Source organism: Protopterus annectens, chromosome 13.part0 (genome assembly GCF_019279795.1).
Source record: "Protopterus annectens isolate FY-2018-M chromosome 13.part0, PAN1.0, whole genome shotgun sequence".
NCBI lineage: Eukaryota > Metazoa > Chordata > Ceratodontiformes > Protopteridae > Protopterus > Protopterus annectens.
This window is the reverse complement of record NC_056747.1, coordinates 433056473-433128561: the sequence shown is the minus strand read 5'-3', so window position 1 is coordinate 433128561 and position 72089 is coordinate 433056473.

Below are 72089 nucleotides of genomic sequence, written 5' to 3'. Positions count from 1 at the left end.
GTAACTCGGTCAAAAACCCTTAAGCATAAAAGCTTTGATCCTATGTTCATCAACCTCTTCATACCCATGGATATTATCAGCACAATCAATGTGCACATCAGAATGCAGCCTCCTTTTTCCTTTCTTGAGTAGACTCCAGAACAATGTGTCATTTTACTATTATATCAATTCCTAATATGAAAATAAATACAAGTCATAGAAAAGCATACCTGTCTGAGCAAAAGTCTTTTGTGGATCAAAGTCCTTTGGGATGCTTCCATTTATAATCTGGGTAACATTTTGCTATGAGGATAAGTTGTATAAATATCTGTTTCCTAAAGGAAGGTGAAGCAGTTGGCTACAATGTGCACATGTTTAAAATGCTGGCAAAGAGGGGAGAGAACAACTGTTTCTACACCTCCTATGTTATGTAGAAACAACAATTCTAAAATATTTACATTACTTGCTATCTGTTCAAGTCAAGCTTCATGTCTGCAGTAGGATAGAGAAACTGACACTTTTACACTCGCTTGCATTTACAGCGCAATACCTTATTGTCATCAATCAATACATCTATTAGATGTTTAAAATCATATTCAGTTACAACTACATTTCCTAAGCCTTCAAAAAAATTCAGCCTGATAATTTACATGCACTTCAGAAATTTGTATGTGTGTGTGTTTAAATATATATTGGGAATACTTATTTAAAACATAATCTGAAATTACAGTGATTAAGATAAACTTGCATATTTCTGTTATGGATTACTCATCAAAGTGGAATCTAATGAAAATCTTTTTTTAATTTTCTACAGCAGAAAATGCTTAGCCTCCTCCACTGGTGACCCATCAATATGCATATTTATAACAGCTCTGTATGACGCATTGACAGTGAAACTTAAAGTTTACTTAAGTCCTTTTCTTAGAATTTTCATTTCATTTTTCTCTCTCTCTCTTTTTTTTTTTTTTTTTTTTGCTTCTTTATTAAAAATATACTAGTGCATCAACTGGATTAAACAAAAGATAAAACAAACAATGCTAGGACTGCATGTGTTCCATATTAACACAGTGAGAAAATTATGGGCAGATTATTAAAACTCCCAACACATACCTATGAATCTAGACTCCCTGGGATTCAAATGAGCTCAGTATACCATAGCTAAAAGACCACTGTTGTTACGGCATGAACAAGCTGGATGTCTCTGCTTAACATGTCTACATACATTAGAGTATACTCTGTTGCTAGGCTACCTGAAGGATGAAAGATCACAAATTTGGACATTAGGGAAGATAGGCCTATTGTCAGAGCCGGCGGTCAGACTGTTGAACAGACACAGGTTTTGGGTCAGGCAGGGCTATTCTCTTTACTTCTAGGAGGAAGAGATGTTTATAAGTCATACTACTGATGCTGTTCTAGAAGAACATGCATGGCATTACAAATCTAGATCTATTGTGCAAGTGTGGAGTTGCATGATGAAAGTCATTTTCACTCTGTACTGTGCTAAGTCAGGGATGCTCTAATATGAAGTGCATACTCTTTTGGCCACTTGTGTATGTATGTATGTATAATAATTACAGAGTCCACAATAGCGAAAAGCCTGTTACTATGTCTTAGAAATCTAGTATGTCATCAGAAGGATAAAACCTTTACAATCCAAGTGGTAGAGGTGAGGGGACTTGGCAGAATTTCTTATGTCAGCAGCAAAAGAAATTAAAAGAAAAATATTCCAGTTTACCAACACTGTATGAAGGTACTACCAGCAGAATTGCTGACAAGGTTCAGAAACAGATGCCAGACTCTATAGCAATATAATGAAGGAGAACAGAGAGAGAGAGAGGGAAAGAGGAGTAGAAGCAGTTCTACTCTCCTTCTTCTTGGTAGGAGAAAGGACACACAATGAGCTCATTATTAATATGCAATATAGGCTAGGGATTCTGTTATTTATGTATGGCTGCATGCCAGCTTGGCTAGTGAACTGATCTGTGTTGATCCATTTCAGCCACTGCTTAAGGCCTACTGAGAACAGTAATAAGACACAATCAATACAGAGTAATAATCTGTATCAGTGCATATCTGTGAAACAATGTTTGGCAGTTAGCCCATAAGGATCAAGGCTCTAAGCTGTTAATGAGTTGCTTCCTGTAGTCCAGAGTTTGATTCCCTCCACCTCCATTTGTAACTTAACCAGACAGTGCACTGAAGCCAAAGGGAAATCCGGTTAGGCTCCTCAAGATTCCCCTGTACAGCATGTCTAGTAACTGTTTATGAAACTATGAAGAATCATTGTAATACACATTACAATTCACTGCACAAGTGAAAAAAGAAAAGAAAATTATCGATCATGCAAGAAAATTCTAACTTTAGGTTAGCCAAACAGCACTTTAGCAGGATCACAGTTAAACAAATGATGTGTGATACATAGGTTCATAGATTGGTACTAGGCTATCGGCCCTAGGGCCTATACAAGCCTAGCCATAACAATTCCCTGGTTATTTCTTCCCACACTATTTACTTCCCTGGACCCCTGTCTAGCAGGGCGACTGATGTGATCCCCGGGGTGAATTTTCTTTCTCCCATCCAATCATCAAGATTCCTTTTGAAGAGGGCCAAAGAGGTGCTCTGTTCGACATGTATGGGCAGTCTATTCCAGAGTCTGGGGAGTCTCTGGGTCAGGAACCTATCCCTCCAGCATGTTTTGTTTATTGTGATGACAAGATTTCGATCCCTGGAGCGTGTGGCTCTGAGGGATTGGGATTTCTTTAAGTGTAGCAAGTCCAACAGCTCTGGGTTTGACATGGCCTTGTATGTTAAGCAGAGATCGCCTCGGAGTAGACGATATGTGACAGAGTATAGACGGAGTTTTTTAAGGTGGTAAGCATAGGGCATCTGCTTTAGGCTTGTGATTCTTTTAGTGAGGTATTTCTGCGGCCTTTCCAGTTGTTGCAGATGTCTTGAGAGGTACATACCAAATGAGGTGTTGTATTCTATAATGGATGTAATGAGGGATGAGTACAGTGGGACAATGACCTCCTTTTTTCTGGATGAAAAGCCCTTAGTGATGAGGTGTGCCACATAGAAGGCTTTCCTGACTGTTGTGGCGATGTGGTTATTGAAGGTGAGACCACTGTCCACCTGTGTCCCTAAGTCTCTTATCACACTGTACTGCCACCTATGTGAGAATTCACGGGTACATGTTTTTACCCAAAGGGGATAACTATACATTTCTTGGCATTGAGCTTGAGCCCATGGCTCTGGCACCAAGCATCTGTTTCTGTAAGGCCCTTTTGTAGAGTTATCCACATCATTTGGGGATTCAATAATGGCTCCCAGTTTGCAGTCATCTGCAAACTTTGTTAGCCGCAGTCCCTTAGTGTTGGCCTGTACTTCAGAGAAGTAGATGCCAAACAAGAGAGGTCCCAGGACTGAACCCTGTGGTACTCCACTTGTCACTTGTCTGAAGCTGGATTTGGAGTCAGCTACTTTTACAGCGTGGGTTCTGTCAGTAAGCCAGTTGGCAACCCATCAAGTGACGTAGGGATTAATGCCCAGCATAGTAAGTTTATCTATTATTTCAGAGTGGGTGATGGTGTCAAAGGCCTTGGTGAGGTCCAGATAGGCTGTGTGGACTGCCTTACCCTCGTCCACGGCTCTGGAGACTGATTTGAAGAGGTCAATAAGTTTCAGGAGACAAGATCGGCCCTTCATGAACCCAAACTGTGTGGGGTCCAATATTTTAAGGTTGCCAATATTTTTGTTTATAAGTTCCATGATAATACATTCCATGGCCTTGCAGATCAGGCTCTTCAGACTGATGGGGTGGTAGTTCCCGGGATCCAAGGTGGATCCCCCCTTGTGGAGTGGGATAACTGTAGCTGTGCACCACAAAACAAGTAAAGGTGCCAAAGATGAGGTATATGACAGAGTTCCAATCTGACCTGGACATTGATTAATATCATGATTACTGTTTTGAAATTTGCTTATTTGAAATATCAATATGGTTGTTTCAAAAAGAGTTAAACTAAGCAAAGCAGTTATTATAAATAATAACAATAATGCAAGTGTAGAATACATTTTGAAAGTTTTTTGTAGTAATTTAAGGCAGGTCTTAATTAAACATAAGGCTGAAGGAGATAGAAGAAACAGGTGGGTATGTTACAGGGGGCCAGATTTGCTCTTGGTGTAAGGCCTTTCTATAAACAGGCTTACACCAGAGGCCAGATTCCAAAATGACAAAAGCCAGTAATGTATCCTTTATTAAAAGCACAAAAACCTCTCATTCTTTACAACATGATCTAATGATGACAATATATTATAAACATTAATATTTAGTCAGTTTCTGGAGGTTATCATACCTCTGATATTGTCCATCTCTGTTGTTGTCTGTACGCCCTCTCTTTCTTCCATAATTGTCCTGCTGGTTCTGAAAATTGCTACGTAGATATTCCAGGTCTTGTGGTCTCAGCAATGAAGGAAATTAGTTCAACGTAGCCAACAGAGACGGCAACGTGTGGGTGGAAACAATTCAAAACACAGCGTTTCATTTGTATCTTCGGAAGCAGTTAGTAGTTTGGGAGAATCAGAAGAAGAGGCAGTGAATTTTCCTTCATTGCCGAGACCACAAGACCCGGAATATCTACGTAGCAATTTTTAGAACCAGCGGGACAATTATGGAAGAAAGAGAGGGCGTACAGACAACAGAGATGGACAATATCAGAGATATGATAACCTCCAGAAACGGACTAAATATTAATGTTTATAATATATTGTCATCGTTAGATCATGTTGTTAAGAATGAGAGGTTTTTGTGCTTTTAATAAAGGATACATTACTGGCTTTTGTTGTTTGGATATCTTTTTGTTCCGCTTTGGTGGTTTTGGATTACGTTATGGCCAGTGATTCTTCCTTTATACAATTGCCCCAAATTTTTCATGAAGAAGGGATAGAACGAGGTCAGACAACCATGGAACAATATTTGGGTCAGCCTAGAGAGGTGAGAGACATTCAACCAGAATGTACCTCTATGCCTAAAACTAATGATGTTAAATCTTGGGAACGTATTTTGGTGGAGGGGGTTAAAAGAAGACCGCTTAACCCCTTTCAATGTGTGGGTCAACCTAATGTGGCAAGTGTCTCTTTGGAAATACAAGATTCTTTAAACTCTCTTGAAAAATTACTGTTTAAAGAGAATTCTTTACATTTTAATATTCTCAGTCTACAAAGCTATATAGACCTCGACATAACACCGAGAGAGCTATGTTTTGTCAAGTCACCTACCACTCCATTTGATGCTACTGATGCAACAGATAAACAATTTGAAACCAGGTGGGCTCTGGCAGCTCACAAATGTGTAACGGAATGGTTACATATTCTCATTGAGAGGGATACAGTTAAACGAAAAATAAAAAAAAAGATATAGAGACCTGTTGCACCAATTTGATTTTACATTTCAATTTGGAACAATTTAACCAAATATTGGGCAGCTTTAATGTGAAGTTGGAAGAGGTTTCAAATGATATTATTAAAAGAAAGATTAACAAACTTGAAAGAGACATACGCGACTATAACAGTGGCCATGCCTTTAAGAAATTAGTTCAACGTAACCAACAGAGACGGCAATGTGTGGGTGGAACCAATTCAAAACAGAGCATTTCATTTGTATCTTCGGAAGCATAGTAGTATGGGAGAATCAGAAGAAGAGGCAGTGAATTTTCCTTCATTGCCGAGACCACAAGACCCGGAATATCTACGTAACAATTTTCGGAACCAGCAGGACAATTTTGGAAGAAAGAGAGGGCGTACAGACAACAACAGAGATGGACAATATCAGAGGTATGATAACCTCCAGAAACGGACTAAATATTAATGTTTATAATTTATTGTCATCATTAGATCATGTCGTAAAGAATGAAAGGTTTTTGTGCTTTTAATAAAGGATACATTACTGGCTTTTGTTGTTTAGATATCTTTCTGTTCTGCTTTGGTAGTTTTGGCCAGATTCCAAAAGACCTGCTCTAAGCCTGCTCGTAGTGCAAGTGGTGACTTACACTGAGCAAGTTTTGTGGAATCAGGACTATAGGGATGGGAGAAACTCTCTCATCCCTCACTGTCGTTAATATGAGTAATCAATAATGATTTAAACAGCTTGAAATGAGCAGTCTCTCCAAACAGAGTGCAGATTATTCAATGTCTTGTATCAAGGACCAAAAATGAAAGGTCATTTATTAGTCATTGCAACACTGGGCCCTATTTAGATATATATCTGACCTTATCTCTGGTAAGATTATGAATTAAGTGTGGATGGTAGGTAATATCATTTGATTTGAGCAACAGGTTACAAAGAAACAGGTGTACCCTTTCTTTAATGGGAATGGAGGTTTGCTTCCAAACATCACCACAATGACATCCTTGCTATGGGGACACAAGAGCCTACAAATGGCAACCATCCATACATTTAGGAACAGCATGTAAAAAGAAAATGAACATAAAATGTATCTTTTAAACTTCTAAACTCCACCCGCTCTCGGCTGCTGTGCGTCTCTGGCTTTAGCATCTGTACACTTTTAGGCCCTGTATTACCCTCTGTGGATACGCCTGGGTGGACGCCTAGACCTAAACTAAAATTAATACAAGCTCAACCAATTTCTCAAGCAATTTTTACAAACTCTGCTGCCTCATCCCCTTTATCGGACTTGAACCAAGCCTTTCCTTGAAGGAACCAAGTAACTTTCAGGCCCTGTATTACCCTCTGTGGATACCCCTGGGTGGACGCCTAGACCTAAACTAAAATTAATACAAGCTCAACCAATTTCTCAAGCAATTTTTACAAACTCTGCTGCCTCATCCCCTTTATCGGACTTGAACCAAGCCTCTCCTTGAAGGAACCAAGGAATCAAGGAACTTTCAGGCCCTGTATTACCCTCTGTGGATATGCCTGGGTGGATGCCTAGACCTAAACTAAAATTAATACAAGCTCAACCAATTTCTCAAGCAATTTTTACAAACTCTGCTGCCTCATCCCCTTTATCGGACTTGAACCAAGCCTCTCCTTGAAGGAACCAAGGAACTTTCAGGCCCTGTATTACCCTCTGTGGATATGCCTGGGTGGACGCCTAGACCTAAACTAAAATTAATACAAGCTCAACCAATTTCTCAAGCAATTTTTACAAACTCTGCTGCCTCATCCCCTTTATCGGACTTGAACCAAGCCTCTCCTTGAAGGAACCAAGGAACTTTCAGGCCCTGTATTACCCTCTGTGGATACCCCTGGGTGGACGCCTAGACCTAAACTAAAATTAATACAAGCTCAACCAATTTCTCAAGCAATTTTTACAAACTCTGCTGCCTCATCCCCTTTATCGGACTTGAACCAAGCCTCTCCTTGAAGGAACCAAGGAATCAAGGAAATTTCAGGCCCTGTATTACCCTGTGTGGATATGCCTGGGTGGATGCCTAGACCTAAACTAAAATTAATACAAGCTCAACCAATTTCTCAAGCAATTTTTACAAACTCTGCTGCCTCATCCCCTTTATCGGACTTGAACCAAGCCTCTCCTTGAAGGAACCAAGGAACTTTCAGGCCCTGTATTACCCTCTGTGGATACGCCTGGGTGGACGCCTAGACCTAAACTAAAATTAATACAAGCTCAACCAATTTCTCAAGCAATTTTTACAAACTCTGCTGCCTCATCCCTTTTATCAGACTTGAACCAAGCCTCTCCTTGAAGGAACCAAGGAAGTATGTGCATATGCTGCTAAACCTATACTATTATAGTTATTTAAGCTCTGCTAGGTGTTTGAGAATGCTTCCCTGCCAGGAAAGCCAGCAGCCAACCCTTCCTTTAATTTTTGTATATCCATACTTCCCCCTCTCCCAGCTCCCTGACCTATACTGACCTCCTTTTCCCCCAATTCAATCTACTCCAGAGATAGCCTTGGTGGAGCCACAGATGCATTTCAGCATCTGTCCACTAGATGGCACCCTCTCCCCACTAAGTTAATTCCAATTCACTAACTCTCTTATATTTTCTGTTTAATCTCTAACTTTACTTTTTCCCTTTTAAAGCACTATAAGCTCTAACTTTACTTTCCTCTCTTAAAACACCATAGCCCACTCTATCCAACTATATCCCTGTCCCCTGTACTTACCTGTCTGCTATCCACACTCCACTGATAGGTTCTCGATCTTCCCGTGCCGTCCTTGGCTCTACCCACCCTGTTCGCCCTGCGGGCTCACTCCACTCTCCTACCCTGCCCCCAAATCCCACCCACCTCCAGCACCTCTATCTTTATTCCTCACAAACCACACCCACTGTTCCAATTATCCAATCAATCTCCATTCCCTGGAAACACCCATTCCCTTATCCTGCCCACATTAATCTTCAATTACCCCACCTAGTCTACCCCACCTATCCAATTAGTATCAATTACTCTATTAACAAACACCCCTAAACCACTACCATATCAAACATTACTCAACTTCCCACTCCTTTCTCAAATATAAAATCCCTACTAGCTCCACGGCACATTCAATCACTCTGGTATTCTCAAATTGTTTAGTAACTACTTAACAACTCTTGACAACCTCATCTCATTATGCTTTCAAAACCTTTACACATCTCCTTTCTACTACTTCTACAGTTTTCCTTTATTCTCTACCTCACCCAGCCCACTAATATCTACCACTCACAATCCTTCCACATAACTAACCATCTTACCTTCTCTCCTACACACACACCCCAATTTCTCCACAACTATATCCCATAAAAAAAATCTACTTTTTCCATACAAATTTCTTACCTCACATAGACATTCTACTCCCATAATAACTAGCAAATCTTCCAGAATCATAATTGAGCCCAATGTATACTCTAAACTTTCCAATTACCTCTCTAACTCTATCCTATATCTAATTATCACCCTATTATCTGGAGATATCCATCCTAACCCAGGTCCCTCTACCTCAACAACTATTAACAAGTCCATACTACTTACTTCTTTAAACTCCCAAAGCATAGTCAACAAAATCCCAAACCTGCATGCTTGGCTTACACACAATAAACCTGACATCCTATCCATCTCTGAAGCATGGTTAAAACCTCATATAAAAGACTCTGAAATAATCCCACCCAACTATTCTATCATTAGAAAAGACAGATCTCATAAAAAAGGGGGTGGTGTAGCTCTCCTATACTCATCCTCACTATCAGTTACTCCCTATAATAAACCCACTCCCCACTTTAATAATGCTGAATTACTACTAATGTTACTTCAAATTAACAAACACAAGCATATATGTATAGCCTCCCTTTACATTCCCCCAGGAGATAATATTTCTACACTTGAAGACATCCTCTCCTGGCTCTTCACCAACATCAGCAATGAAACAATAATCCTAGGAGACATGAATATCAAATGGGCCTCCATTCAGTCTCCCTCAAACCCACTTAACATTAACCTCTACAACTTATCTCAGCTTATCAACTCTATAACCCGCCCCTCAAAAAACCTCTCCAGTGGCAGTACCCTAGACTGGATCTTAGTCTTTCACCCCCATTATTATTCTGACAGCGGTACTCTTCCCGATCCTCTTAGTGACCACTTACCCACCTTTACACACTGACTCCCCTTACCCCTTCATCGTACTCATAACTTTATTACTACTTGTAACCAAAAAAACTTTAACCCAACAGCTTTTTCTAACTCTCTAAAAGCAATAAATTGGAACAGTCTAAAAACACTTCCTCTAGATAATGCAGTTGCCCACTTCAACACAACCTTCTTAAACCTACTAGACCACCATGCTCCCCTAAGAACAAAAAGAATAAAAACCAAAACTGCCCCTTGGCTTACCAAAAATACACTTGCTACAATGTGACACAGAGACAAACTCTGGACATACTACCAGAAAAATAGGACCCCCCCCTCATCCATAATGAATACAAAGCACTTCGAAATAAAGTAAAAAAGCTCATCACCACTGATCGACAAAATTACTTCTCCTTACTCCAAAACAATAATATAACAAACCCTCAGAAATTCTGGAAAGGCATCTCCACTCTCCTAAATCCCAGTAAACCAGACACCCCCACCCCGGACCCAAATGCTTCTGATATAGACTTGGCTACTCAATTTAACTCTTTTTTTTATTGATTCTATTTCCAAATTAACCTCATCCTTCTCTAACATCACTACTCTCTCCTGTTTACCCCCACCCTCGTCTACTTACCCTCTACCATCAACCACTAGTTCACCCCCTCTCTCATCTTCTAACTTTGCACCCTCCTCTTCCTCTTATTCCACTCTCCCTCCCTTCCTCTTCATCACTCCCACCCCCAAATACCCCCTCCTCCCATTCCCCACATCTACCATAAAAAAACTCCTTCTAAAACTGAAGCCAGGTTCAAATGCTCCTGATAATATTCCTTCGCAATTCCTGAGCATAGCTGCCGAAACAATTGCCTACCCCATTAGTATTTTAATAAACTGCTCTATCCAAGAAAGCACAGTACCCCTAATTTGGAAAAAGGCCTTTATCATACCATTGCATAAAGGAGGCAACAATAACAATGTCACTAATTTCCGTCCCATTGCTATCCTGTCTCCCATCTCTAAACTCCTTGAAAAGTGTATCCAATTACAACTCCTACCATATCTCATTGATAACCACCTATTAACCCCCACACAACATGATTTCAGACCAGGCCACAGCAATATGACAGCCCTCCTCTCCCTCCTGGAAACTGTAAACAAAGCCCGAGACTCAGGTCATAGTGTTTCTACCCTTTTACTGGATCTCTCTAAGGCCTTTGACACTATCTCCCACAACCTTCTTCTATCTAAACTCTCTAAGCTTAACCTATCTCTTTCCTCTCTGAACTGGTTCTCCAGCTACTTATCCAACAGCTATCAAGCAGTAAAATGGAAAAAGGCCACCTCCTCATTCCTTAATATCCCAACTGGAGTTCCACAAGGTTCCATATTGGGTCCCCTCCTCTTTAATATATTTATTAATGACTTCTGCAACTCTATCCCCTTCTCTAATATCATCCAATATGCAGACGACTCAACCATTATTTGCTCAGCCACTTCTGTCCCCATACTTCTAAAGCTAACTCAAGATGCTTTTTCAACCACTGAACAATGGATGAAAAAAAAACACTTAGCACTCAATGCTTCTAAAACCAAATTAATGGTATTTACTCCCTCTAAAGTCACCCCTTTCAACAAAAACACATTTTGTATTACTAGTCATAACAACACAACTCTGGAACTGGTATCAGAGACCAAGCTACTTGGTGTCTAAATTGACAATCAGCTTAAATTTAACTCCCACATACATCTAAATATAAAAAAAAACATCAAAAACTAGGTATGCTTTGTCGACAAAATCATTATCTTACACCCACCACTAAACTCACCCTCTCTACATCCTTTCTCATACCCTCCCTTCTCTATGGAGCTCCACTCCTAACTAATCTACAATCCTCTCTGAAAACTCAGCTATCATGTTGCTATAACAAAATCGCCAAGTTCGCCACTAGCCAGAAGTCCTCCACTCACCACTGTTCCTCTCTCCACAAACTACAATGGCTAGAACTACCAATAACCTTACCTATACCCAACTCACTCTAGCACACAAGCTCATTTTCAACCCCTCACTCTGTCCCTCCCTTTCCTCTGCATTTAAAATGCACCTACCTGACAGAGTGCTAAGGTCTAACAACCAAAATTTTCTAGAAGTATACAAACCAGCTCGTCCCCCAGGCAAATACCTTTTATCCTTTAGTCTAGCACAACTCTGGAACTCCCTACCACCATCCATTCGTACTACCCCTAGTTACTCTATCTTCAAAAAACTCTTCACTCATATCTAGTATCCCAGTGGGAATGCTCCTGCTGCCACCCTAAATAACTTACCCTGAAAATTTTCATCTTCTCTTCTTTTCAATAGCATTTTCCTTTTAACTTCTCTTCCAACTCATATATTCTTGTTAATTACTTTCTAAATGTATATAATTCTTGGCTACACCTCTTACCGCAAGTTTCCTAACATGTATTAACGTTCCTGTATATATTTTGTAATTATCCCTTTAAAATTCTGTATTACTTGTTCGTTTATCACTAATCTAGACTGTTTGTAATATTTGTCCTTGTCTAATCCAGTTGTATATTTTCAATCTATGACATATAGTAATGTTAATAGTCTTTGGTCTGCTCTATTCTAAAACACATGTAAGCTTATAATCTACGTCATATTGTAACCTTGATTGTTTATGGAGCTTTTTTCCCCAGGACTCCATTGAAAACGGGTTCACTTTGGCCCAATGGACTATCCTGGTAAAGCAACTGCAAATAAATAAATAAATAAATAAAATAAAATAAAAAAGACAGACTGTCTGTTAAGTCTGAGAAAAAAACTGCTGTCCATTAAAAAAGCAAAGCAAGGTGCCTGGGTCATGGTAAGTCACTGCTGTAGGCAAAAACAAGTGAAAAGCACTTCTGGATCATTTGGCCTTCTAGAACTACGGTTTGCAGAGATATATTTATTTTTCGACAATTGGTTGTGGAAGTGTACTGAAGCAGATAGTAGTACAGCTATTCAGTTTCTGGAGTATGAACAGATTTTCTTTAATAGATATTGGTACTCTCACTGCCTAGAAAACATACACACAGGTCGGCCTCATTTATTACTTAATTAGGTTATAAAACTCTATTTTACTGAGCAAGTGAACATATGTGTCAAATTTTTTGCTCAAGAATCAGTGACAAAAACAAAAAGGATCAATTTCAGGGACAATTGTGAAATATTACTCTAATTAATTTAGAAAGTTAATAGAGCAATAGGTTTTGCATCAAAATACATTTCCTGAACAATATAAAGTATGAAACTCTGCCTGTATTACTGAATGATTAATTCTCAGTGATTTACCAGAAAATTACAAATTGTTATGAGAAACAGAGCTAAGATATGAAGAAATATCAAAGGTGTTTTATAGAATCATGACAGTTGAGAGCAAGAGATATTTACCGGCTGATATTTTTTACACAAAAGTAAACAAACAAGTAATCCAAAAATGTCATCAAGATTAATCACACTGTGGTGAATATCAGCATTTTATGCAAAATCTAATTCTTATTTTAACAGTTTTCTGACTTGAGTTTTTCCATTCTGCTGCAGCCATGGCAGAGGCATAGCTAGGGTGGGAAAAGGAGAACTCACCCAGTGCCCAAGGTGTTATGGGATATGATGATTCCGATCGGTCTTCAGTGCATTACAGGCATTCAGTAACAAATACCATATTGCAGTTGTGGTAAGAATCTAAACACTGTAGCACCGCATGTCTTCAGAGCATTTGTGGTAAGAATCAATGTATTGTAGCACTCAATGTGTGACAAACAAACATAGAAAGTAAATAACCAAAGACCTTTTTGGGAATAATGTAGAAAGAAGACAACTGAGACCAGGGTCTGATGTAAGCACTTTTATTCACTGAGTTTATTAATCCAACTTCTTCAGAAATAAGTAAAATTACTAAGGTTGCTTTATTTAAGACACTGCTTGTTTTAGACACTGTAGCTTAGACCAATACAAAAGCAGAGATACAGTAGCACAGACCAATGGAAAAGCAACAAAGCTTGTTTTAAATACTGCAGTTTAGACCAATGGAAAAGTAGTAACACAGTAGCATAGAACAATGGAGAAGCTGCAAGGCTCCTATCTGTTCCATTTTAGAATGCATTTGATGTTGAGGTTGCCGTTAAGTCTGGGAGGAGTGTCCAGCTTTAACAAAATTTGCCAATGTAGTTCTTTAACTTCTACCAAGGAGGAGATTTCTCCAAAAAAAGCTTTTACCTTTTCAAGTACTAGGAATTTAAAGTCAGAAAAGTTGGGGCAGTGAGTGGCTAGTGCATTTCTAAGGTCTGTGTACCTTATTGCCTTCTGGTGCTCCTTAATTCTGTCAGTAAGCTTTCCGGTGGTTTTCCCTACATACAAGGCATCACTGTCTGAGCAGATCTCTAAGTAGACCACATTAGTAGGTGCTGTTGTAGTGTAATTTGCTACAGTTTAAAAGGAAAAAAATCGCTTGTGTAACTTTTGTTCATTTTTCTTTCTTTCTTTGGGTACCAGGTACCAAGAATAGTTAGGTATAACTCACCTCTGTTCTGTGGATTCACTTTAAAGAGAACAAGATTTTGCACACAGCATTTTTTCTTAGTGCATGGGAGTTAGGATTTTTTGAGGTTGGTAGTTGCACTTTGGGTTTGTATTGTTACAGTGCTGGTCTGTTAAATTATAGTACTTTTAAGTACCTGTACAGTATTAGAGAATTGTTTTGACAACATTTTTTGAAACTTATTTTAAGAAGATGTGCAAGGATATAGTGCTAAGCTCTTCCAGAGAACTGAACATTTGGATAGTTTCCAAGTCTAGCTCACGAGTTGGGGATTCAATGATTAAACCATTGTGGATGTGGAGGAGACATTGTCTGCTGACTGAGTGGCCTTAGTTCAGACAAGGACCATAAAGATAAGTTCCATCTTTTTATGGACATATGCCAGTGCTTTCTACATTCATAATTTCAAAGTCTTTGCATGGCAGATTAAGTTCATAAACCAGAATCACCTTGTCAATATACACCCTAGAAGGAAGCCTCTTGTACACAGGAGAGCAAAGCAAGTCAGGCCCAGGACAAATTTACAGATGCCCATTTAAATGTCAAGATTTACCTTGATGGAAACAATGGCATCATTCAGATTTATATTTAACAAAAACATTATTCTGAAGGTGGGGGGAGCACTGAGTAATATATTTGTCCTTTCAGCATGTCTTGTTTGTTTGAGAGTCATAGGTTCATGGGTAAATACTACGCTAATGACCACCAGAGCCTTTATAAGCCTAGCTATGCAATCCAACCTAGTTGTGTCCCTATGTATCATGGGCATTGGCATAATGTTAGTTTGGAAGTTTCTAGAGGCTATGTGTAGAGTGTCAAGGTATGTTAGTTTGGACATTACTATCTGCCTCTGTCTATCAGAGACAAGAGGCCAGACCATGGGTGAATTTCTGATTTTCCATCCTTGATCAAAGTTACACTGATTATAGCTGAGAGTGCCTCCAGGTGTTTCTGCAGTTACCTCATACTGACCCCTCTATGCATCAAATATTGCTTGTTCATATTTGCAATAACAATTCCAAAATCAAGCTTCATACAAGGTATCAGATGATTTTATCTTAAAGAATACATGATGGCAAACACAATTATATTGATATTTGACCTCTATCTAATACAACTACAGAGATATTGAATATTTGTATACTGTTTATTTGTATTGCAAAGATTTTCATTTTTCTCTAAATATCTCAGAATTTAGGTAACAGACAGAACTACATAGCCTCATATGAAAGCTCACAACTGTATGAAGAAAATCCTGCTGACAGTATTTGTCTAGCTTGAATGGTTACTGAGCTATCATAAGCTGTTTATACAAAATTACAATTTTAATATTCACTGCCTTTATTTTGGCTTATGAAATCCAGTTCAAAGCAATGAAATGAATATCATAAATATAGTGATAAATTTATCCTCAATAGTTTGCAATTTTCAGTTTTATAGTAACACTTATGGTACTAGAGATATGGATATTTGTTTGAACTGTAAGGTGATAACTTCATTTTTTTAAAGGCTCAGGCCACACCCACAGGGAGTTTAACAGTATGCTCTCAAAAGATCTGTACTGGAAGGAATGAGTTAACTAGGGTGAGGGATAGACTCTGCTTCACATGGATGTGAAGCCTGTCTCTAATCATGGGGACCATCTGAGACACATATCTGTCTCACCAACACGTCTTATATATGTCACAAGCAAAATTGAAATCATTGGATCTAGTGATTCTGATGCTGTTTATTTTGTGGATGTGCAAAAGTTCCTTTAGAGCTGGATCTGAGGATGCCTTGTGTGCAAGGGAGCCCGCAGGATTTTTTGCAGGGGGGTGCAAACCCAGAGCCCCACCCACATAGCTCACCCCGCCCCCTGCCAACACAGCCCCGCCCAAGTCCACCCACCCCCAAGCCCCGCCCACACAACCATTCCAGTGTCCCATTACTTGGCTATTTCTCCCCATTTACTGTAGACACTGTTCAAATCTGTGTGCATACTGTTTTATGCTTTAGTTCTACAATGATTACAGGCAGTTGGATTTAATTTACAACTTTTATTTCAAACATTATAGCCCAAACACTGAGACATTTACTAAACCTAAACAAAGCAATAGTCTTACAATGAAAACAGACTTGGCATTAAAGCTTTTCTACTTTTGAAACTCACATTCAATGAAACAGCATTGAAACCCACATTCAAAGAAAATGCATCTGGCCAGTGGCAGGTTATTTACCTTTGAACTGTTTTCAAGCAATAGGCTCCTTGCACACCGTTAGGGCCATGCAAAAGTTATTTGATTTACCTGATTGTATTAATTATAATATATAATTGAATTATATCCCTTGTATTATACAGCAACACTTGTTTGAGTGTCTCTGCTGAAGTAAAAGTAATCTGAATAATTCCACATTAAAGATATCTGAAACTAATGAAGATGTTGTTGCTAGAAAACAACTGTATATTTCAGTGTTTCATCTACAAATTCAGTGCCTGCTGCGTCAAAGAATAAATTGCCTATGTTAAATTAAAAAAATGGTAAGCTGGTATATTGCAATAGGAAATGGATGACAAGCTGAAAAACAGGTTCATAGTTATTAGGCATCTCATCCAAAGGAGGACATCCTGAGGACTGCAGCATACAAATGTATATGCTGTAGGAATAGAACCTCAAGCCTTTACATTAAGATGCAAGTATTCTACTTGTGGTGCTACTAACATAGCTTTAAAACTTTATACCACAATAGAGATACCATTTGCTAAACAAAACAGTTGCACATTGTAAATAGACTTGGCATGAGCAGCAGTGAACTTAGCTTCCCTTAAAACCCACAGTTCCTTGAAAATGCACTTGAAAATTCCACCTGCTAACTCTAACTTGGGCATTTCACTTTCTCTCTCACAAACATACCACACCCCTCAAGGCCTCAACCTTAGTGCAAGAAATCTGGACAAAGCCTAAAATAAATAGGGACAGATTATAAATATGGCTCTCAGAAACTTAGAAAATTGCAAGAGTAACAGGATTTGTGTTAGTATGCATTTTTCTAAATGACATGACATCTAAAACTGAAATGTCTCATTTAGCAACTTCAATCCTTTTAGGAGGAATATGGGGCAAAAATCTGGACAGCTGAGGGGTATGCTACCTCCCTCTTATACACACACCAAATAATTCTGGTCAGACTTGAATTAGTTCTGGGAAGGTTGCACTGAACGGCACCGTGCTTGAGCTGAAGTGGGTGAAATCCTGGTAGCCAGTGATAACTGATCTGCAGCTCAGCAATGTGGAGCATTAAAGCATTTTTAGCAGAGCATTGTTTCATCACTACCTATTGTGTTTGCACATAAGCTGTAGTTATTTTAAACATTTGCCTTTTTGATTACTACAGAGTACATTTACCCACCAGAGCTATTGTGTTTTGACTTCAGTGTGGAGCTAGTTGTTGCAGGGCTTGGCTTTTAAGTAAGGTAGCAATGCTTATTTACCATATACCATTAAAGCCACCCAACTACAAGTGTACTAACACACAGACACTGCTATAAGACACTGGTCTGCAATAAAATGTAATGAGCTTCTGAAAATACTGTAATCCTGTCCTTTTATTACAATGAATATAAAATACTTCGAAATAAGGTAAAAAAGCTCATAATCTTCGACCGACAAAACTACTTTTCCACACTTCAAAACAATAATAAAATCAAACCCTCAGAAATTTTGGAAAGGTATCTCTACTCTACTTAACCCCAGCAAACCAGATACCCCTACCCCAGACCCAAACGCTCCTGACCAAGACTTGGCTACCCAATTTAACTTTTCATTGAATCCATTTCCAAATTAACGTCATCTTTCTCTAACACCACTACATTCTCCAAAACTCCCTTACCATCCCCAACCATCTCTCTACCCTACTCTGCTACTACTTCCTCATTCCCATCTACTAACTCCCATGCCTCCACTCCTCCTACTCCTACTACTTCATCAGCTTCATCTGCCCCTAATTCTCCCTCTTCACACTCCTTTTTTCTCATTTAAACCTATACCCACTTCTACTGTAAAGAAACTCCTTATGAAACTGAAGCCATGCACCAATGCTCATGATAACATCCCTTCTTACTTTCTTAGCAAAGCTGCTGAAGCAATCGCTTACCCTATTAGCATTTTAATCAACCACTCTATCCAAGAATGTATAGTACCCCAAGTCTGGAAAAGGGCCTTTATCATACCTCTACATAAAGGTGGCAACAACAACAATGTTACTAATTTCCGCCCCATCGCTATTCTGTCCCCCATCTCTAAACTCCTAGAAAAGTGTATCCAACTACAACTCCTTCCACATCTCTTAGATAATCATCTACCAACTCCCACACATGGATTTAGACCACATCATAGCACTATGACCGCCCTCCTCTCCTTTCTTGAAACTGTAAATAAAGCCCGCGACTCTGGCCAAATTGTTTCTACCCTACTATTCGACCTCTCTAAGGCCTTTGACACTCTCTCACAGCCTGCTATTAACCTATCTCCCTCCTCCTTGAACTGGTTCTCCAGCTACTTATCTAACAGATCTCAAGCAGTCAAATGGAAAAAGGCCACCTCCTCATTTCTAAATACTCCTACTGGGGTACCCCAGGGCTCTATACTGGGTCCCCTTCTCTTCAATATATTTATAAATGATTACCGCAACTCTATCCCATTCTCAGACATCATCCAATATGCCGATGATTCTGCTATTATCTGCGCTGCCACCTCTATTCCCTCACTCCTAAAACTGACTCAAGATGCTTTTACAACAACTGAGCAATGGATGAAAAGGAATCACCTAGCACTCAATGCCTCTAAAACTAAATTAATGTTATTCACCCCCTCTAAGGCAACTTCTTTCAATATAAACACATTCCACATCTCTAGACAAAATAATCTACCCCTGGAACTGGTGTCCGAGACCAAGTTACTTGGGGTCCAAATTGATAACCAGCTCAAATTCAACTCCCACCTACAGTTAAATATCAAGAAAACCCATCAAAACTAGGTATGCTTTACCGACAAAATCATTACCTTACACCTGCTACCAAAATCACCCTCTACCTCATTTCTTATCCCCTCCCTTCTCTATGGAGTTCCACTACTAATCTACAGACCTCTCTAAAAACACAACTTTCCTCTTGCTACAACAAAATTGCCAAGTTCGCTACCAACCACAAGTCCTCCACCCACCACTGTTTCTCTCCAAAACTAAAATGGCTAGAGCTACCCAGTTATCTCACATATACTCAACTAAATCTTGCACATAAGCTCATTTTCAACCCCTCCCTTTGTCCCTCCCTTTCATCAGCCTTTAAAATGCACCTTCCTGCTAGAGTATTAAGGTCCAACAATCAAAATCTATTAGAGGTATATAAACCAACTCGTCCCCCAGGCAAAAATCTTCTGTCTTATGGCCTTGCATGCCTTTGGAACTCCCTACTACCTTCCATTCGCACCACTCCCAACCATTTTATATTTAAAAGATCTCTTCACTCACATCTGAGGGGTATGCTACCTCCCTCTTATACACACATCAAATAATTCTGGTCAGACTTTGAACAAGGCCAAATATATTGGGGAACATACAAACACTACTAAAAATTGCTCTTGTATAAACTTAAAGACAGTCTTGCATTAGCATGCATTTTTCTGAAGGTTATGACATCTGAAACTCGTCTGTCATTTAATGGCTTCATTCCTAAATGATTTGCTAGAAAACCACAAATTTGAGGAACAAACCAAAAATAAGCACCAAATATCTATTCATTCTGCAAAGATATGGACAACTGAGAGGTATAGTTCAACCGTGGCTGTCTGAGCTTGCTACCCCCCCCTCACAAAATCATGGTCAAATGGAGCCTCCCCCTGCAGCCATTCCAATGTCCCATTCCTTGGTTATTTTGCCCCATTTATCATAAACACTAATGTGCATACTGCTTTACTTCTGCGATGATTTAGGATTTCATTTGAAAGTTTTATTTTGCATTTTACAGCACAAACCCTAATACATATCTGTTAAAGCAATGCAGTCTCACAATGAAAATAGACTAACATTAAAACTTCTCTGCTCTTGAAACTCGCATGCATTGAAACAGCACTGAAACCCACTTTCAGAGAAAATACATTTTGCCAATGGCAAATATTAACTCTGGGCTGTCTTCAAAATCATAGGCCCCTCGAACATAACGTGCTCTTTGATACACCTTCCTGACCGTATTACATTATATTCCTTGTACAATACAGTACAGTTGTTAGAGGGCATTTTAAATTTATTGTTTTGAACATTTTTCCAGTAAACAATGAAACAAAAAGCATCCACCAATGACAAAACTGCCCAATTCAGAACATTTTCATCATAAAAAGTCTACTCAAGTCCACCAGTATCAGTAAAAAATATACACAATCTCTGAAGTAGTAAACTCCACATTGAAAAAATTTGTAACTAATAAAGAGGTTGCTGCTAGCAAACACTTTATATGTCATTGTTTAATCTACAAATAAAGTGCCTGTTACCCTTGAAGAATAACTTGCTTTTGTTGCATGCAATAAAAAAATGAAAAGCTAGTAATACTGCAATAGGGAATGGATAGCAAACTGTTAACAGGTTCATAGTTACTAGGTATCTTTGCCAAAAAGACTGCAGCATCCACCCCCTTTACAACACAATACAGCATCAACAATGCATTTACCTACTGTGGGAGTAGAACCCACAGCCTTCAGCATCTAAAGCAAGTACACTATCTGTTGTGCTATTAACAATGCAAGCAGACTAAACATAAGCAGCACTAAACTTTTGCTCCCCTCCAGCTTTCAGCTCCTTGTAAAATCTACTCAACACTCAGCTGTATCTCTGAACTTTTCAGCACAAGAAATCTGGAAAAAGCCAACATTTATTGGGGGGGGGGGGACAAAAGGCCAAAAAACAGGGACACATTTTAAACATTGCTTGTATAATGTTTGAAAGTTGCTAGAATAAAATGCTGCGTTACCACTATACATTTCACTGCCACGTCTTAAACCCAGGGGACCCCGTGCAAAACAGTCAGAGCAACATACCACTACGCCACATCAACTGTTTTGTGAAAGAGGAAGACTGAAACTTAAATAGCTACCATTTAGTGAATTCAGTTCTCACCATAGCACAGCTGTCAACCTCTTAGCACAAAATACCTGAACAAAGCCAATAATGGGTGACTACAACCACCAAACATTCAGTGAATTCAGTTCTCACCATAGCTCTCAACCACTTAACAAATAACACCCGGACAAAGCCAGTAATGGGAGAATATAGCCCCAAACATATTCAGTGAAATCAGTTCTTACCATAGCTCTCAACATTAGCAAAAAACCTGGATGAAGGCAATAAATACCTGAAAAAAAGCCAATACCGGGTGAATACAGCCCCAAACATATTCAGTGAATTCAGTTCTTACCATAACTCTCAACCCTAGCACAAAACCTGGATGAAGCCAATAATGGGGGGAATACAGTCCCAAACACAGGGATACATTTCAAATATCCATCTTGTACACTTAGAAAATTGCTAGAATAAAAGCTTTTGTTACCATGCACTTTCTGAAGAATATGAAGTCTGATATTTGAAGTGCCCATTTTTTATAACTTTTGTTAACCAGGAAAGTCTGACTTTGAAAAAAAAAAAGCTAATTTTTAGCAGAGGCCCAGGGAGAAACACTCCAGACAGCCAAGAATAAAACCAGAGAACATGTAGCTGTCAGGCAACAAGGACATAAATGCAGAAACCACAGATTTTATGAGGAACAGAAAAAGTATGAAGGAAAATCCTGCAACATTTTTACAAATGGTGGTGGGTAGGGAATTCAGGCTCTTGCCACTTGGGCCCAAGGTACAGAGTTCAAGCCTTATTCTCTACCCACCACCATGTACACCTGGGGCATTTCACACACACACACACACACACACACACACACACACACACACACACACACACACACACACACTCCATTTCAGGTCCTGCTTGTAAACCATTCAAGACCTCATTCAACTCCCTCTCTAACATGGAGCTTGCAATTTCCAGGTCTGCTTCTGGCAAGGCTCATATCCCATCCATAAGTATTCTCATTATTCCATTTTATATAGCTTTTAACACAGAAACTCATGTCCTTATCTGACAGACATGTTAACCTGTCATCAGCCTACTAGACATTTGAAGTCCACACCATAATAACAGCAATTAATGAATATACTTAAAACAGCTACCAAAACAAGGAGCAGATCTCTAGGTCACATTTTTCTTATTTGCTGGAATAACCTTCCTCTCAAAATAAAACCTAAAACAAATTACTATGAGTATAAGAAAGCTACACAACAGCAACACACTAGAATGACACAATGCCATACACAGTGAACTGCAAAATGGCAGTAAAGTAACATTTCACATACTTAAATACTTAACTAAACACCACAAGTATGGTTATCATTACATCCTGAATTTCCTGTTTAAGCGATTTACTGTCTATTCTATGGAAGACTAATAGGTGTGCATAATGGATGCGTACCTAATCAGTCTAATCAGTGACAATGAATAGGCTAATTTCACAAAGAAAAAGAATAAAACGCAACTGCTTCAGGAGCACTGGATAGTTAGACATAATATTAACCTCTCTTTAGCATATATTTATATAAGATATAATTATACTACTCTCAGTGTAGGCTTCAACTTATCAATCAAGTGCTCCAAATATACAGTATATAAGTATACATACACATACGCATACACACACACACACACACACACACCTCTACCTGACAGTGTCCCATCTTCTTTCCGTTTCAGGTCCTGCTTGTAAACCAAATCTGTGTGAGTTCCCGCTCATAAACATAGCGATTGCTATTCCGTTTCAGTCTGTGTGAGTTCCCGCTCACAAACTTAGCGATGATGTCAGCGCGACTTCTGTTAGCACGGACTTCTTTCTTCTTAAAGAAGAACGCACGTAAGAAAAAAAAAAAAAAAAAAAAAAAACTTTTTTTGAAATTATCTAGCCGATTCCAGGGGGGTGCAAGTGCACCCACTTGCACCTGCCTGCGGGCGCCCTTGCTTGTGTGCCAGGTATAGCTCACCTCTCAGAAACCATTAGGAGACAGAGACTAGAGAGACCTTTAAGGCAATCTGTATAAGACAATACATTTATACCCTGTATTCTCCTGGTAAGGAACCTTTGTTTATGTTACAACTGTTGTTTATGTCTGGTCAGGTACATGCTGAAGGGGGCAATAAACTCAATGATGAGTCTGATAAGGGCCAAATAAAGTGGCACTATGACTTCCTTGGACCAAAATTCCATGCCCTTACTTATAAGTTGTGTGACATATAGAATGATTTTCTTATTGCCTTGGCCACATGTTGGTCAATAGCCAGATTACTGTCTACATATGTTCTCAGATCCCTGAATAATGGGTCAGCTCGTAGGGGTGTCTTATAGATGGACTAAGTAGTCTGGGTGGCTGTTTTTCTAAAAGGCACTATAATGCACTTCTTTGCATTGAATTTTAATCCGTGAATTTAGCACCATTCATTTATCTGTATTAGACCTTCTTGTAAGATATTTGTGTCATGGGGGGAGTCTGTGATAGCTCCCAGTTTAGTATCAGCCAAAGGCCCTTGACATTAGCCTTTACCTCCAAGAAGTACATAACAAATAGGCCCCAGCATGGAGCGCTGAGGTGGCCCACTGGTGACCAGTCTTATAGTGGAGGTGAACTTACCCATCCTGAGTTTCTGTGTCATGTTTGTGATACAGCTGGTAGCCCAGAGAATTATGTTGTTGACTTATTTCCAGTTCAGTGAGTTTGTCAGCTATACTGTCATGGCATATTGTACTGAATGATTTAACCACTTTCAGGAGGTAGGCAGTATTCATCATTTTCCTCTTATCCATTGCCTTGATGACCATCTGAAAGAAGTCCATCAGGTTTAGTAGGCATGACCTTCTCTTGACAAAACTATACTGAGTTGGGTCCAGTGTCTGTAGGTTGCCTATGTCTTTGTTGATCATTTCAATGGTAACTCTTTCCATGGCTTTGCATATATGACTAGTCAGACAGGTCTGTGGTTTCTGGGGTTGGTTGATGGGTCACCCTTGTAAAGTGGGATAACCACTTGCAGTCCTCTATTCTGATGGTGCAAAACCTGTTTTGAGGCTATAGTTGAAAGATTACTCAAGTGGTCCTGTTAGGTTATGCTTTAAGCTATATAGGAGGCATCCCTTACTCAAGTGGTCCTGTTAGGTTATGCTTTCAGCTATATAGGAGGCATCCCAGGATACTGTTGGGGCCCAATGAGGCTGCATTTTTGGTATTAACGAGTCCTGCCAGGACCTGTTCCCTGTTAATAGCTGGAGGGTTGATACAAGTAGGTATTTCACAAGGGGAGGTAAGTGGGGGATGAAGTATGAGCTAAATTTGTCAGCCAGCAAATTCACTGTGTCACTTTGCTCAGTGAAGGTGGCATCACTGACCACCCGTGCAGCACAGTCATCTGTGTTACCCTTGCAGTTTTGGATATAGCTGTAGAAAGCCTTGTGGTTGTCTTTAGCCTGTGAGGCTATCCTGACCTCACAACTGGCTTTGTTGGATTTAATTAGTCCTGTTAGTTTCCTGTTTAGTTTAATTAGAGATTTCCTATCATTATGGGAGTTGCTCTTCCTTATTTTAGTCATGACGTTTTACCTTTTGTTATGTACCCTATTTGAGTTGATTTTGGGCTTGCTTCCAGTAGGCACAGCAGCCTCTCTACAGCCATTTACATGATTGCACAGGGACTCTGTGAAAAATTCTGCATAATATTCTTCAAACTTGGGGTTGGGAGAGGCACTTAATTTTGACAAACTATCACTTAATAGGATGCCGTTTTCTTTGGAATAGCTCCTAACTGTTACAGGATTTGCTGGAGTTACTGATTTGATTTTTATTAAGAAGAAAACAGCTTTGTGGTCCAACCTCACCAGTGACATGGGGGGGGGGGTGCAGTACTCTCTCATATAGGTGAGTACCAGATCCACTAATTTTTAACCCCTGGTGAATGTGACACACTACCTGGTCAAGGGTATTTGTGTTAATAAAGTCCAGGAATCATTGAGCCTGCAAGAATGACAGTGAATGTTTCTCAGTCTGTAGATGGGTACTTAAAGTCTACCATGAATAGGATATTTGATTTAATGATTAGTGTTTCCAGTAGGACTAGACATGAGCTATGGAATTCTAGTGACATAGATGGTGATCTATAACTTGCAAGGATATGATATGGGGCTTTATCTATGGTGATGTGCATGTGGATAAATTCCAAGGCATCGTCCTGTTTAACCAACATAAAGTTATGCTTGTTGTTAATATGGATTGAGTGCCATCCACCTTTTATCCCTGTCTGTGCGGCTGATGGTCTAAATGTGTGGAAGGCACTGAAGCCTTGCACTGCCAGAGTAGTTTATGTGGATTTAAACCATATCTGAGTAACAGCACAGACATATATGGTCTCGGGATTAAGGAGAGCTTGTATTTTTAGCCCATATTCCAAAGTCTAGGGAAGAGCGATGGAGACCGACCTTTTCATAGCAACATGGTTTGTTAACCCTGTCCTTCCATCCTGACAAATATTGAATCCCCCCTGGAAAGGCACTAGAAACTAAGCTAATTAATGAAGTCAGTCCTCATTTGTTCATACTGTGGCATCATTAGTGGTGAAGGTGGAATGCTGGTCAATGCAAAGCACATACTTGCCTACGACACACATTCAGAGATATCAACAATGTCTCTCTTCATATAGTCCAGGGAAGTATATCTCAGGACATTAACTCTCACATGGACTATGATAGAATCATACTGGTACCTGTGTTGTAGTGACTGTGTGGTTGTAACTTGGTGGATCCTGGCTTCAGATAAGCAATTAACCATTATCTTCTCCTTGTCCATTCTGGTGAGTGAGGCATTTGTGTGTTATACAATGGAGTCCCCTATAACAAGAGTCATGGGTAATGTGTTTACTTGCCTTATGGGCTTTGCTCTTGGGGCTCCACTGTATGTAGGCATGTGTGGTTTTGGCATTGCTTTTGGTGCACACTTTACAGATTGCTGAGGATAGGCATTACTATTTACAGACTTAGGAGGTGTTTGGGTTTTGGAAGGATTACTTTTTAGTGCCTCAGTATATGTTGTGCATGTGTGTAGGTGACAGACTGTGTGAGGTGTATGTGTCTGTGTGCTTTTGACAACCTTGTTTGTATGTAAGATTTTTGCTTACAGGGAAATTGTATATGTGCATCTCTCACACACTTTGTTTCTTTACATTATAAGTCAATATATTTGCATTATAGGTTGGGAGACAGGTGGGGTGTTTAAAGGAGAGATTTTTTCAACCAAATGCAAATTAATCTGTTAAAGATTTTATAACCATGAGTTGTTATAAATGCTTACTAGCTTTATGAATTTTATTTGAAGTATATACTTGACTGTATGTCTGAATTTATAACATTACTATAGATGTTGAATATAATCCGTAGTGGTGCAGCAGTAGCGTTGTTGCCTCACAGCAAGAGGTTCTCCCGTTCGATTCTCAGCTGGAGTGCGGGGAGTGCCTTCTGTGTGGAGTCTGCATATCCTCCCCGCGGTTGGGTGGGCGTTTGAAAGACGTGTAAATAGGCATGCCTTCGTTGAAGGTTGGACTTCGAGCTGGCACCTCGGTGTTTGTGAAAATCTACTGCCAATCATTAGCGGACCGGAGTTCCTCTGTGGCGACCCCTAACCGGGAAAAGCCGAAAGACAAACAACAAAACTATAGATGTTGAATGCCTTAGTATGAAATCGAATCTACAGACATGCATGAGTTCTTGTGCATTTTGTTTGCTATCATCAAAATTTTAAGGCCTGTGAATATCATTGCATAGTGCGAGTAGTGTGTAGGTTCAGTGGCTGGGATCTCAAAGTAATCGCCTTCATTCTTCACTGGTTAACATTTATTTACTAGTCTGGCATATTTTTATATCTAATTTTGGAGAGTTATACTTTATATATATATATATATATATATATATATTTTTTTTTTTCCCTGTGATAAAGCACCATTTTTTGTTCCTAATTTTACTTGCAATATTATAACTGACACAATTGAATATGTTTTTATTAATTATATTTTAATGTAGTGATCTTCATTATTACCACTTCTTCAATGTCAGACATCCTTCCAATATTTACATGCTTCACTACCTTAAGCTGTTCACATGAGTGTACTGATACCAAATATTGGAAGCCTTCACATTTTCTGGATAGGGCCAAAGATTCTAGTAAAGAGAATTTAAGGCATTGGCGATCCATATTTTAGAGATACCTAGAGACTTTACATTGTATTAGAGACTGGTGGCCTGGGCCTGTGCTTATTAATAGACAGAAATGGTACTGATGTAATTATAACAACTATGGTAAACACCATCATTGTACAGATGTACGATTACAAACTTCAGAATGTTGACATAAATTCACATTTAGCTAATTTAATTGTTTTATGACATTATTTTTGTATTTTCAGTTAACTTTACTGATTTTTGAACAAAGGCAGGACAGCTTTTAACTTTCAATTGTTTGTCATTAGAGTGTCAGTAAAAAAGAATGTCTGTTCATCAATTAAAAAAAATAGGGCTGGCAGCAGTGATTAACAGATTTATGTGTACCAGCAACATTTCCAAGGAAAATGGTACTTGTGCAGTACTACTCGAAATTGTCTTATTACAGGTTAAAGAAAAGTCAAGGTCCTTTTTACGTGACAACACCTGGTAATTCTAATCTAGTGTTAGCATCATAAAGAGCTATGCTGTCAGGTGGTCAGAATGCAGCTATTGGTGAAGGGAGGTAATTCAATGAATCAAGGTGGATGGTGTAACCGTAGGAGATAAACAGAGATATTGTAATGTGCAGCAGAAATGTAGCAAATGCAAAAAATACAAACTTTTTTCACTGTACATCACATATTAGGCAATGGCCTAATATAAATATGTGTCCCATCTTGCAAGCGCTGGTAGCAGAATCTGAAAACACAAACCATTACTGTGTACAGTGCCCTAATGCTGGTAAATAAAATACATGGAAGATATGCTATCTTATGGTAGGCTAACTGCATGTTAGTCCTATCATGGAGACGGACCTTTATTGTTGTACATTTTTGTCTGCATGTCCATGCCCCTTTTTGCAGTACACTTGCTATTTAAACTCTCAGTGATAATAAGTAAACATTCCATTGAATGCTATCCACAGATCTCAAACTTTTACCTCCAGAACCAGGAACAAATGGGCCAGATTAGGTACAGTTTTTTTAAAATATTAGCACAATTAACCTGAGATGTTGACAGACTAAAATAATGTGAATTAACATGCATTTTTTGAAGTAAAAGAAGTGCACAACTAATGACTGCCATTATTTATTAAGTATAATCCACAACCTTATCTCACAAAATCACTGGTTTTAGGAGAGATTAGGAGGGACACAGCAAAGGTTTGCAGGAAAATCAAAGACAGTTGACAGATGTGATGTCTGTCTCCCAACTAATAATTGCTTATTTTCAAAGCTGACATCCTTCTGTACCACAAAGCTAACGAGAAGTGAAACTTGGCTCCTAGTTCTATCCAGTAAAGACTATATTACTACAATAGACCTTAATGTGATGCCTCTTCCGTGGCTGTGCCAAACCACAAAGTGGGCTGCCACAGAAGCACCACTAATTCTAATAAATATCTGGGACTGTTGCCAGGGTTGAACGAATCAGAAAATCTTCTCCTCATTTTAAAGCAAAGGCCACAAGATATATGAGCCCCAATTAATTATACTGCTTCATATACAATATTTACTTTTTCATTTTTTTGGTATTCATAATAATAAAATGTACATTTTTAACAAAAGATGTATACAAATAGAATTGTTACATGACTGCTTTACTGCTTCCAGCCATTAGTTTTATTTATTAACATCTCTTTTGATAATATTTTATAGGAACTTAGTTTTCTGTATATTCAGTTGTTTTGTGAAACATATTTTCTAATGTAGTTTTAACACATATATATATATATATATATATATATTTTTAATGGTTATAATATGTAAAGTGGATAGATGTTTGTAGTGGGAAATGTAAATGTTTTATAGTCATGTGACCAGTTAATTGTGTTGAAAAAGCAATAGTTGTGAATGTTTTTTTGTTCTGAAGTCGTCCCTAATTCAATAGGGATGAAAACGCTTAAAGTTTAAATAAAGATTCATTATTTTTAATGGCCGTAGTGTATGCTTTGGAATGTACCAGTCCTGGAAGAAGTTTTGTTTGTGGTCTGAGTTGTCTTCATGGTTTAGCGCTATTTAAGTTTAATAACTATCTATCTGGGAGTTCTGCTGTGGCGACCCCTAACCGGGAAAAAGCAGAAAGAAGACAACAACAACAACAACTATCTGGGATATGCATAGACACAGTGTTCAGTCTCAGAAATGTGCTGTGCGTTGTGCATTTAGTATGTGCCTGTGTCTGGTCTGGGTTTCAGAGCTATCCATCTGAATTCTCTGGATATACATGGAGAGGAGTAAGACAAACGTTTGATCGGCATTATGCACAAGATGTGCTTTGACTCTGTTTGCATTTAATGAATCATGTCGGTCCTCTGTAGCTTCCTAACAAGACAACTGCCTGTTAATTACATTTTTGTTGGTAAATTAAACTCAGGTTGACTTTAAATGTACCAAGTGTAGTTTTCTTTAAAGTGCATCATTCAAATTCTGAGACAGATGTAGGTCACAACCCTTTGGAGATGGATGTAACCACTTTACCATATACAATACAAAACTATGGTGTAAAGAGTATATTGCTTTTACATTGTATTTTGTTGATATAGATGGTCCCTTGAATTTTTTTTTCTCAGTAGTCTGGAGTTTATGAGATTATACCCATAATGCTTCACTACCTGATCTAACATATAGGATACTCGTTTCCATGCTAAACGCATCGGCTGGAATTTATTACTTCCTAGAAAGATCAAATGTCAACTATGTCTTGCAGGTCAGACAGCTCACACTGAAAATTAGCATGTGTTGATGTAACAGAGAAACCACAGTGCAAGTAAAAGTTGCTCTACAAAGGAAGCAAGTTATTTTTAATTGCCTGCAGTGCTTTGCAGTTGCATGCAAGCAATTTTCTTAACACCTACAGTGACATTATGAGGGTGTGGCAATTTAGAAAAGCTCACCAAACAGTGAAACTAAAAAATCAACCCCTACACTGTAATCTTAGGTTTTTGCCAAACCACTTGCAACTTTACCATAAGGAATAATATAACTGGGAGTGAAATTAATTGTAAAACAAATATGCTTCAGAACAGGAATAATACACTTTAATGGTTTTCTTATTAAACAACAGGTTCGTAACTCACTGTTGACTCTGTTTGACACTTTTACTTCCAGAACCAGGGACAAATGCCCAAGATTATGGACACTTTTTTTTTTTTTAAATAACTATCAGTAACATTTTAGTTATGGGAAGATCAAGTTGACTTTACAGTATATGAAAAAAGTCAAGTCACACCTGCAAGATTTTCTTATAAAACTATTTTAATGAAGTTATCGAACAAATATAACTGCAGTAAATGTATTGGCTTCCTTGAGACAAACATGCATATGCCTTTAGAAGTCAATAAGCAGTAAGTATATGCTCGATGCACACCGTATTCAGCGATAGCTGTTCCCTGCTCTGCTGCTAACCATTGTCATGCCAACCAGCATCTGAGGCTCATTTAGCAGGACGGTGAAGATCAAACTATTTTAATGAAATGGGCTCATTTAGCAGGACAGTGAAGATCAAACTATTTTAATGAAACACTCCATTGAGATGTTGTCTTCCATTGGGGAGAGATCTGCTGCATTATTATGAGAAACGGACATGATATTTGGTTGTGCCACAGTGTTGCTGTAACTGGCAAGCCATCCAAGGGCATTATTATTTGTTTAATATTCTCGGAAGTAAATCATGCTGTTATGTTGATGTCACTGCTCAGCATTCTACAGTTGTGCATATTATACGCTGTACAGGCCATCAAGCATGTTGCATCAGTTTTCGGTGCAGTTTGTCTGTGCTGGTGCAGTCATATATTTTAACTACCCATACATGCTGCTCTCCATGGTTCATAGTCTACAAATCTTGGATCTTGCTGCAGGTGTTAATTACCATACCTACTGCAAATGTAGAGTTCTCCAGCTATGCAGCACTTATGTCATTACGGCAGCTGGGTTAGATGCTGTTATGAACTGAGTATGGCAAGTTATGCAATTTTTATTATGTATCAGCCCTATACAACTCAGTATCAAATTTATAAACACTGCTTGGTCTCTCCCCATCTCTCTCTCTCGCCTGTACAAGGACCATCATGGGTCATGAGAATTATTTGACTAGTGACATGCATTAGCAACACTTAATGAAAGATCTAGTTATTCCATACTTTAATGTTTGCCAGGCAATAATATATGAACTGCATTTGAAGCAGGCATTTCAAATGCAACTCTTACCCTTAGATATAATTGCATACATATGAGGTAGGAACTAGCCTTCCTTCCAGCCTTTTCTTATTTTAATTCATTGTTGACTGGGTTAGTCCAGACTTATCCTTTTTTTTTTTTTTTTTAAGTGTTGTTGACTGGGTTAGTCCAACTAGATTAGTAGCCTCCTTTCAGGGGAGACCTGAAGTGGTATTTATGCTATTAGGGGAAATTTGACCAGGACAATACAGAACTTCCCTTACTCTTTTCAATAGGTGCCATGGGGATCTTTTACATCCACCTGACATAATACCAACTCAAGCAGATGGGGCCTTGGTTTAACATCACATTAAGAATGAAACACACAGGAGTGCATTACAACCCCCCCCCATTTATGCTGGATTGTAAAGTCAGCAATCAATCGAACTGGTGTGTGACTAGAGCCCCCAGCCTTCTGCATCAAAGGCAAGTGTACAACCTGTTGCACCACTGATATCAACTTTTTTACAAATAATTTCCTCTTACTTCTTCAGAAAATGTTTCACAAAACAAAGGAGATTCTGTTTCCAAGACTACTGACCTACAGCTATGCAGGTCAGCCTTTCATTGTGGGCTGTCTCCGTCTAAAAAGATATAGCCTTCAAGTAGTTGATATTGTACACTATTGCAGCACTACAGATGGAGACGTATCATAGTGCAACGTAACATGTCTGACTTACAAAGTGACATTATGCTTGCTTAGTCTTGCCTCTTAGGTTAATGTTAACACCATCCTGAATGCAGATAAGGATGGTGCCTCTATAACAATTGTTTCACTTAGAGTCAAATTGGTTTTAAGACACAGATAAAGAGGCAGTGGTCACTGCAAAAGCATAACATTTTTATGGCTGCAGGCACTGTCTAGGGGATCCAATTTAAAAGGGTGGTAAGAAGGTTTAGAACCAGACGTGCTCTCATGTTAAAACAGACTTGTCATGGAAGTAAAATCTGCAAGAAAGACTGAGCAGTTAAAGTTTTCTCTGCAAAGTACCTTAAACTTCCTAGGAAATGACTCCTTAAGGACATACAAGTGTTTCGCCCTTATGGCTTCTGAATGCCTTTAATTTTTTACTGTCACCAGTCTTTACTGGTGCATTTAGGCTAAATAAAACCAAGCCCCACTAGCTGTAGACATGCAATGCTTTCCTATTGTTTTGAACTCAAAGTACAGCTTCAGTGGATTGCTTGGCCACACTTTAGAAACACGGAGCTTATTATGTTCATGACATTAAGTTGACTGCAAAATATCCCAAATAATATCCACATTAAAGGTTAGAAAGGTTTAAAGCATTACACAGTGAAGACCTTAGGACTGCTAGGTCTTTCTTGTAGATTTCAGTAAACGGTTTGTTTGCATCACTTTTTTACCCTTTGGTTTGGATGATATTTGCCATGTTTTACAGTCACCTGTTATAAATTTCACTGTCTTGGTAGTTAGATCAATTTCAGTGGACCATATACATCAATCTATAGATATAGAAATAGCTATAGATGCAGATATAGATAGATATATTTATATAGGTGTCTTAAAATGATTGAAACATCAAATGACAAACATAGTACGACTGACACTCAAAATACTGACAAAAGTGAACATATACTAGGTGGTGTTTATGCCCTTTCCCTACTGCTGTGCAACCTCAGAAATGGTATATATAATTATCGGGGGTGTGGTGGTACATGGGAAGCTTGCTACCTTGCAAAATCTTTTAAAAATATAAGAAAATCTAACTACATACAAAACAACGGAAAAAAAATCGACAATATCAAATCACATTTTTCAATGTTTTTGCAGGGGGGCAAGCCCCCCTGCAGTCCCCCTAATGAGGGTGTATAGCACCCTCAGCACTACTTGTTAATTATGTATACCAACCCCAAGGTTACACAACGGTGGGGAAAGGACATAAACCCCTCCAAGTATAACTTCACTTTTGCCAGTATTTTGAGTGTCAGTCTTTTTCATTTTCAGAGTTTTCAGTACACCCATATATATATATGTGTGTGTGTGTGTGTGTGTGTGTGTGTGTGTGTGTATATATATATATATATATATATATATACACACACACACACACACACACATATAAATATGTATATATACGGATCTGCTTCTAAACCTCAAAAGCTCATGATGTAATCAAACTTCATTTCCGTGAGATGAAAATCACGAAGGTTTAAATACTCAAAGAGCGATTGTTTTCTCAGGGCAAGTAAACACTTGCCCAAATGTCAGCGAAACACACCAGCTGAAATATAACCCACCTAGGGTGGGGTCTATGCCAATCCCAACTCCCAACTATGTATACCAACTCCAGGATCATACTACAGTGAAGAAAAAGACATGTTGGGCAAGTGTTTACTTGTCCTGGGAGAAAAATTCGCCATTCGGCTTTTGTGATTTTTGTCTCATGAAAATGAAGTTCGATTATATGTGCTTTTGAAGTTTAGAAGATGATCTGTCTCCCTCTCTCTATGTATATGTATATATATATATATATATATATATATATATATATATATATATATATATATGGTTTCTAATTAAAATATGGAAATGCAGTTCAATGAAAATGGGTTGGCCAAATGTGTGTTCTACCAATGCTAGTAATGTGGAAGTGAAACTATACGACTTCATTTTAGTGAAAGTGAGTATGCATTCGCTAATATGCAGTTGATGGTATGAATTGAAACTGCGATACAGTGCAGATTGGGGAAATGTTCCCTTTTCCTCACTATAGTGCGATCTCAGATTTGGTATATATAAAATATGCAAAGGGTGTGGGATGTGCAGTGGGGCTTGCCCCCCTAACTGCAAAACCATTACTGTAACATGAACTTTTGACACTGGAACCTCTGTTGTTTAAATGTCGATTCCGTGGTTTGCAATAGATTTAAAACAGTAATAAAAGTAGTTTAAATGCAGTGCAAGCTAGCACACACGAGTTTGTAGCAATAAGAAATACAGTTAAAATAAATGCAGTTAAATAAAAAAACGACATTAATCAAGTGCAGAAAGCAGACTAATCAGAAAAAAATCAAAATGGAGCACTTCGTCTCTCTCTCTCTCTCTCTCTCTCTCTCTCCTTTCTGTTGCTCTTGTAGTCTGCAGGTTGCCAAAACAGGATCAGCGGAGCTTAAACAAGTACAAACTTGAGCAAACACGGGCTTTTAAACCAGAAAGTTGAAAGGGATAGATAAACTGCCCAAACGGCCAATAAACTACAATTTCAGAGCCAGAAACCACAGATAAAAACAGACTAATTTACTTCTTGACACAAAGAAAAACAGCTAGGCCTCTCTAGACAAAAGATTTCACTACAAGCTGAAAGGGTCACAGACTGTAACAGATCTTCAGCTCTATCAGACAACGAAAAGGAGACTAAAATCAGTTGCACCAATTGCAAAAAATAGTTGTACAGATTAGAGAGATATGTAGCAAAACAGAAGTGCTGAAGACAATTGAAAATAAACACTTATCTTTTTCCAATATCACAGCAGGGCAAAAGGCAGAAGGCCAGTCTCTCTGCAACTTTGAACAGCTTGAGCAAACAGGTATTGCTTTGTTGAAGCACCTTTTGATTTAATTACAGCATTCAGTCTTCTTGGGTACACACCTGCCATCAATTAAAGAGACTGATTAACCCCAAATAACGTTTCCTGACATTTACTCAGTTGCCTACTACAGCAAAAGCCATGGTTCACAGAGAGCTTACAAAGCATCAAAGGGATCTCACTGTTGAAAGGTATCAGTCAGGAGAAGGGTACAAACATTTTCCACAGCATAGATATACCATGGAACACAGTGAAGACAGTCATCAAAAAGTGGAGAAAATAAGGGACAACAGTGACATTGCAAAGAACTGGATGCCCTTCCAAAACTGATGAAAAGATGAGACAAAAACTGGTCAGGGAGGCTGCCAAGATATCTACAGTAACATTGAGGGAGCTGCAGGAATTTCTGGCAAGTACTGGTTGTGTACTACATGTGACGACAATCTCCCGTATTCTCCCTATGTCTGGACTATGGGTTAGGGTTCATAGGTAGGTACTAGGCTATCTGCCTGAGGGCATTTATAAGCCTAGCCAGAGTGTGTTGGCTTTCACCACCCCATTGATTAATTAACTGATCCTCTGTCAAGCAGAGCCAATGAAGTGATCCCAGGGGTGTATTTTCTGTTACCCATCCACTCATCAAGGTTTCTCTTGAAGAGTGTTAGTGAGGGGCTCTGCCTGATGTAATTTGGAATTTTGTTCCAAAGCATGGGGAGTCTCTGTGACAGGAATCTATCCCTACAGCATGTTCTATTTATTATTGTGGTGAGGTTTAGCTCACTAGAGTGTGTGGCTCGTAGTGATTTGAATTTCTTTAGGTGGAGCATGTCCATCAATTCTGAGTTGGACATGGCTTTGTAAGTCAGGCAGAGATCACCTCTGAGTAAGCGATATGCCACTGAGTACAGCCGGAGTTTTTTCAGTCAGGCTGCATAGGACATATATTTGAGACCAGTAATCCTCTTGGTGAGGTACTTTTGTGGTCTTTCCAGCTGTTGGAAGTGTCTTGTGAGTTACATCCCAAATGGGGCATTGTACTCTATGATGGGTCTAATGAGTGATGAGTAGAGGGGCACTATAATCTCTTTATTTCTAGATGCGAACCCATTAGTAATTAGATGGGCCACATAGAAGGATTTCCTAACTACTTTGGCAATATGATTGTCAAAGGAGAGATTACTATCTACCTGGGTCCCCAGATCTCTTATTACCTCTTCTGTATTAGGGGGCTGTCACCTATGTTGTAATTTGTGGGTGTTTTGTTTTTCCCAAACGGGATGACTATGCATTTTTTGGCATTTAGCTTGAGGCTGTGACTTTGACACCAGGTGTCCGTCTCAGTAAGGCCCTTTTGGAGGATGTCTGTGTCAGCTGGAGAGTCAATTATGGCTCCAAGTTTGTAGTCATCAGTGAACTTGGTTAGCCATAGTCCACCTGTGTTTGCCTGTACTTCTGAGAAGTAGATGCCGAGCAGTAGGGGTCCCAGGACCGAGCCTTGTGGGACACCACTTGTGACTGGGTCAGAGTCGGACCTAGAGCCCGCTATTCTTACCATGTGAGTTCCGTCTGTAAGCCAGTTGGCAACCCATCTCATGACGTAGGGGTTTATGTTCAGGCTGGTGAGTTTTTCTGTAATACCTGAATGAGGAATGGTGTTGAAAGCCTTGGCGAGGTCAAGGTAGTCTGTGTGAACCACCTTTCCCTTGTCTATGGCCTTGGTGACTGTCTCAAAGAAGTCAACCAGGTTTAGTAGGCATGATCTGCCCTTAACAAAGCCAAACTGGATCGGGTCAAGTGTTTGGAGGTTCTCAATGTCTTTTGTTAATGAGTTCCATGATGATGTGCTCCATAGCCTTGCACACCAGGCTAGTCAGGCTTATGGGGCAATAGTTACCAGGGTCAGTTGTGGCCCTGCCTTTGTGGAGAGGAATAGCCGTTGCCGTGTGCCATTCTATGGGCATGTAGCCTGTGGAGAGGCTGAGGTTGAACAGCGTGTTTAGGTGGGGGGTTAGTTCGTTCTGTAGTTCGTGCAAGACGCAGCCAGGGACACAATCTAGTCCCACTGACTCTGTGTTTTTGGCTTTTGAAAGGGCTGTTTTCACCTGTGCTTCTGTGATTTTTTGGACACTACACTTTTCTGGTGTTGCTGTGGGCCCTTTTGGAGGTGAGAGGGGGGTGAAGTTTGTACTGACTCTATCTGCCACGATGTTGGCAATATCAGTAGTTCAGCATATTTTGTGCTATTTTGCACTAGTGCAGTGCATATCTGTGAGTTGCCACTTAGATTCTTAACATAGCTAAAGAAGGCTTTGTGGTTATCTTTTGAATCCTTGGCTATTTTTCTTTCAAAGTTGGCCTTGGATGATTTCATGAGGGACCTCAGTTTCTTACTGATACTGATCAGGGGTGTCTTTCCTTCTTGGGATTTGCTTTTGTACTGAAATAGTTTCCTCCTTCTATTGTATAGCCTGTTTATTGCAAGGGTCCACCAAACTGGTTTCCTTCTCTTACAGGAGTGAGTCTTGGTTTTGCTAGGGATGGCATGATCCATGCATCCTTGTAGGTGCTCATAGGGTGCATTTGTAAAGGTTTCTGCATCTTGGGCAGCGTTATCCTTTAGCGTGGGTGCTGTGAAACTTACCACCTCTGTCTTAAGTAAGGTGGAGTTTGCTTTAGAAAAGTTTTTTACTGTGGTTTCCTTAGTTGGGGGTGGTGGTAGGGTGTGGACATCCAGCGTGATTAGTTTATGGTCTGATCTAACCAGTGACGGGTTGACCTCCGGTGTGGAGCACCTGTCGCCCATGTTGGTGATGACCAGGTCCCAATATGTTTTCACCTCTGGTAGGGAAGTTTACCAGCTGATCCAGGGCATTTGAGTTGATGAATTCCAGGAAGCGCTGGGCCTGGGAATTTGTACTCGAGTAGTTTTCCCAGTGAATGGTAGGGTAATTGAAATTGCCCAATATCAGGGTGTTTGGTAGGACCTTCATGTTTTCCAGTGTCTCCAGAAAGGTGGAGTGGTAGTCCAGGGTCATGGAGGGTGATCTGTAGCAGGCCACAATTTGCATTGCAGATTTTCCCGATGTTAGTTGCACATGGATGATCTCAGAGGTATCATGCTGCGCCACTAACCTGGAGGTGTAGGTATCCTTGATGAATATGGATACACCCCCTTCTTTTGTGTTTTGGTCCGTGTTCTGTGGCCAAACAGTGTGGTATGAGTTATAGGCCGGTAGTGCTGGGGTGCTCTCTGGAGCCTTAAATCAGGATTCAGTTACTGCACATATGTCGACGTTCGCCATACTGAGGAGTACTTCGAGTGCGTGCATTTTGAGATTTAAACGCCTGGCATTGAGTAGCATAACCCTCAGTTTTTTGTTAACTGTGCTGTTTACAGAGGTGGGTTTGACTTTTGAGCCTTGCCTAAAAAAGGCACTATGGGGGCATTAAGAGCCTTGGCCAGTATTCGAAAGTCTAGGGGTGAAGGGTGCAAGCTGGCTCTTGCGAAGCACTGCAGCTTGTCGAGCATGTCATCCCAGGCTGACAGACACTGGATCCCCTTTGAATGACACCAGAAACTTAGCCAATTGTTGAAATTGATATTTTTTTCTTTATACTGAGGTATCATTCTTGGTGAGGGCAGGATGCTACTCAGGGTCAGGGTCATACCAGCCTGGGCTACATGATCAGAGAGCTCTTCCATGTCTCTTTTCATGTAGTCCAGGGAGGTACGTCTCAGGTCATTCACACCAACATGAACAATGACAGTGTCATATTTGTACTTGTTCTGGAGTGACCTGAGTGCTTGTGTTATGTGGTGTATTCTGGCTCCTGACAGGCAGCTAACAGTAATCTTCTGCTTATCCAGCCTAGTGAGTGGGACGTCAGTGTGCCTGACTATAGAGTCACCTATTACTAGTGTGTTAGGTATGTTATTTCGCCTTAAGGGTTGTGATTGTGCGGCACACTGATTTTGTGTTTTATGTGTTGTCTGGTTTGTGATGGGAAGTGCAGGTTGTTTGGGTGCCTGCTTTGCAGGTCTCTGATGCTTCTGCAGGTTTTTATTTAGAGCTTCCAAGTATGATTTTGTGTATTTTTTGCCAGTGCTGTTTTAGTAGGTCTGTGTGCTGCTGGAGTTGTGGTGCATGTGTTAACCTTCTCCTCTTGAATGTCTTTTCCAGTCTTTGGTGGAGACAGCTTAGCATCCAGTTTGGCTGTATAATTGCATCTCTCGCATATGTTAGTGTTTTGTGGTAGGAGGAGAGGGTTGTCTGTGTACATGAGGCAGTTATAACATTGCCTCAGGATACCCAGATTCACCAGCTGAACTGGAGAGTGCACCTGAAGCTGCCATTTGGTCATGCCTGAATAGAAGGGTGAGCTGCTTAGTTGCTTGGTTGGTAAGGGGTGAATAAAGACCCTTGCCCTGCTGGGCAATCAGTGTCAAGGTATATTAGTGCTTGCTATTATGTCTGAGCAAGTGCTGGGCTGTAAGATGCTTTTTGAGTGCTTAGGTTGAGAGTTAGACTAGTTTCAAGGGAAAAACTGAAGAGGAGACTTAGTAGAGCTGGGAATAATTTAACCATAGCTAACCGGCACTGCCCGGTGCGCAAAACTGTGCAAATGCGGTTTTTATAGTAGGGAAATGAAAGAGATAGAAATTAGCCCAAAATGGCCAATAAACTACTAACTTCGAGGCTGGAACCACTCCTCCAGGGACAGATAGGTTGCTCAAAGCTCCTCTCTCACAGGTGAACAGAGAAGTTTCCTTCTATCCAAGTAAGGTATGGGCAACTCAGAAACTAGTATCACAGCCCTGAATTCAGCAGTAGCCTGAAAACTGGACTATACTAGCTTAGAAAAGCGGGGAACAAGGAATGTTTTTGTTTTTTTTTTTTTTGAAAAGATAAGGCAAAAACAGTAAAAAAAATACACTTAAAACAGCTTTAACTGACTACAAACAATCAGAAAAGGCTATTGCACTTTAGTGTGTAGCCTACAACAGTTAAAACAAATTATTCAAACAAAAAACAACTTTTTAAAAGTGCAGGCAGTCAAATAAGTACAACATGTAAAAAAACAAGCTTTTAAATCACAATAAACACTGGAAAATCTGTGTTTAGGTGGAAAACAGTTAAGTACAACAAGAAAGTACAGAAAACTGATACTTAATCACTCCAAAGTCTCTCTGCCAAGCTAGAAGGCTTGTATCAGTTTAAGGCTTTCTAGTGCTACCCAGTAGGGTAAGTTACAGGAAAGATGGGAAACAAACTCAGATGTGGTCTTTTAAACCAGAAAGTTGAAAGAGATGGACAAACTGTCCAAATGGTCAATAAACTACAATTTCTGGGCCAAGAACCTCTCCTCTAGTGGTAGACAGGCTACCTAGTGCTTACCACTCCCACTGATAAGCTAGAAGGCTTTCCTCCAACACAGAAAGGCTTGCGGGAATCAGAAGCTTACCAACAGTTCTGAATACAGCAACTCTGTATCTGGACTGGGCTAGTTGCAGGAAAGAGGGGAAACAAGCGCAAGTGTGGCTTTTAAACCAGAACATTGAAAGAGATGGAAAAAAACTGCCCAAACGGCCAATAGCTACAATTTCTGGGCCAGGAACCACTCCTCTTGTGGTAGATAGGCTACCTAATGCTTACCACTCCCACTGATAAGCTAGAAGGCTTCTCTCCAACACAGAAGGACTTGGGGGGCTCAGAAGCTTACAAAGAGTCCTGGAATACAGCAAATCTGTACCTGGACTAGACTAGTTACAGGAAAGGTGGGGAACAAGTACAAACATAGGCTTTTAAGTCAGCAAGTTAAAAGAGATGGAAAACTGCTCAAACAGCCAAGTAAACTACAATTTCTGGGCCAAAACTCACTCTTCCCATGGAGGATAGGCTACCTAGTGCTTACCACTCCCACTGATAAGCTAGAAGGCTTTCCTCCAAAACAGAAAGACTTGGGGGCGCAGAAGCTTACTAATAATCCTGGATACAGCAACTCTGTAACTGGACTAGGCTAGTTATAGGAAAGGTGGGAAACAGGTACAAGTGCGGCTTTCAAACCAGAAAGTTGAAAGAGATGGAAAAAAACTGCTCAAACAGCCAATAGCTGGGATGTCTGGGCCAGGGACCACTTCTCTTGTGGTAGATAGGCTACTTGATGCTTACCACTCCCACTGATAAGCTAGAAGGTTTCTCTCCAACACAGAAGGACTTGGGGGGCTCAGAAGCTTACCAACAGTCCTGGATTTGCAAGATGGAAGCCTTTTCTTACACAGAAAAACATCCAGGCCCAGCTAAAATTTGCAAAACAATACATCAAGTCTCCCAAAAGCATGTGGGAAAATGTGTTATGGTCTGCGGAGACCAAGGCTGAACTTTTTGGCCACAATTCCAAAAGGTATGTTTGGCACAAAAACAAAATTTTGCATCACCAAAAGAACATCATCTCCACGGTGAAGCATGGTGGTGGCAGTTTCATGCTTTGGGGTTGCTTTTCTTCAGCTGAAAACTGGGGCTTTAATCAAGGTGGAGGGAATTATGAACAGTTCCAAATATGAAGTCACTTTTGCCCCATAACCTTCAGAAATCTGCTAGAAAGCTGAAGATGAAGAGGAATTTCACCTTTCAGCATGACAATGACCCCAATCATACATTCAAATTAACAAAAGAATGGCTTCAACAGAAGAAAATTAAAGTTTTGGAACGGCCCAGCCAGACCCCAGACCTAAATCCAATAGAAAATCTGTGGGGTGACCTGAAGAGGGCTGTGCACAAGAGATGCCCTCGCAATCTGACAGATATAGAGTGTTTTTGCAAGGGGGAGTGGGCAAATATTTGCAAGTCAAGATGTGCCATGCTTATAGACTCCTACCCAAGAAGACTGAATGCTGTAATTAAATCAAAAGGTGCTTCAACAATGTATTAGTTTAAGGGTGTGCACACATGCAATCAGCGTATTGTACATTTTTTATTTTTTATATTTTCCCCTAACAGATTTGTTTGTTGTTCAATTGAATTGTACAGGTTATAGATCACATTAAAGGTGGAAAAAGTTTTAATATGATTTATTGTGGTCTCATTTTTTTATATCACAAAAACCTGGCATTTTAACAGGGGTGTGTACACTTCTTATATTTACAATCTACTATATATATATAAAATGTGTGTATGTATATAACTGGGATGGTTGAATGTATGGTTTCCAGTTTCAGTAATGACAATCTGAAAATGTTTGAAGCCACCTTAGTGAATGCTATTGTGCATTTGCTCATATGAGGTCGATGTTCTGATTGGACATCGAACTACAGTGGGGATCAGGAACTTTACTATTTTCCTCACTGTAGTGCGATGTTGTAGTGTGATCAGTTTGTATGTATAATATGCAGGGGGGGTGGGGGGGGCTTCCCTCCCTGCAAAATCCAAGTAAAGCATCACTAGAAGTCAAGGTAACCTGGGTAATGTTGATAATACTGTATTGCGAATTAATGATATTAGTGCCATCATCATTTTGATGAAGCACTGGGTTATAGATGGCAGTGATTACAATTTAGGTAGAAGGTGACAGCTCCTCTCTATTGTAAATGTAACCAATTTTATTCTTCATACTCACATATTTAGAGTTATTGGATGGAAGTAGGGAACAGCACAAACAAGACGTCATTGCCAACATTCTGAGACACACACATTCTTAATACAACATGCATTTATAACAGCTTTAGCTTGTCATCTGTATGGTCTTTATTTGCTCTGGAGTGATCTAATTAAACATTAATCACAAATAAAAAAATAAAATGTATACCGATATTTCACAAAATAGCTAATATGAACAGTAAATATTTCAGAAATATGCTGTTTATGAAAAAAAAAAAAAAAGAATGACAATCTCTTCTTTTCCATATTTTAGCCTGTTGTCTGACACAATGACTGAAAAATAACAGTTACGTTCAGGCTACTAACAGAATGGGTACTTGTATATTCAAATTATTTGTGCACGAGTCTGGTGTTTGCAGATACACTGGCGACCCTATTATCGTCTTCACCTTCCTTCTCTTCTACAGCTGATACACAGTGGGATGACAATCACCATCTGCATCTAAGTACACAAGGCTTCATAAAAAGGACAACCTATTCTGTAAGACCCACATGAGCTACTTGCATGAGTAGATAGTGATGTTCGTGTTGTGCACTAGCAACATCTCAGAAAGGTAAAAAGCCACTTTCCATGCAAAATAGCTTGGCTTAAATCTTGAACCTGAAATCCAGTACTCGACTTCTGCTATGAAATGTGCTAGTTAGCTCTGGATCTCAACTTTAATAGGGTTTGACAAGGTGAATGGGGAAGCCACTGTGAAATAAATGCAACTTTTCCTTCATGTGATGAGCTGGGTCTGACAACCCTAGAGGATACCATAGAACCACAGGTAACCTGGTGTTCTAGTACCCCATAGAAACATTACAGCATGCATAGTAAAGCTAGTGACAAAAGCAGCAAGTCCTGGCCACTTGAGAGACAGGGGATAAGAAGAGAAGGAGATATCGAGCAGGTAATGTTGTAGCTATTAGTCTGTGCAGGATATTGAGGGACACATCACTTGGCAGCTTTCTAACAAGAGCAGCATTTAAATAGCATGTCCCTAGCTGTGCAATGAACATTCAGTGTTAAGACAAAACAAAATGGCATGCATAGCTATGTACTTGGGTATACACACCTCCTAATTAAGCTAACATTTATTATACAAGATTTGTTGGTAGTTTGTTTCATGCAGTACATGCTTGTGTTTTAAATGTCAAGTATATTAAAACAAAAGGATAAATCTCTGAACAAAGCCACAAAAGTCAACATTTCAGATACATATGTTCAGTGTCAGCTTTTTTCTTTTTGAGCCATTTAAATGGTGCTGAGTAAATCATAGCTCCAGCAGGCGATGCCCTATTTAACAGCAGCCGTCACCAGTGGCAGAGAGGGACCGATTTTAAATTCCTCCTCAGTCCATTTTCTCAGTGAGAGGTGGAGGTAAATAAATTCAGTTTCCTTTAGCCCTCACGGAGCAATCATTGCTTAGGCTTGATTGCCTCAGCTGAGAATTTAAGCAAATATGAACTGCCTGCCCTAAAACATTAAAAAAGAACACTCTTCAGTTACGATATTTCTCCTCCTACTTTCCCATTGCAGCTAAACTAAGATTCTTTTAATAATGTAGCCTTATCATCATTGCAACAAATATAAAAATGTTAATATAGAAACAGATACATGTAATACTGCTACTGCAGAATATGACCTTTGAACAGAGCACACGTTTTAATCTACTCCAGATAGATGACAGCAGCAACTGCTTTATTAAACTGCTCGAAGGTCCTTTCTTTCATGAGATTATACTGCACTGATTTTAGAAAGCAAAGATTGCTGTTCTCTTGATTCATTGTCCATCAGAAATGCAACTTAGCACCCTGCCAGGGACAGACTATTCTGTCTGAGGGGTCCAAAACACTCTGAGAAATTTGCATTCAGCAGAAGTTTGGGGCAGCATTTTTAGGAGATGTTTGGCTATTAAATGTCCACAACAAGCTGGAGGATAGCAGACAACCGATTAGTTGTTTCACACTAAGTGTTCTGTGAAACACACCTCTGCAGTTTTCTAACAGAAGGAGCAAATATAAGTATTCCAGCCTTGCACCACAACTAAACCAGTGTGTGTGTGTGTGTGTGTGTGCGTGTGTGCGTGAGTGTGTGAGTGTGTGTGTGTGTGTGTGTGTGTGTGTGTGTGTGTGTGTGTGTGTGTGTGTGTGTGTGTGTGTGTGTGTGTGTGTGTACACACATGTATCATCATACAAAGTGAATGTTGGTAAACCATTTTTCTTTTAGGTTCATAGGTAGGTACTAGGCTATCTACCCGAGGGCATTTGTAAGCCTAGCCAGAATGGGTCGGCTTTCACCGCCCCATTGATTAATTAACTGATCCTCTGTCAAGCAGAGCCAATGAAGTGATCCCAGGGGTGTATTTTCTGTTTCTACTACCAGTCCTGGCCTTGGCTTTCTTTGCTTATATTTTGTTAACTGTATGGTTCAAAAATATGTTTTTTTTTCTCTTTTCCAGTGAGGTTCAAGTAATTACAAGATGACCCTGGGGCATTAAACACTGATTTAACTCCCCTTGTAGGCATTACCTAATGCAATGTCTGTAGCAACAAAGCTTCTGTCTCAGTTAGTAAAGGAAAGCAGACAAATAAATGCTTCAGCTACTTTGATTTATCTATGATTTTAGCAGTTAATTAACTGTAAATCCATGAACCATGAACCAGAGTTTGCTAAAATGAGCTTTGGGTTTGGTTTGGCTTGGCAGGGGGCAAAATCACTAAGCTGTAATATTCTATTTATTAAGCATCAGAGATGCAAGCCTTGCTTTCTTATTTTATGGCAGAGAAGTAAAAGAAAATACAGCTTCATTAGTGAGTGTCCAGGAGCTCCTGAATGACCTTTACACACAGCTCTAATGCTACTGCAAATCCTATACTGCAATCACAGAATATGAGGTGTGCCTCACATATGCTTCATAACCCGCTTTGACTGTTCATCTACTTGAGTTCAGAGGACAACACTGCCTTATTTTCTTTGAGATCCTATTGCTTTCCTGTGCTGACAGCTAAACTGACAGTAAGGCTAAAAGTTACTTAATTTCTTCAATTGTTTCAGAAGGAAAATGATCTGACTGATAAAACCGTAATTGCAGATGTAGCATCGACCACAGAGTTATAAGAAATGGCAAAAAAAAAAAGACAGAAGCTGTACTAAAAAGTTAACACACAATGTAATCTCAATAGGAGTGAATGAGAACTCCTAGCTTTACAAGCACTTTCCAAATATATCAATGACTTATTGTGGTAAGGGCCCATTGTCCGCGAATGGTCATCAGGGGGCAGCTGTAGGCAAGCACTCCCTATTTAAGGGAAGTGCTGCTGTTTGTACCTATAGAATTTGTCAGAAAGCACATCATTCGGATAAGGATGGAGCCATCTGGCAGCGACCAGGTCGAGGGTCACGGTAAGGGGACTTCTAGTCATATGGTGACTGTTTTAGTTGTCTGTACAGGACTGGTATGCCATAGGAATTTTATTTAAAAAATAAAATAAAAATAATAATAAAAGGATCTTTCAGGGTTGTTGTGTGTGTCGTGCTGTGGACGGCAGGGGGATTGTTTTTGCAGTGAGAAGATTATCTCTCAACTGTACAGATTTTCACAGAATGTCCATTTTTTTGCCTCATATTTTTCATCTGTTCCTCATAGAATTCCTGATTTTCTGGATTTTTTGTGGCAAATCAGTGAGGACGTAATTCAGTAAATCATGACAGTCATTTAAGTTACAGACTTTATTTTCCTCAGAAAATGCTTGGTGACCCAAGACCTTTTATTCTAGCAACTTTCTAAGTTTATAGCAGTAATATTTAAAATTTGTCCCTATTTTTGAGGCTTTGCCCCTTCCCATTATTTTTGACTTTGTCCCGAATGTTTGTGTTAAGAGGTTGAGAGTTATGGTGAGAGGAAATAAATATTAAAAAAAGAGAGAGAGGGAAAGAGGCTGATGCATGGTGCTCTCTTGGACATAGTTTATGATTGTTGGACTCTGTATGATGTGGTTGCTTATGGTTTGCTTCTTTATTTTGGCAGAGTTGCTTAATGCACTGTCTTAGGCAGCTGAATCATGCTTTAATTAAGACAAGTTTGGTGTGGTAGCCTGAGTAGTTGGGGGCGTACATCCTATCATGTTTTGTGTTAGCCATTAGGATTACTGTATCAGTTTTAAAGGCATGCTTATTTAGGTCAGTTGCTGCATCTTGTTTTATTGTAAGATGATTTATTATAGGGGTAAATTTTGTAGCCTGGCTACAGGGAATTCAGTCAATTTTGTTTTAAAGGAGGTGGAGTTTCAATATATATTAAAGACACACACCTCCAGGCTGGTGAGACAGTATGGTGCAGTTAACTGTTGACAAGACCCCTATTCAAATTATAGCTAGCTACAGGCCCCCAAATTTGACACAAGGTGTCCACTCCACCTATATGGACCTCTTCAAATCTATCAAGATTCAACCCTTTACCCTGATCCTGATTGACTTTATTTACCCAACCATAGATTAGAAAAACTACTCATGTCAGAACACAAATGACCAGAGATTTCTCGATTTTATCAATGCAAATGCCTTGGAACAGCTAGTCAGTACCCTCATAAGAGGTGATAATATCTTGGACTTGGTATTAACCAACATGATTAACCATTGCAACACCTCTACAGTATCTTCCTCCCTGGTAGAGTCTGACCATAAAGCGGTCACTTTCAAAGTCACCATCTCCCCTGACCCCCTCTAGCTAGGGTCACACAAATAAACTTCTCCAAAGCTGATTACAACCTCCTGAGGGATGGTATAAACAGCTTCACAGCCCCTTCCCCTCTGCAGGAACTGGCACCAATGTCCAAATCTACACCAAAGTACTATACAAGCATTTATATAGATGCATGGAATCAGGAATACCTGACAGGACAATCATCCTCAGCAAGGAAGAGTAAACGTGTCTGGTGGACATCTGCATTAAATAAACTATATAACAAAAGGAAAAAATTGCTGTCCAGGACCAAGATATGCCCAGTTGGTAACAATCTCTCCTTAGCCTAAACAAGCAAATAAGAGCACTAGTGAAATCCTTTAAAGCCAACTTTGAGTCCAAATTGGCCACATCTACTAGAGACAATCATAAGGCCATTTTCACATATGTCTGCAATTGCAAAGGATTCCCCCAGATCTGTTCAGAACTGGTGGTGAAGGACATCACATACACAAATGCTGTAGATATAGCCAATCTACTAGCTGACAGATTCAGTGAAAACTTCTCCCCTCTGTCCCCCATCAATAAATTAGGTCATCCGCAGTACCTGACCCCACCCCTTATCTCTAGGGAACAGGTCATCACTGCCCTCTCAAAGGGAAAAAATACAGCCTTCCCGGGACCAGATAACATCCCAGGCTGCATCCTACATGAACTCAGGTATGAACATGCAGCACCATTAGGCACCCTATTCAACCAAAGCCTGAGTACCAGCTTTGTCCCATCCGTGCGGAGGACAGCCACTGTCATCCCTTTACACAAAGGTGGAGCGTCCACTGATCTGGGAAATTATAGACCCATCTGCCTAACTAGCCTTATCTGCAAGGCCATGGAATAGATTATCATGTACCTCATTAACAGGGACACTGGCAACCACCAAACACTTGACCCCACACAGTTTGGCTTTGTCAAAGGGAGGTCATGTATGTTAAATCTGGTTGACTTCTTTGAGACGGTCTCCACAGTCATGGATGATGAGAAGATGGTGCACACCACCTACCTTGACCTGGCCAAAGCCTTCGACACTATTTCCCACTCAAGCATAATAGATAAACTCTCTCAACTAGGCATTAGTCCATATGTTACCAGATGGGTAGCAAACTCACTCACTTATAGAACCCACCTAATCAAAATAGGGAAAGCCACCTCAAGCAGTAGAACCGTAAAGTGAGGCATACCCCAGGGATCAGTCTTGGGGCCTCTGTTATTCGGGATATACTTCTCTGAGGTGCAGGCCAAAACCAGTGGGCTATGGCTAACCAAGTTTGCTAACTTGTCCAACAAGGACTTGATGGCAGCCTTAGCAGCCATCAGGAAGAAGGCATCAACCAGAATACCTCTGAAGAACTGGAATACTTGGTCTCTGGATTTTGTAGTATTTATTGCCGTAATCATTGAGAAGGATCCCACCCAAGCACTGCCTTTATTAGCTTACTTTGTTAGCCATAAAGGAAGTCCACCATCAGAAAAGGGGTTTGAGGTGGTTGAATTATGATCAGTGCTTCAGGAAGCTGAAAGCTCTTGTTAGTTCTCTCAGATAGGAGTCTAGGTACTGTGACATCTGGGTCAGTGCCATGATGGGCAAGGAGGCACCTACAGGCATTAAGAGAGGGGCTGCTAATACAAAATATAAGATTTTGCTTGCCTCGTATGCTTGCAAATATAACCATTTGTGTTCAGGATGTGGGAAGGGTCATCCTGTTTCCAGATGTTGGGGCTTGTTGCCTAAGAACAGGTGGAACTTTTCTGCATCTCAGACAGGCAGAGAGGTTGGTAAGAGGTGCAACTCTTTCTTTCATACCAAGCCACCTTTTTCTGGACACAAGAATGGCTTTGGTAGGAGTCCTGAGCATGACACATTGAGCTTATTCCCCCATTTGTCTAGATAAGTTATCCTATTTGCTATCAGATTATACAGAGCAAAGGGCAGACACCCTTGTTAAAGGTTTTTCCATAGGCTTTCCAATCCATTCAACAGCCCCATTAGATTCTAAGTTAGTTACCAATTTGTCAGCCATCAAAAGACATTAACACATTGCAGCCTGGATAATAGAAAAAGAGTGGCAAGCTGGCAGAATAATTGGCCCCTTTACACCCTCTTCATGTTTTTTATTTAAAATTTCCCCTATCAGCCTGCTTCCCAAGAAACAGGAGGGTGAGTTCAGACTGATTCGTAACTTATCTCACCCACTGAGAGAAGAGGATTGGGATTATTTAGGATTTCAGTTCAATGGGAATATATTTTTGACACTGCAATGCCAGTTGGGTATTCTGTGGCTTATGCAAAGTTTGAAATACTTAGCACAGCTTTACATTGGTGTTGGCATAAACAGACCCAATGCCAGTCAGTAGTACATTACCTAGATGATTTTTTGATAGTGGGAGAGGGTCAGGATGGTGCTTTGGAAGGGAAGTTCATTTTAAAACAGCTTTGCAGTGAGCTGGGGGTACCCTTGGCCGGTGACAAGTCAGAGGGGCCAAGCTGGATCTTGATTTTCTTGGGCTTAGATGTAGACACCACTAATAGTGCCTTACAGCTTCTTCCACCCAAACTGTGACAAGTCCAGCAGTTATTTTGGAGAATTTTGCATCCCTGCAAAGTATGGGTAGGAGACATCATGCAATTACACTGTTTGTTGAATTTTGCCTGTAGGGCAGTTTCTCCAGGCAGAAGCTTCCTACACTCCATGTTTGACTTGTTGAAAGGTAATAGGCCCATGCACAACCTAGTCAGGTTGACCAGATGTGTTAAAGATGACTTTTGGTTATGGCTTACATTCTTCAGACAGTTTAATGGAGTTTTGTTTTGACAGTCCTGTTGGACTACAGCCACTGACCTTGAGATGTTTACTGATGCAGCTGGGGAGTCCAGTATGAGGGGAAATTTTATGGGTAGCTGGTTTTCTAAAAGGTGAATGGAAAGTTGGTCTGTGGACATCATATTTCTAGAGATGTTTTCTATGTGGGTGGCAGTATTAGTATGGAAGGCTAGATTATGTGACAAGAGGGTCATTTTTCACTCAGATAATATTGCAGCTGTTCATGCTCTCAAAAAATGTTCTTCCAGGTCCAGGTGGTTCCACTCAGTCATCAGGCTTTTAGTTTTGATGAGTTTACAAATTAATTTGTAATTTTCATGTGTTTGTGTCCCTGGTTATCTTAATCCTATACCTGACAGCCTTTTCTAGTTTCAGTTTGAAAGGTTTCACCTCTTGGTCAAGCATTCGGATCCAAAGGGTACCCCAGTTTCTCCAGGAGTCTGGCTAATTGGAGAAGACTAGCATTATCAGTTTTGGAAAATTCTTGGATTAGCAACTCTAGGAAAGCTTACTCATCATCTCTTCAGGTTTTCAAGACATTCAATAGGTCTTTGATCCATGGTCTTGGGTCATGGGGAGTACCGTTGTTGTTACGATTTTTAATGGCTAGGTCCACAGCAGGTCATTCACCTTTGGGCCTTCAGGCTGTGTCTGGACATTGGGTTATGGGAAGGATGCTTAAGAGACTAGAGGACATGTGGGGTGACCTTCCCAGGATCCTAGAAAACCCACTGGGAGACAACTGCTTCCCCTTGTTATTCAAGGTCTTTACAGGACCATTGGTGAATTTCACTTGTCTCTATAGCCACTTTGTTCACCCTTTGTATGTGGGTGCTTTCTGGCTCAATGAGCTTTTTCTTTACCTTTGCTGGGAGGATCTTGTCATCCACAGGGAGTATTTCATGATTTGGTTGAAAAAATCCAAGATTGACCTAGCTGGCAAAGGTTAGCAGCTGCAGCTGGACAAGATCAGTGATCTAGTCACTTGCCCATGCATTGGGTTAGATTGCTATTTAATATTACCACCTTAGGTTTTCATGTGGGCCTCCGGCAGGCCTTTTAACCTATCAGAGATGAATGCATTTCTTAGGCAGGCCTTGGCAGGGAAAGAAAAAGTTGACTCAGCAGGAACAACCTGATTTGGGCTCTAAGATCATTAACAAAGTTCAATATCTTCAATATCTTCAGAGGAAGTCCTCTACAAGTGAGAAAAAATATGTAATACAATGACTCAAACTTATTCCAACAAGACCTACTTTCCTCGTAAGACACTGTGTTGTATTTCCATGCAGTTTCAAGTTATAGGATTCGCAGGAGTTTCAAGGAAATCTTTCTAATGACCCTGTAACTTTATAACCCACCCTCAAGTACTATGCCTTTCTCAAGAAGGGAAAGAACAGTTAATCCCATGGTAACTTTGGAAGCACCCATCTAGTCATTCAGATTTAGCCTGAATGAAGATACTGAATTATGCTTTTTAATTTGCAGATACATTTTATTACAAACAAAGGGGAGGATCTGGTTGACAAATCTCACTATCCATCATGCTGTATATATCTCTTGATTAAGGTTCCAGTCTTTGGCTCCGGTGTTAGCAAGCCATTTGTCTTACTGAGCTAGAGAAGGTGAAAGGTCACTGGATTGCTAATGGCACAGTAAGCAAGCCACAGATCAAACCCAATAGTTTATAAGACAAAGAGTACAGGAACAAGGCTTCTAATCTTTCCTGCTAACAAAGGCTCTTAAGACTAGAGAATTTTTTTTGTTAGGAATCTTTGGCAATTTTCGAGTTTATTAATATGTTGAGTAGAATACATACCAAGTGGAGCATTATATTCTATAATAGGTCTGATCAGTGCTGAATACAGAAGAACAATAACATTTCTGGATCTAGATAAAATACATTTGGCTGTTATTTCTCCCAAGTAGGCAAAAATATTGATTACAGTTGTCACATGATTATCAATAAATACAGAACATTAGTCAGGAGAACTAAAAAATAGTACAAGTTGATCTTAACTGGAAATACTAAAAGGAACTGAAGTTCTTTTATAAACACACAACAGGGTACGGGGTGGCTCTCTGGATAGCTTGGCCCTTCTCGATGCCCTGAACTTGGGTCTTGAAGTTTCAGTTCTTTATTTACTAAATCCGTCTCGAAGTTTTATGTTGGTAAGAGTTTTGAAGAAATAACAAACATTTTACTTGTCCAGTTATCCAAACAGAGTCAGTGCAGGAAACATTTCTGAAGATTAACAAAAGGACCGCAGCAGAGCCTAAAGAGTCTGACAGGTATTTTTGTAAATAGCATCAGAGGTGTGTTAAGGCCAATTCTTGTGTAGCTATTTCAAAAATGATTCCAGAAGGGGGTTATTTCTCCTACTGGAAGAAGGCACTTATATTCCAATACAAAAAGGAGGGGCTCCAAGAAAACCTGACAAGCATATATCAATCACAATCAGTCTGGCAAGCACTGTTAGAAACTACTTTGAAAATAGTAAAATGTCAACAAGTGATGAAGTATTACAGCTGACATAACACAGCATGAGTTCTGTGTAGGTTTGTCCTGTAACCAACTTAGTTTTATTTTACTCTACAGGTGTGGTGGCATAAAGCACAGCTGATGTTTTTTTCTCTTGACATTACCAAAGCCTTTGATTCTGTTTCACTTGGGACTAGGCTTACCAATCCCTGTTGTACTGAATGAATTATAAACTGTCATAGGAGTCAGTTACTTTGGCACATCTAACATCCCACATGAATCACTTTTGAGTCCTCTGTTGTTTTCCACATGTATGCTACCTCTGGGTGATCTCAATACTAGGAAAGTTCTTCAACATAATTGCTATGTCAGAGTAAGACAGAAAGTCACTGGTAGCAGTCAATGGGGTTAAATCTAATTATTTCACAGATACTAGTGAGGTACCTGATGGGCCTCTTTTGGGTCAATTTTCTTTTCAGTTATTTATGCCCCCTCTGCTTACTAGTGAAAGATCTTGGTGCAGATTCAATAAAGTCTACACAGACTGATAAAACCATGTGTGCATCGTGGCATGATGCACGTATGATAGGGTACTATTTTATATTCAGTAAGCAGCTAGACATGCCTTCTAGAGTTGCACAAACATGGTTAACATCATGGCATGCTATTTACAACATAAGCAGATGAATGTTATACTAATCAACCAATCCAAGATTGATGAGCTATTCATCAAGCTATAAAGCAACTGTGTAGACTCAGTGCTGGTTTTCCCTGTGAATTCCAGAACCTATTGGAATACAACCACAGAAACTAGGCTACACAGAAAAAATGTTAGGGGCTGATGTTGCTTTTATTAGTGTGTATGTGCAGCAGGCCCAAGTCTATGCTTCTGCTACTGCTAATAGTCCATGGCCAAGGAGGAGAATGGTTTTAGACCCCATTTAACTTTTCGTACTCTGCATGAGGTGGAAATTATAGTGTGTTACAGGGTGGATAGAGACACACTACAGGCACTCTGCAACCTTTGTCATCCTCAGCTGAGAACAAGGGCAAACCAAAGGAAATCAATTCCAGTGGAACTAAGGTATGTGTAGCATGTAGAATTTTAGCTCCAGGAACCTTCCAGAGACCAGCAGGGGACATGCTGGGGGTGTCACAGGCATCAGTATCCAGGATCATCCATCAGTTCCTGAATACTATGCTGAAACATGTCAGTGAGTACATATATTTTCCCTGTACAGCTGAGGACAGAGCCAGAACTATGCAGAAGTTCTGCCCTGTAGCACACTACCCTGAAGTCCTGGGTGCCATAGACTGTACATATGTAGAAATCAAACACCACCTGGGGAACAGAGAATGCTGTACATAAATAGAAAGGGCTACCACTCTATTAACTGCCAGGCCGTATGTAACAATAAGGGAGTCATCATGAATCTGTGTGCTGGATACCCAGACAATTACTATGACTCACATATCTGGTACAACTCACAACTGTATGAGATGTTTACTAGGGGGATATCCCACAGGGTCATTTACTGACAAATGCAGGTTATGCACTGGAACCATGGCTGATGATTCCCATAAGAAATGCACATACATGCACTGAAGAATGATAAATAAACAGAGATCTCTCAGGGTAAGGTACCTGCTATGTCCCCAAACGAAAAAATGTCAATATCAAGGTGCAGGTACTCCACGACTATCGAAGCCAACCATCAACCAAAAAAGCAAAAATCAATAAAAAATTTTTATACTTGAACAGCAAAAGAACTTTATTCCATGGGTTGTTAGCGCTTTCACGTCTACTCTGGACGCTTCTTCAGACTTTAATAAAACACTTCATCACTTCTGTATTTAAACACTTATCAATTAAACAGCTAACCAATGAAAGCCTTTGTACGAATACATAACTATAAAAAGTCAGAAACTTCTAAATAGATAAAAAGTCAGAAACTTATATTGTGAAAATTAAAACTTCAAAATTTAACATTGACATTAAAATGGATGTAGTAATAGATTATAACTGTTATTAACATTTCAGATGGCAAATAGCATATAAATATTTAAAAATACAAGAGCATATAAAAACAGCATGTAATAAAAACATTTCAAGTGTATGAAACTACTGAAAAACTTCTAAAAGTATATATTCCTACTAACACCAAGAAACATGAAAAAGTCAAAGGTATAGCAATAAATAACTGCTAATGCTTAAGATGACGACTGACTAGAAAGGGTTTCAAAGTAACCCTCTCATTGAGGCCATGTCCTTCATCTGCTTTCATTCTGATGATCCATTTACATTCTTCCCTTTCAGTGAAGTTACTTACATTGCCTAATCTCAATGTGGTGTGTATCAATTCAATAACTAAGAACTCAAAGGTGTGTGTGGTGCCTTGCGATAGAACATGTCTAGCCAGTGTGTTCCTGTCATTCTCCCTGTTGATCGCATATAAATGCTCTCTAACACTTTCCCTCAACGTTCTATTCGTCATACCGACATAGAAAGCCTGGAACTGCCTGAAGACAAAGAACTGGGGTATCCTACAGTTGGATGATAGGCTTAGAGCACTTGTAGGTCCTCACCCCAGTTTTTCCTACAAGAATACTAGATCTTTAAGGAACATGTTATGTTATGGAAGGCGACTTCAAGATCAACCACTTACTGTTAGAATGGGTACCTTTCCATGTCGCAGTTGCAACCAGTGCAAATACATACTGGGCAGGAATAACTTTAGGCACCCGGACACAGGTGTGCTATATAAATTCGATCATTATACAGACTGTAGGACAAGGAACATAGTTTATTTAGCCATCTGCACCAAATGCCAGGCTTTCTATGTCGGTATGACGAATAGAACGTTGAGGGAAAGGGTTAGAGAGCATTTATATGCGATCAACAGGGAGAATGACAGGAACGCACTGGCTAGACATGTTCTATCGCAAGGCACCACACACACCTTTGAGTTCTTAGTTATTGAATTGATACACACCACATTGAGATTAGGCAATGTAAGTAACTTCACTGAAAGGGAAGAATGTAAATGGATCATCAGAATGAAAGCAGATGAAGGACATGGCCTCAATGAGAGGGTTACTTTGAAACCCTTTCTAGTCAGTCGTCATCTTAAGCATTAGCAGTTATTTCTTGCTATACCTTTGACTTTTTCATGTTTCTTGGTGTTAGTAGGAATATATATTTTTAGAAGTTTTTCAGTAGTTTCATACACTTGAAATGTTTTTATTACATGCTGTTTTTATATGCTCTTGTATTTTTAAATATTTATATGTTATTTGCCATCTGAAATGTTAATAATAGTTATAATCTATTACTACATCCATTTTAATGTCAATGTTAAATTTTGAAGTTTTAATTTTCACAATATAAGTTTCTGACTTTTTATCTATTTAGAAGTTTCTGACTTTTTATAGTTATGTATTCGTACAAAAGCTTTCATTGGTTAGCTGTTTAATTGATAAGTGTTTAAATACAGAAGTGATGAAGTGTTTTATTAAAGTCTGAAGAAGCGTCCAGAGTAGACGTGAAAGCGCTAACAACCCATGGAATAAAGTTCTTTTGCTGTTCAAGTATAAAAAATTTTTATTGATTTTTGCTTTTTTGGTTGATGGTTGGCTTCGATAGTCATGGAGTACCTGCACCTTGATATTGACATGCACTGAAGAATGCCATAATGAGGCACACTCAAACCAGAAATATCATAGTGGGTGTATTTGGACTGCTGAAGTCCTGGTTCTGGTTCTTAGATACATCTGGAAGGTGAGCCCTCCAGTACAATCCCCATACATGTTCTAAAATATTCCCCATCTGTGCCATGCTCCACAACATTATCCTGAGAAAACAGCTTCAGCAGTAACTGCAAGGGGAAGGGCCACACATCCCATTACCACTGGCAAGGTAACCACAGCCACATATGTAGGTGAGGAGCAGCTGCTGTGGGTGTAGGTAGATATAGACATGCACCATATGGCCTCGCACTATCCAAGAGGCAATGGATAGCACACATGCTTACCACCTAAGGGGCTAAAACCTTCATCCTATGCACATACATACAGTAACATTGATGCCAAGCAATGTTCGCAACCTTTATTTACCCATGTTATGGCTGTGTACTGTTAGCATCAGACAGAGTCATCCCTGAACTAAAACTCTTGCAAATGCTGAATTTCCAAGATAAGTGATAAACTTAGTATATATAAAAATAAATGTCTAAGAATAGAAATGAATGGCATATCCTTGCATACTGTTTCTTGGTAATGTAAGCAAGTATAAGGTGGGTGATTTGTACAGCAATTACATCAAGATGTGGCAGCAATGACTTATGTGAATATGTGTGTCCTCTGTCAAGTAATAGGCTTTACATCTAAAAAGTTCAGATTTTCAATGAATATCCAGTTTGGCTTCATATGTTTGTAATGGAAAATCATTAAAGAGGGAAGTTAAGATATAATGACACTTATTTCAGTTTCAGAATTAACATAAAAACAGAAATGCAAAACCTGGTATTCTATCAACTAAGTTTGTAAGACCACAGTGTTTAAAATTCTCCCCATTGTTGAGCCTTTCTCACACTTTTATTTATGGCCTGGTCCAGCTTTATTGGTCTAAGTGTTTAGTGGGTATGTACATATTATAAAAATCTGTAAGAAAACAGTACAAGTTGCAAAACAGCATCACAAAAACAGATATACTAAGCACTGAGTCAGAAGACTTGTGTATCCCTGAATCCAAAAGCTAGAAAACAAGGATACGGTACAGTTATCATCATTTGCCCAGGGTGTTCTGTCTGTGTGTGTGTGGTGGTGGTGGTGGGGGGGGTGGTTAAGCAGTCACAAAAGGTAGTGAGTGCGTGTAAGTAATAGAAACAGGCAGACATTTGGATAAAGTATCAAATGGCCATTGAGACAGAATGAGCTTTAAGCTTCACAAGTGACCCATTTAACTGTTATGTGTATGTGCCTGTATGGGCACTCCAGGTGCAATTATTGTGTGTCTGCAAGAACACAGCCAAGCACTGTGCCAGCTCTACATCCTGGTATGTTGGACAGGTGTGAGCTGCGCATAGTAGAGGTGACAATTCATTGCCATCTTCCCCAACCCTGAGAAATGGCTCTGCCAGAAGTTGCACTGGCATGTCAATGTCCATGGTCAGATGCACTGCTGCTACCTGAATATGACTGATGTCTGCTGGACGAGGTCTCCTCAAAAGTACACCTAGGGCCACCACCCCATTGCCTGCCATATCTGCATGTGGACACCTCAACCTCTTATGGAGCAGTGGATGTTTGTGCCACTATTGGAGTGTGATCAGGTACTGCCATGTTGGCTAACATCAGATGCTGTGGCTGACCTACTCCCATGTGAATGGCATCCCCCTTCCAGCAGATGTTGCATCACAGACACTGCCTATTCCAATGTGTCATTCATCCAACCCACTGAATCGTCAAAATGGTGGAGGCGATAACGCATGTCAGCCTGTGCCATATCTACAACCCTAAGCATTTCCTCCGAGGCCCTATTGAACCATGCCTGCATTTCCATGACAGCCCTAAATATAAGTTGAGTGGCACAGAAAGACATACCTGGATCAAGTGGAGGATGGACATCAGGTCTTTCCTGAGCAACCCAAACAACCCTCCTGCATGGCACCACACCCACACTTTGGCTATAGCCAGATTCTACAGGCAGTGAAGCCAAAGTAACCATACAACCCTGATCAAGTGTCTCACCCTTCATCTGTTCAATATCTCAGGGCCCACTGAAATGGGTTTGTGTAGACCTACTGGCTGTGTCCGATGGAATTACAGTGGATGGGTAAATGTCAACCTCAGTGTCATATTCAACCTCTGCACCCCTTGACTTTGCCTGTGTTTGGCCACATCATCAGAGTCTGCCGATACTCTGACATCAGGTGATAAGAATCCTAAACTTCCACTGTCATGATCACCTGTGATAATAAGCAACAAACACAGGAAAGAAATTAACAGCTACTCTACTACAGTTCAATATATGGTAACAAACTAACACTGCTGCCACTGTCACAGACAGATCAACAATACATACACAGTCCAGAAACCCACAACACACATACAGATAAATGAGTATTTCTGTGAAATGCTCATCAGTATTGAAATAAAAATGCTTGGCTTATCATGTGCATATGACTCCACACTCACTAGGCAGGATAGTCTTGGAAGAGGTTAAGCAAAATGTAAGGACACCATCATCACAATAACAATAATGCAGGAGGAAAAAATGTGGCCTTTATATGTCCATTAACAATACATTGAACTGAAACTTGGATTACACGTCCACCCCAAGACCATGTGAAATGAACCCGAATATGCTGTCAACTGTATCAGTATATAACTAATCCCCCCATAAAGAAAAAAATATTAAACTAACTTAAGTATTGCTTTCAATATTTTATTATACAAGAAATATTTAAAAACTGACGTTGGTAAACCTACCTGGAAATTATTCCTGGGACATACTTGTCCTCCCTGAAACAGCAGCACCATCATCAATCACATGCTGTTGTGCACTTTCTACTGGGCTCTCTGGATTTCTGAGAGTGGACAGAACCTCTTCATTTGATGTCAGTGGTGGCAGCAAACCCCCCCTCCAGTAGCCAGCTGTTCACGGTTCACTGCAGCTGCTCTACTCCAGGCTAGTAAAATCAAGTCAGTAGCCCTATGACTCACCTGATCATATGTCCTGCTGTGCCCCACAACAGCGTTCACATCATTCACTATCTGGTTGCAAATTTGCATTCTTTCAAACATATTCTCATGTCCTCTCTCAAGTAGAAAGGCACCATGTTGCTGAAATACTTGGATGATGACGTCATTTTTGGGGTCAATGAATGGGTTTGCAGGGTATGGGATGCTTGGGGGCCAAAGTCCTAGTTGACATAAAACACAAAAGAAGGATGCTACATGTAAACATCATATAAATAAAAGTCCTGCTTAGATAAAACACATTATTAATTTTTCAATATTACACACTAGAGAAACAAAAAAACTTTCAAGTTATTCAAATGTAAGTAAGAAAAGGGTTATGTGGCTGTAACATATCACAGTCACACAAAGGTTTGATCCAAAACAGGAGTAACAACAGCAAAGAAAACCTCTGTAAAACATTTTGTTGTGGCAACACAGAGATGGAACTTGACCCCCCAACCTCAAAACAACAGGCAAATGACATTTCTGTACCAAACAAAGGAATAAAACAGTGAATTGCTATACGTGCTATCAACCAAGCTGTCCCAAAAACATGTGTACACATTTACCACATAATATTAATTTTTATGCAATTGCCAGTCACTTCCACCTGTGGCCAGCAATCCCTTGTGGGCCATCCTAGAATGCAACACCCCTGTGTCATTGACAATACAAGGCATTTACATTTCACTGAAATAACAGTTTATTTAACATTTGGTTACCAGGAAAGTCTGACTGGGCAGATTGGCCCATTTTCAACAGAGGCCCAAGGAGAAAAGCTCCATTACAAAACAAAATAAGGTTTTGCAAAAAATAGTCAATGGAAATCAAAAGTTTAATGAGAAGGTCATACAATAGTTATTGAAACGACATATACATAGTGTTTTTTACAGGTAATAAGTATAGACATTCTCTTAAGGAATACATTTTTAGCTTAGTTTAGAGTTTACAGATAAAGTAGTATTTGTGTTAATATACATATAATTTTCTTTAGTTATTAGTGATATATTGCATACAGATTATTCCAGTATAGGTGTAAGTTACATGAGGAAAGTATTGAGCTGGTGAGGAGGAGCAGAGAAGTTTATAGAAGGTCAAGATGAATTAAGTTAGTGGAATAGGCAGAGTTGTCAAAGAAGCTGATGGGAGGGATGCTGAAGTAGATGGGGAGTTGAGGGGTGTATGTAAGTGGGAATATAATAAGCTGCAGTATATACAGAGGTAAAAAATATATAAGTAGCTGCAGTGATGGTAAAGAAAGGTAATAAAAGAGAAATATGGGGTAAGGAGAGAGAAGAGGCAGTGTGGTAGTTGATGTAGCATGGAAGTTAGCCTGGATTGATACAAGGACATGTTTGTGACCTGAGTAAGAAGTGTTTTAGTTTAAATTTTACGTTCTGAATTTTGAGATGATTCTGATATCAAATAGGAGTAAATTCAATAACTTTATCACTGAGTAGGATTAAAGGAATTTCCCTGCAGTTTTGTTAGGTTCACGTAGGGATAAAAGTTGTTAATCTTCTGAGTGAAGAGCACAGCTGGGTGTGTAGATTTGAAGTATAGAGTTTAAGGCAGGACAGAAGTTAGGAGTGTAGATAATTTTGTGTGCCATAGATAACCGGAGGTAATTTAGATGTTGAGGACGTTCTAGCTAATTTAGGGTGTTGAGAGCAGTACAGTGGTGTTTATAATAAGATAGTCATGTGCCACATTTTGCAATTTTATTGTAGCATGATTCAAGCTTAGTTTTTGGTATTTTCTGAAGATTAGTTAGGATGGGGGCAACATAAAGTGGGGAGGGTAAAAGGTAGGTAGTGGCTAACATAATTTTGTTAGTTTTGTCCGTGAAGTTCTTGCGTTGAAAGAGCATACTTAGTTTGTGATGTGTTTTTTTAATAGTGTTATGTATGTGAAGGTCAAAGGTAAGTTGATTGTTGATTGGACTCCTAGTAACTTGATATATGGGACGACTTCAATTTCTGTATTGTTTAGTGAAAATACCTTCATATCAGTGGAGAGAGTTTTTGAGGTAAAAAGTAGTTGTTTAGTTTTATTAGGATTGATTAGTAACTGAGCAATTTTGAGCCAGGTCTTAATGGATGTGAACACAGTTTGTCTAAGGTGTTCCATATTGGTGGAGGTGGACATGAGGGTTGTGTCATCGGCATATTGGACTAGGAACTAGTCTTTGGACTAGGGACATCTGAGTATAAAGAGAAACAGTTATAACATTAAGACTTGTGATAAAAGTTAAATAAAGCTGTGCATCTTGTCCTGAAAAAAAATGCCTATGCCATCAGTAAACTTCTAAAACCTAGTGACATGTAAGCATATCTACAGTATATAACTGAAAAAATGCAGTCATACCTTATCAAGATCAATAGTTTACTGTGCAGATAAATACAAAGTAATAGCCATCTTCTTCTGGCTTATCCCAATAAATAAGTCTCCTCACCTTCAGGTTTCCTAGCTACATGGTGAAGATGAAAATGAGGTGTGAACTCATTAGAATTGCTGAATCCCAAATTCTTTGCTTCATGTAGCAGGTGTAAGTATAGCACAAGCACTATGTCAGTCTTAGTTGCTAATGGATTGCAACTGTGACTGATTACTGGTAGGGAGAAGGAAAACACAGCAGCAATTCATACTCCCTCACCTCCAGGGGTCTGTCAGCTAGGTTAGACTTACAAAGTGTATAAGTAATTATATCACGGTTTCAAATGTAAGTAAGAAGCACACATTTCAGTTTCTGTTCACTAACAACCTACCTCCCCTGCATTTGCTGAAAATGTATATTATTATTGCCATTTAATATTCTCACACTTTCTAAAGACAGTGATACAAATTCCCTTACAGACTATATGTCTCAGCTTACTGCTCAGATAAGAGAAGAATAAACACCATACATAGATAAAACAAAGCTGCATTTCTGCAAACAGTAATCACACACATTGCACTATGTCTGAAATCAATACATGTACAAACAACTCAGAAGTATACAAGTGCCATATGTCTTATTAATGCTGTGGATGATTTTGGACTTGCTTGATTTTCATTCTCTGCTGCAAAGGTGTTTTTGTGGCAAAGAGAGATAAGACTTCCTTACTGTGTTTTGAACATTCATCAGTGTGAAAGTTCAAATCCAGACTTGTGTAAAAATCTTTCATTTGCAGTAATATGTATTTTGTAGTGTTGTTTATTTTATAGATTTCTTTTCTTTTGTTTTAAATGCCAGTATTTGCATGGTATGCGGCTTAGTGCAAAGATGGGAAAATGGATAAACACAATTAATGTCATGTAATGTACTTCTTTGATAACCAATACATCAACCACACTTGTGAATCACCTGTAAGTGTAGCACATCTGCTAAACACATTGAACTGCACAGCATATACTATCTGTAGATAATGGTTCCAGTCCCACCTTTCCCTTTTAAGGATGAAAACTGCTCACAAGGCTAAAAACAAGTTTAGCTTTGCTTGTCTCATTTATACGACATGCAGCATCATGCAAATCTAGACTAATGGCCCACACAAGAAGTACACAGAACACCTGCAGACAGGATGCAGACATTCTCAATTTCAAGCAGGATATATTGTTGCATTTTTTGCTTTCCATTGCACAATGTTACTAAGCAATGTTGCACAGAATGTTGTTTTTTAGCTATGTATTTATGCTTGATTTTTGATATGAATATATAATATATTTCATTTTATGATTTAAACAGGCAGTGTAGGGTTGAATTTGAGAACTTGATTAAATTATTGGTTAATTGATGAATTTATGTATGTATGTATATATATATATATATATATATATATATATATATATATATATATATATATATATATATATATATATAGGAAGTGAAGTGATATGTTCATGGTCTGAAAAAGCATTGTTGATGTGAAAGCTCTAACCTGTTAACCTGTCAATAAATATATCTACTTTTAGCCATCTTGTTTACATTTTTATTTTATTGGTGTAGAGTTGTGTAGTTGAGGTTTGCAGTGGCGTTGTTATTGTTTGGAATAGTTAGCAATCTTCCCCAACCCCTGCAAGGAGGAAACAGACAGTAGACAATTTCAAAATGCAGAGATTCTATCAAGTATATTGGGTACAGCACAAATATGCTAAACAGTGTTGCTTTGCAGTTAACACACAGAAGTTAATAATGAATAGGAAAATATACAACTGCTATTTAACTATTATTCTGGCAGCAAGTGTAAGTGTAGGGCTTCAGTACAAATGGTCCTGGGTTCTAATACATGAAATTACAAATATTTTTACTGCTCTTTCATTTCGCTTTATATTAAATATCACATAAACAATTAAACATAATTATAAATAACAATATGTATTTATAGCAGTGGTGCTCATGTGAATTATATGCATGACTGATCTATCTGTGCTATCTGGTCTTGGATAGCCTACAGACTTCAAAGACACTCATGCACACATGAATGTATAAACCAGAACCTTACCAAGTCACACACATACATGGTTAACCCGTCAGTCTGTCTGTGTATTTATATATAACTTGTGAGTATGCCTGAGAAACCCTTCTTCTGTGGCAAGGATGGAAAATCACCACTGTGGAAGAAAATATTTTATATCTTGTGCATAGGTTTGAATCCACATTGTAAAAATCAATTTTATTACTGTATAGAGCCAAATCAAAAATGTGTCAGGTCATGAAATGTATGCCCTCAATACGTTTGCAAAGTTAAAGCATATAACAGTTACAGCAGCAACAACCCTTAAACTAATGCCAACTGTCAGATTAACATTCCAGTTGACAAAACTGCTTTCCTCTCTATTTGTCACTGTTGTTCTCCACTTAACATCATGCAAACACAGTTGGCATCATTGTTCCAGTTTGTGCACTACCAGCAAACCCGATAACAGGCACTAGTGGGAAATCATTCTTAGCTATTGCTGTTCTCCCTGGTTGGACATGTCTAGTGGTAGAAGAGAAGGTACCCAATTTAGGAACCAGAGGTGGGGCGTTGAGGAGTCCAGAATCTTCACTGGACTCCTTGTAAAGCACCACAGCCGAAGGCTTTTGCAGGGGGACTATACCAGCTCCCAGTACAAGTCTGATGCTTGGAATAGTCTGACCAAGGCTGTCTTCAGTGCAACTGGCACTCCACGCACTGGAGAACAGTGTAGGCATCAGTTTACTGACCTGAAAAGGTATAAGAGGGATAGACTGTCCCAGTGGCTGGATGAGTTGGGTACTGCTGGAATCCCACAGTTGGGTAAGTATAATGGTAAAGAGAATTTTTTGTAGTTAGAAAGCTGCATCTAGGCAAGACTGGTATGCATAATGTTCTTGTCTTGTTCTCTTCTATTTATTCTGCAGCCAATGCAGAGATTATAGTGAATAGAGAGCCCCACACTGAGCTTCTAGACAGACTGAGGGAAGCAAGGTCTATGTATGCAGCACAATAGAAGTATTATTTTAGCTTTTAAATGTATTACTTTTATATGCAGTTGTACTAAGTAAGCATGCATATCCAACTGTAAAAGCAAGCATGCATGTTTCAATATGCAGCACAAGATAACTGTAGGAGTCAAGTCTAAGACTGTAGTCAAACTTTGTGGGTTCAAATATTACAGGTAAGAAATATAAAATAGTAAAACCTATTAAAAATATTACAAAAATTCATCTCTACACAAGTGCCATAAATGCCCTGGTGTTAAATTAATCTGAATAATTAGACCAAGCATAATTGCAATATATGCACATGGCAAAGATCACATTGAGCAGCCCTTACTTATAGTTTGTAGTTGCTAGGAAGTATACTTAAATGTAAATGTTCAGATAAAATACTTTATTATTGTGATAATGCAATGTATGTCAGATATGATAGTACTAATTCTATATCTTTTTTTCTCTCACCCCCAACTCTTATCTCTCTTTTTTTTTCAATGTATCATCAAAACATTTCCATTTCTCCCATATCTGATAAATCACAAAATATTTTCCAGCACAGGGAGGTAGGCCAACCCCAGTGGCTCAGACTGCATCCACTCTAGTAGTCTGGCACCAATGCCCAGCATATCTGAGACCCAACCTGGCAGTACTGCCTCTTCTGCCTCTGCACTACCTGTGCCCTTAGGTAGCACTACCCTGGCAGCTGGTGCTGTGGTACCCTCCGGGAGTACTAGCAGAGGTGGGGATTTCATCACCCAGCAAAAGATTCCTGGGTTAGTGGGTACAGTCATGCACAGCACCATTGGTGCACACCTACACTGGGTGGAGAGGCTGCTTTCCTTTTGATGCATAGGAGAAGATGTCAAGGACTAACAGCCTACGTAGTAAGGGGCACAGTGATAACAGTCCTGTGGGTGAGGACTAGATTCTCACTGTTGCCATGGTTGATGAGCATGGGCATTAGTTCTCCCCTCCCTAACCAAAATCATGGTGTCCCTCACTGTCCCTGTGTCTTGTCTTGTTTGTTTGCATCTGCTTACTCACCTGCCCTACTTACCTGACCCAGAAATAACTACAGTCATTGCCTAATATTTCTCTCTTACTGAAGTAAAAAAATAAAAAGGCACCATAAAAAATATTATCCCATACATAACACTTCACTTTTCTTCTTTGGCATACTTGATTTGGTCTAATTGGTCACACAACATGATTGCATTGTGGTCACCTCTCTTTGTTGAGGTGACAGTCCAAATTCAGGTAATATTCTGTACCATATTTTCATGTTACACTGTTAAAGAAGTGGATAGCTATGGTTCTTTTCTACCTCCTTCCTGCAAATTCCTATATTGCTTTCCCTTTTTTCTTCCCCCTGCTTGTCCCCCATTTCACCACTTTCCTGCCTATCCCATTTTAACACCTTTAATCTGGTCAAAAAACATACACCATACAGCACACATCAGTAAAAAAAAAAAAAACAGCAATGGAGCATTTCACTTTTTGTCATCTGTGTTTGCACGAAGTTTGGCATCATGCACTAATGCCAAGTGATGGGAAATGCTGCATTTATCTCAGCACAATGCTGCTTAATGCTGCTTAAACAGACTGTGCTAAGGTAACACACAGTGCATGTGGAGTAGAGAATTATTTAATTGCACTATAAATAAATATGTACAACTATTACATACACCTGGATTTGAACCCTATATCATCTGGACTCCAAAATAAATGTGTCAATGCATTCACACCTGCTGCCACAAAGTCAGCTAAGCAGCATGTGTGTTTCATAAACTCAGTACTCAGAACTCCCATAATCTCATCAATGAGGCTCACATTTGCTCATTGCTTAACTAAAAGTAAACAGGGAAAGCAGTAGAAATGTGCATTTCACATGGGCAAACCCTTTGCCTTCGATCACACAAACCAGTTGCTTGGCAGTGTGCTACTGACAGTTTACATTAGCATATATTACTTATGATTAGTGTCCATTTAGTCTTCATGTCATGAAAGTATATGTAAAAGCACAAAGGGGAAGCACTTTTTAAGGAAGGAACATTTATTTACACTGCAGTCATCTGTTACCTCCACCCATGCACCTCAAACTTGGTTTCTCAGTACTTGATCACAAATATGTCGATTACACTACAGAAATAAACAGCAAATGCTTCCTTATATACCATGCATATCTTTATAATGACAATACACATTCTGATTTCCAATACTTGTAGTAATGTGGACAGCTGTTTGCATATAGTTTGTAAATCTGTCTCAAAGTATACATACACATTAGAAACAGCAGCAAATTCTACATGTTGCACACTCATTAATCTGGTAACATGCAGAACCTTTAATATTTGGCAGTTGTACATGGTTAGGGATCCATTTCAGATAGGTATCCCAACAGCTTTTTTCAAATGGTAATGTCATCCACAATAAATTGTTCTGCCTTGTAAATGTCAGACTTGTGTTGTGGTCCTTGCATTAAGTACTGAGTTCTCTAATCATTGTACTTGGGTAGGGATTCTAATCCCACTACAAGCAACTGGTGTGTGTTGGGGGGTCTGTGTGTTGTCTAGTCAAAAGCGCATAATTGTGTAATTGTATATCTGTCAGTCATCACTACAGTCCCACAGAATACTAATATTTTGACAGTTGGACATGTCTGGACATCCATTTCATGCAGGCCTTCAAACATCTTCTATCAAACATCCAGTGATAATGTTATCCACTATAAATTGTCCTGCAACCATGTAAAAGTCATACCTGTGCTGTGGTGCTTGTGTTAAGTACTGAATTCTTTAGTTTGCATCCTTAGTTAAGTAGTGGTTCTAATCTCACTGCATTCCACTGATATGCATGTTTGTGTGTGTGTGTGTGTGTGTGTGTGTGTGTGTGTGTGTGTGTGTGTGTGTGTGTGTGTGTGAGAAAGAGAGAAGGATGTAAAGAGACTCTCTGTGCTGTGGGCATACATTTTTCCACCCCTCTAAGATCCTTTACAAGGAATCATTGAGGTGGGGGTAAAATGCAGTTAAAAAATCCCAAGGATCTTTCCAGGACAAACATGGAGGTGGTTCCCCTAGAGGCTGAGGGGGGAATTCAAATGGTAGACACCACCCTCACAGCAGAGGCGGCCTGCAGAACCAATGTTTTAAAGATTCTTTCTTTGGTAAACCTTTTCAGTGGCCCAATTGTCCTCATCTGGAAGCAATCAGGGGTCATTTCCCTGCACTGGAGAGCCTGGCTAGAAATAACAGATACTTGGGCACAGTCATTCATATCCAGAGGTTGTATAATACCATTTTCCCTTTATCCTCCCAATTCAAGAAGATTCTCCAATGTTCCACCCAACCATAGGGAAAACACAGCAATTCAAATTCAAAGGCTACTAGAAAAAGTCATCCAAAAGGTCCCCGCAGACCAGTTAGAATCCCAAACTCACTCAAAGTTCTTTTTAGTGCTAAAGAAAACAGGGGACTGGAGACCAGATCTGGATTTCAGCATCTTAAACAAACCAGTTCGAAAGAACAAATTTTGGATGGTCACATTTCAGTCCACTCTTCCATTTTTGGAAAAGGACAATTGGATGTGCTCAACAGATCTTCAGGATGCATGCTATCATATAAAGATAGACAGATGATCCAGGAGATTTTTTACATTTCTGGCTGGGAGCCAGTCACTACCACTTCAGAGTTCTGCCCTTTGGTCTCATCACAGCCTCCGGGGGTGTTTACTAAATGCATTGCAGTCATAGCAACTCACCTCAGACTGCAGGAATTCTTCGTATTTACCTATTTAGACGATTGACTCATTTCCACCCCAACCAGGCATCAGCTCATTTTGGCAAAAGAAAAAGTGATCCAGTCATGTGCTCTCCTAGGAATAATCATAAACTAGAACCAAATCCAAGTCTAGCATTCATAGGAGCATGGCTTGATACAAAATCAATTATAACTTCACTTCTCCTCCCCAGAGTTCAGACAATAAGATCACAAGTTAAAAAGATAGTTTGCAGTACCAAAATCTCAGCCCGCTTGGACCTTCAGGCATTGGGGTCAGTGGCAGCAGCAATAATATTACTGCCCTTAGCCAGATTTCACTTGAAAGTTCCCAATGGATGCTGGCCTCCCAGTGGCAGATGCTTCTCTTCCCTTTATTGGCATTAATAAGAATCACCAATATATGCAAGAGGGATCTATTGTGATGGATTCAGTCAGAAGAGGTTCTATAAGGCCATTTGTTAGTTCCACCTTAGCCCACTTCCATTGTGACCATAGATGCTTTTCCAGCTAGGGTGGGGGAGCATTACCTGGGAAAGACAGTCCAAGGCACATGGTCCCCTGAAGTGGCCACTTTACATATCAATGTCCTTGAGTTGAGAGGAGTGCTTCTAGCATTACAGGACTTGCAGAACGCTCTCCTTTCAGGAATCATTGCTATTCAAACAGACATGTCAGTGGTTTGGTAGATCAATGAACTAGGAGGAGCCATATCTTACCCCTTGTGTCGAAAAGCATTCAGGGTTTAGCAATGGGCAAGCCCTTCCAAATGTTTTCTTATAACAACACATATTCCAGGAAAGTTCAGTGTACTGACAGACAAAATGAGCAGATACATGCTACTACCTCACAAGTGGTCCCTCAACAAGAAAGTAGTCTAACTGATTTTCTGACAGTAGCGCCAACCTTTATGCAATCTCTTTGCATCTCTCCTAAACAACAAGTGCAGCAGATATTTTGCCTAATCCTCCCACAGGTGGAGTCACCAGGACATGCTCTTCTCCACAACTGCCCCCCCCAGTCTACTATATGCTTATCCACCAATTCCTTTGATTCTAAACTTCCTACAGAGAGCTGCCAGGTTGAAGAGCAAAGGCATCCTCATTGGTCTTGGCAGATTTGGTTTCCCTTCCTATGGCCTCATTTAATTCATCAGCCTTTGATTCTCGATCTAGCTCCAGATCTGCTATCTCACCCAACTGGCTTGATGCAACCAGACCTTCCCACTCTCAACATGACAGCTTGGTTTCTCCATTTCCAGTAATAGTCAGACAACCTATGCAATCATCTCGTGTCCACCAGATTTTGTTATCCTCCCTTAAACCATCTACAAGGTAACTTATGCTAGTAACCAACAAATGAGATGGAAGTGAACAAAGCAAAACTCAAGCCAAAAACAAGGTTCGCTTCGAGAACCAAATAAGGTCGCCGAGAACACAGGATGTAAACTTCCAGATAGTTTATTCTTGTAGCAGCAAAAGGATTAACGCTAAACACAGAAAATACGTTTTCGAGCTTCTTCATCAGAAATCAAAACAGAATTGATGCTTCAAAAGCTCAGTTATATACTGTCAAGATTCAAAAAAGCAAATGTTCAACAATTAACAATTATCCAATAAAACAATTATCCAATAAAAACAGTTGGTAATCATTGTGCACAAACAATTCAATCTCCTGAAATAACCCTAACATAAATTGTGTATATCTGTGTGCAACCAACCTTATTTATATAAAATATGAATATTAAATGTTAACTATACATGAAAAACCTTTTAACAGGTCAATAAATAAATAATATAAATAATTTTCTTAAAAATATTCAAATGTATGCGTTGATGTTTTAAATATACATATTTACAACTTGTTAAAACTACTTTAAACCAGGTTAAAAATACAAATGGATTATATATGCTTCCATCTACTACAGTTTTGTAATTCTAAAGTTTTACAGCTCTTAATTTGAGCACTGGGGTAATAGATAACATATCATTTAGACCTGGATGTTTTGTGGCGTCCAAAATAATCTGCCAATACAGTTCCCTGTATTCTAACTTGGCTTCCCACATACCACCCCTAACTTCCTTGGGAACTGTTTCTAATACAAAGAAGCTATAAAATGCTTGTTGGCATGTTAAAGTATGACAAAATAGTGCATTGTTGACATTCTGCTTCCTAATTTCATAATAGTGTTCATAAATTCTTAACTTTATCTCAGTCTTTCCTACATAGAATGAGTTACAGTGGTGGCAAGTAACTAAATAAACAACCCCATTAGTGTTACAGTTAGAAAAGTTGGTACTCATAATCTGCCTGTTTCTGCTGGATATATATATACTAGAACTGTTGGCTACATGTGGGCATTGCGAACAAAACCCACATTTAAAGGTTCCAGCCCTTTCAGATTTTCCTCCTACTTTTTGGCCACCACCAAACTCAAACAATTGCTTAAAATTCAAATCTTTTCTATAAGTGAATTTTAAGGGTTGACTGTGAACCAAATCTAAATCAGAAATCTCTCTAAATCTGTCTCATTCCCTAGTGACAATTTGTTTAATTATACCTGAGTCCCTGGTATAATCCATTATGTATGCCTGCTCCCAATTGCTTAAAGTGTTGTCATTAACTACTATATCAGATGAAACACGGTGGTCCTGACCCAAAATAGGTGCAAATCTCTCCTTTCTACCAACGGCAACTTCCTGAATAGTCTCATGAATTAGAGTTTCTGGATATCCTCTCTCCCTAAACATGTCCATAACAAAGTCACATTCCTTTTTAAATTCTTCATCATAGGAGGTCATGCGACTAATCCTAACTAATTGTCCCTTAAGTAAATTATTTTTCTGGAAGAAGGGATGGTCACTATTAAAGTGAAGGTAGGAGTTAGAAAAGTTTTTTTTCCGATGTATTTTTGAAGAAAAAGCATTGTTTGACTTAGTCAGGGAAGTATCCAGATATATAAATTCTTGAAAATTAAAATTAAACGTAAAATCCAAGAAATTGGTTGTTCCTTTTATATAAGCAAGAAAATCAAAGAATCTCTCCTGAGACTCTGTCCAAAAAATATAGATATCATCGAGAAAGCGTTTGTAAAAACACCAAGAACTGGCAAATTCACAGTTAGTAACAAATAGTTTTTCGCGCCAGGATAGAACAATATTAGCATA